The sequence below is a fragment of the Triticum aestivum genome, chromosome 2A (assembly GCF_018294505.1).
Source record: "Triticum aestivum cultivar Chinese Spring chromosome 2A, IWGSC CS RefSeq v2.1, whole genome shotgun sequence".
NCBI classification, from domain to species: Eukaryota; Viridiplantae; Streptophyta; class Magnoliopsida; order Poales; family Poaceae; genus Triticum; species Triticum aestivum.
The window spans coordinates 202,091,707-202,162,896 of NC_057797.1; the positions used below are offsets into that span (position 1 = coordinate 202,091,707).

The 71,190-nt window shown below is 47.7% G+C and overlaps 4 protein-coding genes across 34 annotated transcripts; 3 read left to right on the top strand and 1 right to left on the bottom strand.

Moving 5' to 3' along the window:
* The first annotated feature begins 6,898 nt into the window (after positions 1-6,898).
* Positions 6,899-18,858, top strand: LOC123188343 (uncharacterized). 30 transcript variants are annotated; one of them, XM_044600409.1, is made up of 11 exons: positions 6,899-7,050; positions 7,134-7,208; positions 7,289-7,375; positions 7,816-8,190; positions 8,281-8,357; positions 8,616-8,760; positions 8,844-8,978; positions 9,480-9,536; positions 10,445-10,687; positions 11,864-14,484; positions 18,483-18,858. In XM_044600409.1, exons 10-11 carry the CDS (start codon positions 12,522-12,524, stop codon positions 18,608-18,610), a joined length of 2,091 nt encoding a protein of 696 aa, XP_044456344.1. In that variant the 5' UTR covers positions 6,899-7,050; positions 7,134-7,208; positions 7,289-7,375; positions 7,816-8,190; positions 8,281-8,357; positions 8,616-8,760; positions 8,844-8,978; positions 9,480-9,536; positions 10,445-10,687; positions 11,864-12,521; the 3' UTR covers positions 18,611-18,858. The 30 variants fall into 30 exon arrangements, 28 of the variants coding, with proteins under 28 accessions (XP_044456344.1, XP_044456345.1, XP_044456336.1 ...); XM_044600410.1 differs by having other exon boundaries at positions 8,084-8,190; XM_044600401.1 differs by having other exon boundaries at positions 7,134-7,375; positions 9,415-9,536; positions 10,426-10,687.
* Positions 18,859-20,534: 1,676 nt separating this feature from the next.
* Positions 20,535-25,922, top strand: LOC123188346 (uncharacterized). 2 transcript variants are annotated; one of them, XM_044600424.1, is made up of 3 exons: positions 20,535-21,121; positions 24,002-24,058; positions 25,411-25,922. In XM_044600424.1, the coding sequence occupies exons 1-3, from the start codon at positions 20,855-20,857 to the stop codon at positions 25,666-25,668; spliced, it is 582 nt and encodes a 193-aa protein (XP_044456359.1). In that variant the 5' UTR covers positions 20,535-20,854; the 3' UTR covers positions 25,669-25,922. The 2 variants fall into 2 exon arrangements, 1 of the variants encoding a protein (XP_044456359.1); XR_006494571.1 differs by lacking the exon at positions 20,535-21,121 and adding an exon at positions 21,128-21,874 and having other exon boundaries at positions 22,077-24,428; positions 25,411-25,897.
* A 933-nt stretch (positions 25,923-26,855) lies between these two features.
* On the top strand, positions 26,856-30,234 carry LOC123191631 (uncharacterized). Its single transcript, XM_044604293.1, has 6 exons — positions 26,856-26,859; positions 27,117-27,286; positions 27,386-27,448; positions 28,954-29,067; positions 29,666-29,739; positions 29,829-30,234. Exons 1-6 carry the CDS (start codon positions 26,856-26,858, stop codon positions 30,040-30,042), a joined length of 639 nt encoding a protein of 212 aa, XP_044460228.1. The 3' UTR covers positions 30,043-30,234.
* On the bottom strand, positions 30,193-32,679 carry LOC123188342 (phenylalanine ammonia-lyase-like). The gene has a single exon (XM_044600393.1). The coding sequence runs from the start codon at positions 32,501-32,503 to the stop codon at positions 30,380-30,382; it is 2,124 nt and encodes a 707-aa protein (XP_044456328.1). The 5' UTR covers positions 32,504-32,679; the 3' UTR covers positions 30,193-30,379.
* Between the last annotated feature and the right edge of the window lie 38,511 nt (positions 32,680-71,190).

Genomic DNA, 71,190 nt, shown 5'->3' on the forward strand with positions numbered 1-71,190 from the left:
TCAAAGTTATCCTTTCCAATCGATCTATCCAAGAGTTATACTAAAATAATACCAAATTATCCTTTCCGATCGATCTATCTAAGAGTTTGTACTAAAATAACACCATATGATACACATCAACCAACTCTAATGTCACCTAGATACTCTAATGTCCCCGCGAGTATCTGTGAGTTGATTATACGATATGCATCAAACAATTTTAGATTCATAATGCTCAATCCAACACAAAAAAACTCAAAGAGTGCCCGAAGATTTCTACCAGGGAAAGAAAGATGAGAATGTGCATCAACCCCTATGCATAGATTACCCCAATGTCACCTCGGGAATCCACGAATTGAGTGCCAAAACATATATCAAGGGAATCAATATGATACCTCATTGTCACCACGAGTATTCATAGCAAGACATACATCAAGTGCTCTCAAATCCATAAAAGTATTCAATCCGATAAGAGCGAAATGTCAAAGGGAAAACTCAATTTATCACAACAACATAGAGAGGGGGAAACACCATATGATCCAACTATATTAACAAAGCTCGCGATACATCACGATCCTGCCAAATCAAGAACACGAGAGAGAGAGAGATTAAACACATAGCTACTAGTATAAACCCTCAGCCCCGAGGGTGGACTACTCCCTCCTCATCATGATGGCCGCCGGGATGATGAAGATGGTCTTCGGTGATGATTTCCCCCTCCGACAGGGTGCCAGAACGGGCTCCCGATTGGTTTTTCATGGCTACAGAGGCTTGCGGCGGCGGAACTTCTGATTTAGGGTAACTTTCGGGGGTTTCTGAATATATAGGATTTTTTGGCGTCGATTTCACGCAAATATGGGCCTCAGGGGGCCCACTATCCACCAGGGTGCGCCAGGGGGTGGCGGGCCCTGGTGATTTGTGGGCAGCAACCCCCCCTCGGTGGTTTTTTGCTCCAGTATTTTTCTTTTTTTCCAAAAAAATTGTCAAAAAGTTTCGTCCAATTCCGAAAACTTTTATTTCTACACAAAAAACAACACCATGGTAGTTCTGCTGAAAACAGCGTCAGTCTGGGTTAGTTCCATTTAAATCATATAAAATTACACCCAAACCATATAAAATTATTGTAAACATGGCATGAATACTTCATAAATTATAGATACGTTGGAGACGTATCAATGCTTAGCCCCGGACCCGTTTTGCAGGGCGGCAACTATGGGTGCCCGCGTGGCCCAGTCCCCCCCCCCTTGACTGCACCACGCCAGCACCACTGCTCATCACAATTTTTTTCTCTGAATGTTCCCAAGATCAGTTTTAGCATTTGTTTCTTTTTGTAAGGAACAATGAACGTATACTTGCTACTAGTAATTAACTTGGAGGATCATGTACTACATCGACAAAAATCTAATGATCCAACATCACATTTACATATGTTATTCACAACAAAAAACACTAAGTTTTCTCATAAATAAAAATGGGAATCTTGCATAATACCTACAAAGCACAATCTAGATGGAACTAACAAACCCAATCAAGCCATAACATTAGCAGCCCCTCATTCCTAGTGAATGTATCCATTCAACATTGACCAATTCTGCATCCCCATTCAGCAAAAAAATCAGTCTACAAGTTGCTCGAATTTTCATCAAATAATTCTCAGTTCCGAACTCAGAAATGATGTGACTACAATTTCCAAGCCAATGAAGCCTAACAATTCATTAATATGGCCATTTCATCTAAACAACTCATATCAAAATACATAGCTTCATATAAGAATTCTGGAATCATACTTTAATTGGTTCTAAATTGTTAGCTTATAAATGATACTCCCTCTGTAAACTAATATAAGAGCATTTAGATCACTAAAGTGGTGATCTAAACGCTCTTATATTAGTTTACGGAGGGAGTACTTAATTTGCAAATAAATTTCTAATACAGTTGTAATAAAAAGAATGAATCCTTCGATATCATCAGCGGGATTCTTCCACAGTTCTACTACAAAATAACCAATTTGACTACCACCATCTGTTTTATATGGCCTTTTTGGCAAAGTTATTTGGTTATCATGTCACCATGATAGAAGAAAGGATGACAATAAGATCATAAATGGACAACCCGCAGTTTAACAATGAAACGACAAATGAACCATAGAAAAATACCTCTAGAATTTGGAGCTTGTGCTCCATTGAGCCCCACCCTCACAATAATGTGCCTCCTTTACAGCAACACAAAAGGAATTCGGTAGCCTAAAATATTTGTCTATTTAAGGACTCAGCTTGTTTCTGGATCATATAATACTATGATAGATATATAGTGGTACACCTGCCTGCATCACCAGCCAAGAAAAAACAAAAATCATGAACATCTAGCTCCTATTATCAGTGCAAGCTGCAATCTACCGAACTAACAAATAGGCCATTCGCGTGATAAGCCAAGATAGTACATCACTTGAAGTGGAACTGAAACTGTCGGCCACATATTTCAAACCCAAATCATCATTGCTGGTAACCAATTAGAGCTTGCAGAAAATAGAATCCTGATAGGACATCAAAGCATTAACATGTATCACAACACACGCCCCAAATAATTAGCAAAACTATACTGGGCATATTAATTCAGGCATGTCCGGCGGGTATCACATACTCACTGGATAGGTTCTGGTTGTGTGTATCCAAGCAAGGTGTTGCCATACAATTTCAGGACCGACCATTGATGCCAACAGGAATATGATCTAGGAAATCAGAAGTGTGATTCATAAGGTTCTGAAACGAAACACTACCTCAAGGAGGGGGGTTTCCCCAATCCCCACTCTTCTTCTTTAGATAGGCGCGGTTGGGATCCATGGAGTAGTAGAGAGTCTGAGATCCAAGATGTGGAGGGGATGGGAGGGAGTAGGAGGGTGCAGACCATAACTAGAGGGTCGTGGAGTCGTGGGTGGCAAAGGAGGCCAACCTCACCCACATCATGAACCTCATCCTTCCCCTCCTCACCGCTCCTCCACCACATGAACCGCGCAGCCGGTGGCGCCGCCGCACTCCGCTTGGCCTCCTACCATGGATCAAGCGCTCCTCCAGGCAGAGTAGCAGCAGCTTCCTCTACGCACGATCGTGTGATGCGTGAGCTTGATGGGGGCGCGTCAGTGGGCGAGGGAGAAGTCACTACCGGAAAAGGGCTCGATGCCGACGGCCACAAGTATGCTGACAGCCACCGTCGGCCTATTCCCGACCATGCCGACAGCTGGCCCCAGGCCGTCGGCGTACAACGGACGTCGGGCTATCCCCATATACGCCGACGGCCCCCGAGAAGTTGAAGAGGCCGCTCTCAAACATTGAGTCATGGAAGCTGGCCCGCGAGCGGAGTCATCCCAAGGAGGGCGAGAGCCAGTACTACGGTAAGACCGAGGAGCACCTGGAGTCTTACACTCAGCACTATCAGAAGTTGCATCCGTATGTTCCTATTCCTGAGGTCGCCCAGTCTCAGATCGACGACACATGGCCGGTATCCGTGTTTCGATGGCTTGATCACTCCTTCGATCTCGTACACATGGCTTTGGTCTACCAACCCGAGCCAGTTAGAGAGTACGGGGCGTTCACAGACTCCCTTAGCCCGCCAACATGCTGTAAGTACTTCCCCTTTATCTTTTTCTCTCTAGCATTCTCAGTTTATTTTCAGCATTGCTCACTTAGAAACAACCTAAATTATGTAGGCATATAAGGCCTTTGTCGAGCATAGGAATCTCGAGGTGCGAGAGTACTTGCAACGAGTGAAGGCAAACGATGATTACAACCCTCAGATGATGGCGGTTAGTTTTGCCCTCTTAAAACCAATCTAAAATTTTGCATTTTCATTCTTTCTGATCTTCTAGTTTGCTTGTTTAACTAACATCCAGGCTATGTTGGCGTCTTGGAGTAACCGCACGGATCCACCACAAATGGGACCCCACCACCACCTGCGGGAGAACCCCCACACGTGCCCACGTTCGATGAATGGGTGGCACTAGGCAGTGATAGTCCGGTTAGTACATTTTCCTAACTACTAACAAACTAGTTCTCGTTCATTCAACACTATCATATCATATTTACCGTTAGAATCTTCTCTCAAACATGTAGGGGACCAGTGGCTCGCCTCCTGCTCCGTCGACCCCAGTCACTCCGATCTTCCAAAGTGATGGTGTTCGCGGTGGCGGTTTTGGCGGAGGTGGTCTTAGCGGTGGTGGTTTTGGCGGAGGTGGTCTTGGTGGTGGTGGTTTTGGCGGAGGTGGTTTTGGCGGAGGTGGTCTTGCTTGATGTCGATGATGATTCCATGCATGTGGCCGTCGTGCCATGCCTTTCATGTTCCTACTTTTATGATGTTCCATGTCTTGCACTACTTTTATGTTCATGAACTTTCGCCGGTGATGATCTTTAGATGATGATGATGAACTTGAGTATGTTTAGATGATGATGATGAACTTGAGTATGTTTAGATGATGAACTGTCATATTTCTGCATAATTCCATATTATTATGCTTTGAAATGCTGTCAAATGAATTGAAAAAGAGAAAACGGGGAGAAACTATGCCTACGGCAAAGCCGTCGGCATATATAAGCCCAGGAGTTAACATGACGCGCCACGTGGCAGAGCTATGCCTACGGCAAAGCCGTCAGCATAGATGGAAATCTATGCCGACGGCAAATGCTGTCAAATGAATTGAAAAAGAGAAAACGGGGAAAAACTATGCCTACGGCAAAGCCGTCGGCATATATAAGCCCAGGAGTTAACAGGACGCGCCACGTGGCAGAGCTATGCCTATGGCAAAGCCGTCGGCATAGATGGAAATCTATGCCGACGGCTTTGCCATAGGCATAGCCCTGCCGCCAGGAGAAAACCAGGGGCCAACACGTGGCAGTGCTATGCCTACGACAAAGCCGTCGACATAGATTGCGTCTATGCCTACGGCTTTGTCGTAGGCATAGCCCTGCCACCAGGAGGCATCATGGAATGCCACGTGGCACAGGTATGCCGACGGCTAAGCCGTCGGCATAGATTTCTACCTATGCCGACGGCCAAGCTGTCGGCGTACCTCTGCCACTTGTCGTTCCATGAATCATCAATGCTTTTGACGGCGCCGTCCGTTGCCGTCAGATGAAAAACACTGCCGACGGCTAAACTATGCCGACGGCTGACGCCCGGCCGTCGGCATAGGCCCCTATGCCGACGGTCTGACAAGACTACGCTGACGTGATCTACGCCGACGGGTCTATGCTGACGGCAGTCGTAGGCATAGAGCTATGCCGACGGCAAAGGACCTATGTCGACGGCCCTGGGCCGTAGGCATAGGCCACGAGTCCGGTAGTGAGTGCTGGTTGTTGGAGGAAGAGAAGACATTAGGGAGGAAGATGAGGAGGCCGAGGCGAGCTGATGGCGACCGGATTTGACGAGGAGGCACTCAGTGGGCGCCTCAAGCGACGGATCGAAGGCGGCTTGCATTAGGTCGCCTTCTCACGCATGCAGCGACCGTCGGTCGTCCGCCGCTCTCCCCACTGCTGAGTGCGTTGTAGTTGTGCATCATCCTCACCGCCATCACCAGCAGGACTCATCTGCTCGATGTCCTTTGCCCCTCGGAGCGAGAGGTGGCCAAGTGGTGAAGCATGGGAGGGCGAGCTCGCCGTCGCACGATGGGAGGCGGCAACTAGTGTGGAAGGGGAGGGGGCGGCGGCGACTCTCCTTGCGTGAAGAGACGAAGCCGATTGGGGAGAGGAGAGGAAGCCGATTGGGGAGAAACCCTATGGGCATTGGGTTTTCATACCACACGGTGAAAATGATGAAAATGCCTTCAGCGGGGCATGGGAATAACGACGGTGGCATAAAAATTTTACGTGGGGTGAAATTGTTCATTGCTACAGCGTCGTGGGTTCGGTCCGGCGGCCCATATCATTTCAGTGATAGATCGGACGGCCCAGATCGCATCAAGCAACTGAAACGGACGGCCGGATCTTTCAAATCGCTGAGGAGGCCGGGGTTCTCCCATCATTATTGTTTCTAGATCGCGGGTTCAGTCCAACGGCCTAGATTGTTTTAGTGCGAGATCGGACGGCCCAGATCACATCAAACAACTGAAACGGACGTCCGGATCTTTCAAATCGCTGAGGAGGCCGGGGTTATCCCATCATTCTTGTTTCTAGATAGGTTAGAATAACTCACCATGCCCTTTCACGAACTTCCTCCAACGCACTCGCATTAGTAGCAGAATTGCCAATCAAGTCCTCTTCGCTCCTCCCACAAAGTTTTTCCTGCGGCGATGGCATCCGGTTCAGGAATAGACCGGGACATCCAAAACAATAAGATGTGCATCAAGGGCTAGTGCTGGTTGCAGCCACGTCGACACAAGTCAAGTTGCGATTGGTGTACTGGAGAAGGGAGAGGGGAACAGCCAGAAGTGAATCGCCCACCCTAGCCCACGTTCCCCCAATCCCCATCCCCCGATTCCTCTCCCTTTCTCCATCGTCTGCCGCCACCACCACTCACCGGCCCGCGCCCTCCCTCGTAGCCGCCGCCAGCGCCCTCCCCCACAGCCTGCACCGCACCCCTTCTCTCCTCCCCTCCCCTTATCGTCATCATCGACGACTATACCTAGCCATTCCTCGGGCCAGGCCGGGCTTCGGGCCGGGCCAATCAAAGCCCGACGCAAAAAACCGGCCCGGCCGTCGGGCCTAAAAATCGGGCCTGAGCCCGGCCCATCACACTAAAAGCCCGTCGGGCCTCGGGCCACGAGCCGGGCCTCTTCCTTAAATGGCAAAATCGACGGGCCCAGGCCCGGGCTTCGGGCTCAAAACTTAGGCCCGAGCCCGGCCCATGGACAAGGTCGGGCCGGGCCGGATCGTGCTTTTTCGGGCTGGGTCGGGTCGGGCCGACCGGGCCGGGCTGCCCATGGCCAGGTATACCGACGACCTCATCGCCTTCCCCTCGCTCCAGATCGAGCAGCAGGTCCGGATCCACGACCAAGGCGGCGCGAGCGCCCCGATGTGCAGGTTCAAGCCGCGTGAAGAGGGTGCTCGTTGCGGCTCTAACCCTGGTGCCAACGCCATGAAGAAGGTGCCCTCTCCATCACTTCTCTATCTCAGTTTTCGATGTGGAGTTGATGTTGTTCATAAAGCTCCCTCCCTTCTATGCTGCAGGAGAACATCTCTCCTGTTCGTGAAGCATCCCCAACCCTAGCCCTTCTTTGCCCATGATGACCGAGCAGACAGGAGGTACTAATCCCTCCACTTATCTGGTTTTCTTCACCCCTTATGTGATGCGTGCTATCTACTTTTGTGCATGTTTCATGGAGAGGAGAAGCTGCTTCAATCCCATCTACTGAAGGAGGATGCCCACCATCCAAGGTGCTCAACATCATCACCATTTGTTGCCTGCCAAGGTAACTTCTCTGATCTGTTCTACTATGACCATTATCATATATGATGGAATCAAGAAAGAAATGAGCACCTGATATTGTTGACAATGTTAATACATTCATAATCTATCTTCCTAATTTCATCATTGTCGTTTTGTGTATTTAATTTAACCTATACATGGAGAAAAGGCAGGGTAAGCACAAGTATTTCTGTATCAAAGGTTATCCATCATCCTATCCACTCCAGCTCATTATTCTGCAATCGTTGGATAGTTGTCAGTACTGCTTAGGAGTAACGCACCATGTAGGATCACCCAACTGTTCGGTTTCTTATTTCATGACGTATATGCCACCAGTATAAGAATAAGCTTGACAGCGAAATCTTGGATAGTATGTAATACCCTTTCTGCATATTCAGAAACTGTATGCAAACACACTCAATTTGATCTAACTTTTGTTGATAGGCATAAACCACTACACAGCATTATATGCTAGGAACGACGGGATGCACGTTAGGAAACTTGTCATGAATGATGCTTCAACGGATGCTGCAGTCATCTCAACTGCTCAGTCATGATGAAAAAACATATGATAATCCCCATAATCCAGTGTCAATATTACTGATTTCTGCATGTGCTATGCAGCTTACAGGCATGGAAAGAAAATAGGAAAAATGATATACTTGCAGCTTCAGGTTCAATTGATAATACACAAATATTTGTCTACTTTCAGGCAGCATTGAGTTGGCTGCACATAGTTAGTTCCCTAGGGAATGTTCAGTCTGGTGAAACATGTTAAAAAGAAGTATGGAAATCTGCCTGTGTTCATTACTAAGAATGGTAGGTCGCTGAAGATTGTACAGTTGCCTGCCGATAAGATTTTGCCCTTAAATAAATTGTCAGTGATAATTAACTACTTATATATGGCAGGCTTGATAGGTTGGAAAATGTCTTCAAGATGATAAGAGGATACAGTACCACAACGTATACATGTTAGATGCTATAAGGTGATTTAATTTCTCTGTGCATATGCTAGAACTGAATGACCAACACTGAGCATCATCAATGTGTGCCACTGTAATCGCTGACCAGATTTGTACTTAAGTGCTCGATATGCAGCCTGAACTACTGCAAGAAATAGGGCTGCAACATCTGCGGTTACTTGTGTGGTTCTGACTATCCATGTTTATATTTAAATGTCATCAAGATCAGTATGGATGTGGAGCCATGGTTCTGCTCACTAGCGACAATGTGTATTCTTGCAGTTAGAATGGAGTTGTTTTAAATACTAGACTACCTACAGGACTGAGCACCCCAGGTGCGGAGGATAGTTCTTCCGATTAATCGTCGTGTTGAGGCAAGTGCACGACGGACCTTTTCTCCGTATACTTCACTGTGTTGTTGACGTAGGTACACACCCTCCCCTTTCCCCTACTTCTAGACCATCTCATCTATGTAGTCATGAAATTTCTTTTTTCTAAAATTTAATTCAGGTCTATGAAAATGAGTTGAGTAGTCTGATTAGAGGATGACGGAGGACGTCGAGATTTTGATCCAGTAGCCTTGCCCCCTTCTCGTTCGGCGTTCCACCTGCAGGAGGTTACGTTCGAGATCTTCAGAATTTTTAGGTACTCACTCTCCCTTGATGCTCTTTGATCGAGCCTACTTTGCATGAAAGCGTGCCAGTAGTAAGAAGTTTTAGCAAGTCTGTTACCGAAAGTGTTGTAGGCACTTATGTGATCCGAGGTGACCAACCTGAGCAGCAGTTTAGTGAAGGTATACTCAGACCCGAGGATCCTAGAAAATTATAAATTATAGATGTTTGCATAGCCAGATTATTGATGGGTGCATATTATTGTGCACACAAGCAAACTTAGTTGAGTAGTTCATTGATTAATTTGGACTAATTGAATGTGATCTTCCCAATCTAATATGTGTACTTCTAGCTCTAAGGACTAGAAAGAGTTAAATATTGCAGGTTGTAAATGATGGAACTCATATAACTGAATGTGAATGAAGTACCGATAGTTGCTAATTTCATACTTTTTGGTTTGTACAACTCAGGTATTTGATATAGTTATCCTAAAAAGGGAGAAGTCTCTGAGGTGATTTCTTCTTTTGCATGATAGATGGAACCAGCTGCGCCCCTCTCCCAAGAGTTGCAGATCCATGGCAGCAGCAGCGAGGTGAGCAGCGGCAAAGGCTCCCACCTAGCACCTCCTCTTCCATTGTCTTTTCAATCAAGATTGTTTCCAGTAATAAAATTTCATCTGTCTCATATTTCTTGTGATGTATCGTACACCAGCACATACAACCATATTCTGTCTGTCTCTGGCTATGCAATATTACCCTTTCACCCACCTTGACCTGCAATGTTGACATGTAATTTTGTTATTGCTCTATGATAGAAAATTACACAGTTGTAAAGCAGTTTATATTCTCTCATATGTGATGTTTCTATGATACTATAGGTCTTCTTCTGATCGACTGTCAAACAATACCAATTTCATGGTTTAAAAAATCAATAAGGAAATTTATTAAATGGAATTAGAAATGAAAAGGGTGTCGAATGCAAGTGATGTCTATGTTTGTTATCAGCTGCCCTATGGAGGTTCACTGGAAATTAATGTAATTTAAGCAGCCAAGTATTTTCCTAATAGTTATTGTCATACTAAATGCATGTTTTCTCCTGGTGTGATACACATATTGATCTTGTACTTCTTGTCTGCTAAAACTGGGAATCATAATATTCTCTTTCGTCCAGTAAGCCCCACTAATTAGAAAACTAGAAGGTTTGTTACGTTTCCGTAGTTTAATACTTTAGTGTTTGGTTACAGATATAGAAGAGAGTATTCCCTTGAACTAAATGATATTGAAGTTCCAATAGATACAATATTTACACTACTGGACTTGTGTGGAAGTTTCTTGTTCTATCTGATCTTTGTTATTATCATGGTTTATATCATTCTATCTTTTAGCCTAACGTCCGCTGTATGGTCATGTTTATCTCATTTGCTGCAATTATTACAATTTTGTTGTCATTAGTTATCACCTGCCAAATTGATGAGTTCTCAGTTTTCTGCTTCAAATGCAGAGGGACCAGGCTCATACTTTGTGCAGAAAGGGAAAATAAACATCAATGTTCTGAATCAAGGCACTATTGAGCTTTGCCACTATGATTCCAAACTACATTTTTGTTCTTCAAAGTGCACCTATGATTTGCTGCTGGTAACAGATGCTCAAATGGTCGAGCATGTATGGAGTCACTTGCAGGACACTCGAGGAAGAGCTGGTTGATGCTGGGCTCAATTCTGAAACTATAGCAGAGCTTGTCACTGTATGTTTCATGTATTTCTTTTCCTTGCTTCATCTAAATTTGTAGCTCACAGTTTTCTATATTAGTGAAATTTCCAAGCTATGCTATGCTCAGATAGTTGTTCTGGAATATATGCTACCTTATTACTTCATATACTACTACTACATGTATTGGATCTCAATTCGTAGCCGTGCTTGCCAGCTGCTCCTCCCTCCGCCTCTGGATGCGGCGACCAGCTAGGGTTCATCGGTCGCTGCCAAACCAGATAGTGTGCTTTATATGGTTTGATTAATGTAGCGTCTTTCTTCTAATTCAGATTATTATATTGACTCCAAAACTTTGTTCCTGACTACGTATGTTACTTTCTTCAGTTCCTGTTATTGTTCGTCTCTCACCAGCTGTGGGAAAGATGATGTTTTCTTTCTTGCAAATTTGTCAGAAGAGCACCTATGTAAGCTAATGATTGTCTGCGACAAATTTGTCTAAGGAAAAAAGCATTCTTCTGACAAAACTGCATGGTCTCAGTTCACTAAACTGAAAAGGACTTAATAAACAAAGTACTAAATGCAGCGATTACGGTTTCAACCTGACATTATCATATAACCTTGCTTCTCATGGATCTCCCGACATTTTCCTAAACAATGGTTAGTATACTAAAAAATCAACTATTGTTACGGAGATCTGAACCTGAAATTGCCCTATGGGGTATTAACACTTAAATATCGTGCACAATCATGTACACTAAATGTTTGGATAAGAAGTAGGATGTTCTTGTTTAACATAGTTTACTGCAGCAAATACTTTGTATGTGCTTCCAGAGTTCTCTTGCTTTGCCGCTTATGTTGCATCCTTCTAGAACCTAGCAGCAAACTGCTGGAGGTAATGTAAGGTCCTCCCTTCCATTGCCTGGTTTGCTGCCAATGCTCACTAATTTTTTACATTTCTTCCATGGCACAAAGTCCTCCAGCAGTGTTGATATGTAGCTGCTTCTTCTACCGATGTTATTCTGGCATTAGGAACTACTCGCCTATAAAAAAAATTCTCTGCAAATTAAATACACATGCATAATCTATATTTTATTATCTGCAATTCTGGTTTATTTTATAAGTATTGGTTGAGTTCCACTTTATTATCCAAGAACTTATCTATTTCTTTGATTTTCCTGAACTTGCGATCGGCTGGGACTGGTCGGGCCAGGCGTATTCCACCGCTCCGTACGATGGCGGGTCGCGAAGGACCCTTGCCACCGGGGAAGAAGACGGTGGTGCCTCAGGGAGTCGGCCGCCCTGGGACTGTGCCGCAGCAGGGCAGCGGCGGAGGCCGCGGCGCTGTGCTGCCGCTAGCCGCGGGGGCTGGTATGCTTCCTTCGGCCACTGGCAGTGGCCGCGGCGCTGCGTTGCCGGTGCCTGGGGCTGGCCGCGGGGGAGTGCTTGCTCAGCCCGCCGATAGGGGCTTGGCTCCGGTCGGAACTGCTGTGGGCCGGGGCGGTGTGTTGCCCGGTCCCAGACCGACGGCGCCAGCTCCGGTGGGTCAGCGGCCTCCGGCGCCGGGTGCTTCAGGAACCAGCAATGCGGGCCGGGGAGGTGCTGCGCTGCGGCCCCCTGCTCCGGGGTTGCAGACCGGCCAGCCGAGGCCAGCACCGCCTCCTCACCTCGTCGCCAGGCCTCTGCAAATCAGAGCCGGGACGGTGCAGCAACAGGCAATTCCAACGACTCAAGCCACAGTTGCGCCTTAGGGTCAGTGGGGTGATGATGGGGTCAATGCGTATGGATCTGGTAAGCACCGTGGATCCTCATCGACTGGCGGCGGTCGAGGCTATGCTTGGCAGAGCGATGGCTCAGCGGAGCGCCCGTTCATGGGGCCCCCAGGAAGTTTTGTTGAGGGGGCGTCTGGCCCTGGTCTCCGGCCGCGGGGTGGTTTCCGCGGTCATCGTGGTGGGCGTGGGGGTCGAGGTGGCCGGTACCGCCCACGACCGCATACTACGTCTGTGATTGATCCGATGGTGGTTGATGGGGCTGTTGAGCAGCAGGTTTTGACTGGCCAAGCATTGGAGGTGGTCTCGGCGCTTGCCAATGCTGAGATTCCCGGGAATGAATCCGGGTTGACTGTGTCAGTGGAGGATTCTTCTAGGGCTGAGTCTGAAAGAGCATCCAAATATGCGCGCAAGAAAGAGAAAATGCTTTGTTATCGATGTGGTGGTAAGGGACATTTTATTGCTGAGTGTGTGGCTGAGCTGTGTGGCACTTGTGTCAAACCAGCACACGATTCGGGGGACTGTCCATTTCTGAGAGATCAGGCACCATCACTCATGATGCATGGAGTGTACTGTGCTGAACTTACGTTCTTTGAATCTCCAACGGAGATGGAGGTTCCTGACGAGACTTTGAGTTTGACGACTGGGTTAGTTAAGATTGCTAGAGGAGAGGTCTTGGAGGCACAGATTATTCAGAGGCTCAAGGAGTTAGCCCCTGGGGATTTCAGGTGGGAGCTTGCTAGTGTCGAGGACAAACTGTTTCTGGTTGAGTTCCCGTCAGTTGAGGAACTTCAGAGACTACTGAGTTTCGGGATGTGCAAGGTGCCAGGTACTGATGGCATGCTTGAGTTTCACGAGTGGAAGAGGATTGAGCCTACGGGCAAGCCTCTGACTCAGGTTTGGCTGCGATTCTCTGGGGCTCCATCCAAGCTGATGCGGGATGCACGGGTAGTGGCCAGTTTGGGTATCATGGTGGGCAGACCAGAGCGCATGGATATGGACTTTACCAGAGCCCACGGGATTGCCCGTTTACTGGTCAGTGTGCTGAACATCGAGTACGTCCCTGAGGTGGTTAAGTGGGCATATCGAGGCCACATATATAACCTTGTCATTGAGTTCGAGGATGAGAGTCTGTTTGCCGAGGCGGCCAACGGGTCTGATACTGATATGCACGAGGATGATGATAGTTCGGCACTTAAGGAGGCACCAACAGCTGACAGTGGGCGTGAGTTGTCCACTCCGCAGGGTGCTGACTCTCACACGTCTGTGGATGTGACGGCTCCTCCTTCTACAGTGCCTACGACTATTCTCAGATTCAGTTCTTTCGAGCCGGCATCTGCACCCCCGAGACTATGGAGTGATCGGGTGGAGTCTGATGAGGTGTTCGAGCACTCGCTCCCAGTTCTGGAGCTTGAGGAGCCAGTGATTCCTCTTCTTGGGGAGTTGTCGATCTCGGTCAGGGCTGAGGCGGAGGAGGTCGTTCTTGTAGGAGAGGGTCTGAAGCTGGTGACTTCGGATTCCTCCCCTCTGGTCGCGATTTCGCAGGTGCAGCCGATGGTGCCGGCTGCTGATGGGGGTGTGGGGCAGGTGGCCTCGGTGCCCTCATCAGGGCCTGCGGTGGGTGAGCTACCGATGGTGCAGATTGATTCTTTGGGAGGGAGGCCGAGGCTGCTAGATCCGGCACCTTCTTCCCCTTTTACCGGGCCGGCGACGCTGGCGCCGGAGTCGCTTCTCGGAGAGGACTCGGGGAAGGTGGCCTCGGGGTCCTCTTCTCTTGTGGAGCCCAAAGGGGCTTGCTCGCCGATGCCGCTGGTGCCGCCAGTTGGCCCTTGGGCCGGGGTGGATGGGGAGCTCGGGCAGGAGGCCCTGGCTCCACCTTCCCCCGGCTTGGGGCACTCCAGTAGAGCTTCTCGGGAGGAGGTGATTTCTTTCGGTGGTATTCCGGATCCGGTCTCTGAGGGGCAACGGTTGAGTAGCTGTTTCCAGGACCATCCGAAAGTGGACGACATTCAGCAGCGGTGCGCTATGAGGGCGGCCAAGCTTCATGACGTGGAGGTCACTACTGGTATGTCGAACAATACCTCTAATTCTATTTTGCATTTTTCAAATGATGAGATTATAAACAATGCAAATAAGATAGGAATTTCACTAGGTAATAATGATAGTGAAATTTCAAACTCGGTTAATGATATGCTGGATTTAGAGGCCGAACGAGCGCTTGAGATGATTCGTAACTTAGCTGCGGTTAAACCAATGAATAATTCCGAGATTGATGCTTTGGGGGTCAGGGTGCTCGATAACTTTTGTGCGGATCTTGCTCATCCGTCTCCTGAACCTGAGGAGGAGGATGAGCGAGTGGACTTTGTAGAGGTGTGCGCCTCTGAGACTGGTTGTGAGGACTAGCTGGAGAGTTTCAATATTCCTAAACGCAAATGGAAGCGGAAGATCTACCCAGACTCCGCAGTGCGTAGGAGCGCGCGGATAAGAACGGCTAAAAAATTCCATGACGAGATATGAAAGGAATTTTTTGGAATAGCAGAGGTCTGAAAGACTTGGCTAAAAAAAGGTTTCTTGCTGAGACTTCTATTGAGCATAGGTTGGACTTTATCGCTTTATCGGAAACTGGTAGAGCCGACTTTTCGCCTCAATTTCTCAATACGCTTTCGGGAGGTATTGATTTTGATTGGCATTGTCTACCGCCGCGAGGAAGATCGGGTGGGATTTTACTCGGAGTTAGATGTGATTCGTTAGAAGTCCGAAGCGTGGTCATGGGGGATTTCGCTGTTAAGTTTAGGGTGAGGTCAAAGACCGATGGGTTTAACTGGGCTTTGGTGGCGGTATATGGTGCCGCACAGCCCGAGCTTAAACCAGATTTTTTGGCTAATCTGGTTAGGATTTGCGGTTCTGAACAACTTCTTATCCTGGTGGGGGGTGATTTTAATATCATCAGAAGGCGTGATGAGAAGAATAATGATAATTTTGACGGCAGATGGTCGTTCATGTTTAACACAATCATTGAAAGCCTGGATCTGCGTGAGATAGAGCTTTCGGGCAGGAAGTTTACCTGGGCTAACGCCTTGCCAAATCCGACGTTCGAAAAGCTAGATCGAGTTCTGGCTAGCGTCGAATGGGAACAGAAATTCCCATGTGTAACAGTCCAGGCACTTTCTCGTGGTATTTTTGATCACACGCCGTTATTCCTTGACTCTGGGGAGGCCACCCATGTGGGAAATAAGAATGTTTTCTCTTTCGAGCTTGCGTGGTTTGAGAGAGAAGGTTTCTTAGATCTCGTAGCCAGAGAATGGGCTAAGGATGCAGGAGGTAGAACTGCACTTGAGCGCTGGCAGAATAAAATTAGGCACTTGAGAAGTTTCCTACGTGGGTGGGCTAAGCATCTTAGTGGGGTCTATAAGATTGAGAAGGAACAGCTCCTTACGCTTATTTAGTCCCTTGATGTAAAAGCCGAGACCATGATCCTGCCAGCCTTGGAGCTTCATGCCAAGATCAACGCGGAAATGAGGCTGAAAGAGCTCCTTCGTGAGGAAGAATTAAAGTGGGCGCTTCGGGCTAAGGTCCGAAGGGTCGTCCAGGGGGACGCGAACACACAATTTTTTCACATGATCGCCAATGGTAAGTATAGAAAGAAGAGGATCTTTCAGCTTGAACAAGATGACAGAACGATTCTTGGTCAGGAAAACTTAAAGCTTTATATTACTGAGTATTACAAGCAGCTGTTTGGGCCTCCAAAGGATAACTGTGTGTCGATGGATGAGTCTAGGATTGAGGATGTGCCTCAACTGACGGTTGTTGAGAATGATATTTTAGTTGCTCCTTTTTCTGAGAAATAGGTGTATGACGCCATTTCCCAGATGAAGAATAATAAGGCTCCTGGCCCGGATGGTTTCCCGGCAGAGTTCTACAAGAAGTGTTGGCACATTATTAAAGGAGATCTATTGCCTTTGTTCAATGATCTATTCTCTGGCCAGCTTCACCTTTTTCAGCTGAATTTTGGAATGATAACACTTCTTCCCAAGAAGACAGAGGTAGTGCGGATTGAGCAATTCCGGCCAATCTGTCTTCTTAATGTTAGTTTCAAAAATTTTACCAAGGTCGGGACGAATAGGCTCACACAAATTGCGCATACTGTGGTGCAGCCTACTCAAACTGCTTTCATGCCGGACAGGAACATTCTTGAAGGGGTGGTGGTACTGCATGAAACGCTCCATGAGACTCACACAAAAAAAACTAGATGGAGTAGTTTTTAAGGTGGATTTCGAGAAAGCGTACGATAAAGTCAAATGGGCTTTCCTTCAACAGGCATTACGCATGAAGGGTTTTGATGAAGCTTGGCGACGCCAAGTAGAATCCTTCACGCAAAAAGGGAGTGTTGGAATTAAAGTGAATGATGATATAGGTCATTATTTCCAGTCACACAAGGGCCTCAGACAAGGTGATCCAATGTCTCCTATTCTGTTCAACATTGTCGTTGATATGTTGGCAATCTTGATAGGTCGGGCAAAGGAGGCCGGACAAGTAGGTGGCTTGGTGCCTCATTTAGTTGATGGTGGTGTGTCCATCCTACAGTACGCCGATGATACAATCATCTTTATGGAGCACGACTTGGCTAAGGCGAGAAATATGAAGCTGGTACTGTGCCTTTTCGAGCAATTGACCAGTCTGAAGATTAACTTCCCTAAAAGCGAGTTGTTCTGTTTTGGTAGTTCCAAAAAGGAACAAGATGCATACAAGCAACTGTTTGGTTGCGAATTGGGGGCTCTACCATTCACTTATCTAGGTATCTCCATTCACCATCGTAAGTTGACTAACAGCGAATGGAAGTGTATCGAGGATCGGTTTGAGAAGAAACTGAGCTGCTGGAAGGGCAAACTCATGTCGTATGGAGGCCGATTGATTCTCATTAATTTGGTGCTCACGAGTATGCCTATGTTTCTTTTATCCTTTTTTGAAGTACCAGTTGGAGTTAGGAAAAGGCTGGACTTCTATCGGTCACGTTTCTTCTGGCAGAGTGATGAACTTAAGAGAAAGTACCGTTTAGCCAAATGGGATGTCATCTGCCGACCAAAAGACCAAGGGGGTCTTGGGGTTGAGAACCTTGAAGTCAAGAACAGATGCCTTCTCAGTAAGTGGCTATATAAGTTATCTGTCGAGACTGAGGCAACTTGGGCGCAGATTCTTCGTAACAAGTATCTGTACTCCAAGACCTTGTCGCAGGTGACAGTTAGACCAACTGATTCGCCTTTCTGGAAGGGGCTAATGAGGGTCAAAGCTACTTTCTTTAATAGAACAAAGTTTATTATCGGTGATGGCAATAACACTCGATTCTGGGAGGATACTTGGCTTGGTGATACGCCGCTGGCTCTTCAGTATCCGTCGCTATATCGTATTGTGCAACGACGTGATGCTCTGGTTGCAACGAGTTTGCAATTCGCTCCCCTTAATATTCACTTTAGGAGGGTGCTTGCTGGGGACCTGTGGGAGGCTTGGATTCATCTGGTGAGTAGACTGATGGAGGTTCGGCTTACTCATCAGCCCGATCAGTTGTGTTGGAAGCTTACTAGATCTGGGGAATTCACAGTCAAGTCGATGTACATTGATGTCATCAACTCTAGTCAAGTCGATGTACATTGATGTCATCAACTCTAGTGTTATTCCTAGTTTAAAACATGTTTGGAAAGTTAAGGTTCCTCTGAAAATCAAAATGTTTATGTGGTTTGTACATAAACAAGTCGTTCTAACAAAAGATAATTTGATTAAGCGCAACTGGACAGGTTCTACTAGGTGTAGTTTCTGTGATCGGGATGAAACTATCCAACATCTTTTCTTTGATTGCCCGTTGGCGAGAGTGTTGTGGCGCTCGGTGCAAATTGCCTTTAACATTACTCCTCCGAATTCGGTCAGGTCATTATTTGGAACGTGGCTTGTTGGTATAGAGGCCAAAACAGCTAGACAAATTCGAGTAGGAGCATGTGCGTTGTTATGGGCAATTTGGAACTGCAGAAATGATTTGGCTTTTAACAGAACAACAACTATTCGTTTTTGCAGGTTTTATTTCGGGCTACTGCGCTAATCCGTATGTGGTCCTTACTCACTCCGACGGAGGCCAGGGAGCGTTTGGTTACTGGATCTGTCCGGTGGGAGATGGTAGCACGGGATATCTTCAACCGGTTTAGATGGCGGTCATGTAATAGAATAGGCGATTAGTTTACCTATCTATCTATCTTATGCCAGCCGGTTGTGACTTTTGGGCCTTTTTTGTTTTTCTAGCTCTTTGTGAGCCAGCCTACTTTTTTGCAGCAGATTGCAAGACTTTGTTAAACTACTTTATTTATTTATAATTGTCGCCGTATGCATCGCTCTGATGCAGAGGCCGGGGAGTCCCCCCTTTTCCAAAAAAAATTGAAGCCATAATTTGATTGAACCATACTGAGTTTACAAGTAATTTCTATTTTGACATCTATACATTTTATTTGCTTCATGTTCTTGATTGAGATGAGAGAGGAGGAACATCGGCTATTTAGCTAGGAAATCACATCTCAGACAAAACATCCACATTTGTTGTATGAGTCAAAGCCCAGAATACTTCCAAGGAGGAAGCAACATATGTGTTTTATTTTCGCTTGCTTTCTCTTGCTTAGCCCAGTCTCTTTTATTCACAAAAGAATCAACTGATATTCCCTTTTGTTCTGCAGCTAGAATTCAGAAGTTTCAAGTGCTTTTGTGATTACAATGTGGCTAGACCTGGAGGATTTTTTTCGGGTTTTCTAACAGGAAGTTACCTCTAAAAAATGTTTTCATGCTTGCTGATAAAATGGTATGTTATATGATTAAAACTGAATATTCCCTTGGCTTCATTACTTTGGTCCAGCTTTGTTTTAGTCTCTTCCATTTCATCATGTGGACTTTAAGTGACTTCGTTTTTGTTAGATCAATCATGTTGAGTTCGTGTATTCCATTAATTAACACGACGAAAGTACAGAGATACATTGACACACCACCACATTCCATAGTCATACTGGCAATATCATCATCTCTTATTGATATACTTGATGATAATTGGGTGAGTTACACAATATTGTCAGAATTATCGCTAATCTTCAGCTGTTACCAAGTAATCATAGAGAACAAGAACTTGACAGGAACATCAAGATATGCGAGTGTAGACACTCATCTTGGATTTGGTAAGCTTACTTGATTGTTTGCTGTGTACTCCTTTATTCGGTACCTGCACCTAGACTTGAGGCATGTAGTGTCATTTATTCCTTCTAAACCTTTCTTACCTCCATATATTTGTCTTTTTAGTATCATAATTTGATTTTGCATCTAAGGCCTCATCCGGTTTGGAGGATTTTCGTAGGAAAAACATAGAAATAAAGATTCCAGAGGAAAATTTTTTATGTATGCATTCGGTTTGTAGGAAATGCGTGCAGGAATTTCGTAGGAATACTACTCATTTCCGTGTTTTTGGAGGAAACTACACATCCACTCAAAGCTCATTTTACGCGTAGGAACGAGACAAGTCAATTCCTTAGGATGGCAAGTGCCATCCTATCATATTCCTATACTACTTCTAATTCCTACATTTTGATTTCCTCCAAACCGAATGAGCCCTAAAGGGATGATACAGAATCTCCTGGATATGTGCCGATGTACTTCTTAAGAGGAAGTCGTTGAACATTACCAGACATGATGTGGCGGCTGCTGTGACTCATGGTGCTCTGGGCGCACAACCTTCGCCTGCTCACCCGGGGCTTCTTCCACGATGCCCGTGAGATGGACATGGGCTGCATTGAGGACTACTACGATGGCGAGCAGAGCAAGTACGGCCTGGCGAGCCTTGACGATGGCGCGGATGAGCAGCTGCTCTGCAGCGGCAAGTATCGTGACTGCAATAGAACGACATGTTGGAGAGGTGCTAGATATAGTGGTTAAGATTGCTTGTTTAGAGGGAGTTACTACTGTCATTCTTTAAGAGAGCAATCATAAACCCGAAAGGATAATATTCTGCAGGTATGTACTCCTAATATTAAAACCATTCAGCTGCGCATCAAGGACGCTAGCTCGCGATAGCCACGTCGGCGCTGGTCATTTTGCAAAAACGACCTCGTCTTTTCCGCATTCAACCCGCACTCCCCGACTCGTCCCTCTCACTCTGCTCCATTCACTCCCCTCGCCTCGCAGCCGCTGCCGCCACGCTCCTCTCAGCTCTCGCCTCTCCCCCCGCCTCTCCGCCGTTGCCGCCGCGGGGCTCCTCTCAGCTCTCGCCTCTCTCCTTTCCCCTTGCTGTGTCGCCTCCCCTCGGCGCCGCCGCCTCGCCTTGCCTCGGGTCTCCGTTCCACCTAATTTTTTTTTTAACTTTTTGCTCCAAGCCAGCGACGAATCCCCGGATCTGGCGTCAGCGAGGAAGGATATGGTGGATGCGAGGACGTACACGCCGGATCCGGGCCAGCACAACCACCAGATGGGGGCTGCGGCGGCTGGACACCTTCGAGGTGCTGCCGCGGGCAGGAGAATATCGCTGCAGCACCCTTCGCCGCTGCCAAGCTCCTGGCGCTGGTGGACGCGAGACCCTAAGTTGCCGTCCACCACGAGGTGCTGCTACGGGTAGGAGGAGCTGCTGCCGCACACCACTAAGTGATGCTACGGGCAGGCGGAGGTGTGACCACGACGACGTACCAGACAAGGTACCTGCTCCCTGTCCAATTTCTAGCAATCCAATTTTTTGTGTTAGTACTATGATTTGTGATGGCAAGGAGTGCTGTGGTTTTCTCTAGAGTATTGTACCATTTTTGATGGCAAGGAGTAATCTGTAGCTGTAGCAGTAAATCATTAGAAAATCTGGGCAAATCTGTAGCTTTTGCTCTAGAGTACTGCTCAAGGAGTACAAACTGCAACTACTCCAGCAGTACTCCCTGTATTGTGTTATTGTGTACGCAGGATTTAGATGTGTTGTACTCCTGCCCACTGTAAAATGATCCTCTAAATCATATAGACAGAAGTAGGAGTACTTGTCGAGGGAAACGATGATGGTGGTAAATGATCCTCTAAATCCTGCCCATTGCCAAATGATCATCTAAATCCTGTCCACCGTTAAATGTTGATGGTAACCACCTTGCTTGTTACTCCTTGCTGGAGTACTGTTAACTGAAAATACAGAACAAACAAACAAAATGCATTTGAAGTGGCGTGTCGTGGCCGTGCTGGGATGGTCGATCGATACCGCGCCGATCCGGTTCGACGGGGTCGTCGACGACGTGCTGTGGGAACAGGAGACCGGGCTCTGGTCCCGGCAGTCCGGGGCATGCTGCTGCTGCTCGTGCAGCAGAATGACGGCCGCATCGGCGCGTCCGGGGAGAGTTGCGTCGACCTGGTGGGCAGGTGAATTCGTTCGACGGCGTGCAAGAGTTCTTCGCCCAATTCCACTACCCCAACGCACAGTACGCCCTCATCCCATCTCATCTCCTGCTTAACTGTTTTGCTACTTTTAATTATTCAGTGCTTTCATTTCACACGTATTGAATTACGCAATACTCCATGTGAAAATGGAATGGAGGGAGTACTAAATTTAGGATCAATTTTTCACTTCCTGCCAACAAGTGTGAATTATACTGACATGTCCTGAACTCTTTTGCTGGTCAGGAGAGGCGCAGTGAATGAGAATGTTGGCTTAGAAATTCAGAACATCCAAGAAGTGGTCGGGGGACTGGTTTTGGTAAGTGAACACGGTACAAACTTAGTTCGGTTTATGATTTGGACGTGGTTTAATGTCATGAACCATCTGTTTTGTTTTTGTAATATCTTTTTTTCCTATCTAACAAGAGGTTGTTATTGTTCATTGCCCTGCATTGGATGGTTATGCAGTAAGCCAGTAAGATGCTTCTGTGAACAAGCAAACATTGATGTTTAGATCCTTTACAACAGTACATGTAAATATCATTTCACTTATTTGAAATTCCACACACCCAGTTCATATATATGAGGGTATCTTGAGAAGATCAGTTCTGCCACTGTTGTTGTTGGAGACAGAATTGAACGAGCTCTTCCTTTGTATCATCTTTCTTATATTGATCAGTGATAGTTGTTGCTGCTTTTAGCCCTCGTTTCCGTGAGAACTTGTTCAGAGTGTAGAAAAGAAAAATATGTGGCTATAGAAGCATATATGCCATTCAGTAAAACATCAAAGAAAAATAACTTTGAAATCTATATATTTATTGACTGTGCACCTATTCCATCTTCCAAGTAACTTCTGTGGGGTCATCCTGATCAGAAGTTTATCCACCTAAAGAAAAATTAATTTTATCCGAACTTCATTTCATTTATTATGTTCTCTCACATTTTTTCATTGTATTTATACATGAGGATTTTTTTGTTTCTCTTGTTTATTTTGAAAGTGAGTACCAGTTTTGAATAGGCATTTTCTTTGACCATTTGATAGTGAGTTGAAAGAATATTTTCTCATTTCCAAGTTCCTCGCTACCCCCTCTCATGTTTGAAGATTATTCTATTCCTTTTGTGAATTCTCTTCATGTCCTGAAGAGGAGGTTTCTGCACCCTATTATGCTTCATGTCCTTTATTCAAAAATTAGTTTGATGCCTGGCTGATTAGTGCTGAATCAGATCTAGCACAGAATTACATTTCACAGCATTACCATTATGAGTATGTTTATACAGTTGTTGAGTACCTTTAATTGAATCAGCAGATTGTCTCGTCTACCCTTTGTGTATTAGTTATCCTTCCTTATGGTGTTTTGATTGAATAGAAGCAGATCAGGAGCCTTTGTTGTTGGTCCACTCTAATCCCAACCCTTTGTATGATATTTTTGTCATCTAGATTTTTATAGATGGTTATGTTGTATGTTCATATTCATATGTTGGCTCGGAGATCCCTTTTGTGGCTTCTACTTTATCATGAAGATTGTCGACAAGGATTGAGAAGACATAATTGCTTACTAATTAGATTTCCACAGATGGTTATGTTGTATGTTCATATTCATATGTTGGCTCGCAGATCCCTTTTCTGGCTTCTACTTTATCATGAAGATTGTCGACAAGGATTGATAAGAGATAATTGCTTACTAATTGCTCGTGTGTTTTTCATCTCAGTGCTTCTCGGTGCCCTTCATAAAGAACTTTCTCCCCGGATTGTCTATCAAATCTCCAGTTGGAAATATCAGTCTACAGGCCCGTCTGATAAAATTAACCTTTAACAACCAACTGGATGATTAGCTGCTCCATCATGCTACATACGCCTCTTTGTTGAGTGTTTTTCCCCGTTTTCTTGGAGAGTGCTACCTTTGCAATGGTTTGGCCATAAATCTGTTGTCCGCACAAGTAGTACTGCTAATTTGCCCTTTTTAATGACGATTTATGCTTTCCGTACGCAAGTACTTTATTTGCAGTTTTGCATTAGCCAAATACTGAACTTCAGTGGGAGACATTCACTGTTTTTCAGATTTGATGGAGAAACAAAAAATATGCCGCCAATCGGCGTAATTTTATAACCGTTCTCGTCATCTGAGTAACATCCGAAATGGCTAATCTGATCGGTTTTGCTGCTTGTGTAGAACCGACGACAAGCTTGTTGGCGGGCATCTGGCAGGATCGGTGAACATCCTCTACATGTACAATACCAGCTCAGGCAATTATTAGAACCCTGTCAGTTAGTTAAGCTCTTGTGATCATTGAAAGGGAGGGGGGATTAAGGTGTTTCCATCAACAACCATTTATTGGTCGAGTGGACTCAGAACTGGTTTCGTACTGAAAAATCAGGGTTGGCATCATGATAACAAGCATGGTCACCTTAAGTCTCAACTCTGAGCCTCCTCTTGGAAAAAATGTCCGCATTCCAAACAAGTCCATTTACAGACTCTAAGCCTCCTCTATGAGCACCAAGTAGACACTCTCTTTGCTATGTTTTGGCACAAAGAGCCAGACATCAAGTACTACGTGTGCACAATCAACAAGACATTTGTCAAACCAGGCCAGCGCATGGTATGCTCAAATGCACAGCCTATTCAATGTTTACTAACTTCATAATGTAGCAAGTTGTATCTCCATACCACACAACTCCCACTTTTTATTGTTTTTTAACAGAAAAGATGCTCATTTATTCTAACCGAGTATCTGTGCTTTTAACCTTATCTTTTCAACACCACTACTAATGCTTTAATGCCATCCGCACACTGTATATGAAAATGATTAATTTGCCTTGTGTAAGCCCAATTTTCTTTCATCGCCATTCTTTACCACTCTCATACTTAGTTATACTCAATCAGATTCATTGAACTCGCTTTTACAATATTACTTGTTTTTTCTTAGAGCTCTATAATCTACTGTAGTCGACCATTCAATTACAAGCACATCTATTTTTAGTTCTTCATCTTCCTTTACTACTTCACTCTTTTCATGAGCTTCACCAGCCATTTTACAGAATATAAAATGTTGTTTTCTTATGCATTTTAATTACCTTTACAGCTGTAACTTTGTGATGATACAAACGAAAGTTGCACATATTTTCCTATTTATACTATTGTTTTATCCATGCTTAAAATATAACAAATCACATTCTGTTCATACTACTTAACAGTCAGCAGTTTACTTATGTTACAAATACCAATTATATTCCCTTTCTCACCTGATCAACACCTGATTTGTTGTTATTTTTCTCCTACCACTTACGAAATTTCTACTTTGCCTTTTCTAGCTTACCATTTTTTCATTCATTTGTTCTCTGTTCATACACTAAGCTGTACATACTCAAATCGTCAATTGCACACCAGAAATATTGACTTCTCTTTGCTCTTTCATGAGCCATTTTACTTGACCATTCAGAATGTTGGGTCCTCAAGACGTGTAGTGAATAACAGTACTTTGCTAACACCATTAATATCATGAATATCCATAGAACACGCTCTTATCTTCCATATCACACAACAATTTCTGTCTATGTAAATAACTTACTTTCTTCTACCAGTATTTTCAGGTTAACTATACTGAAGAGAACTTGCAGGACTACATTGATCCAAACAATGATACACTCATGTTCAGACTTGCAGACCGCCATCTGCTCGCCGAATGTTGCATCATGCTAGGAATGGACAAAAGGGCCACTATAACCACCAACTGGCCTGAGTTTCGTCGCCGCGCCAACATTCGCGAGGGAGACATCTGTGCATTTCGTTTCAGGATAACTTCAAAGCGCAGCCTAGTCCTCACCGTGCACTGCCTCTAGATGCACCATCGAAGATGATGCAGCCTCTGTGTCAATATAATTTAGCACTAAGTACTCTTAATTATGTTATATCCTGTGATAACCTATCGGTTGCTTTTGGGTCCTCTTATCACATGCTTTTCAAGACACTAAACCTACGTTGCTGCTTATGTTAAGTGCACTATTGTCAGTCAGATGTTTCATGTTCAGATCCATAATGAGCTTTCTTTGTAAAGTATATATTTCTATTTTTGCTGCTAAGTTTCTTAGCTAAAGCAATCATCCCAAGTGCTAATTAGAATAGAAAAGAGTGTTAAAGGGGCGAGTACAACCAGGCACCGCTCAGCTACCCCTCAAGAGGCGCGCCACGGGCGCGCCCCAACACCTAGTGATGTTATAATTCGATGTGAACCAAGGGCAATTCGCTCGAGTTCTGATCTATGAAATAGATGCCATCAGGAAGGTGATGCCTTCAATTCATCATGTTCTTTGCGTGCCTAATTATGCTCTCATCCTCTTTTGTTGTATTCACAGTGTTTTTTCTGGCCAATGGTTTGTGAATCTTTGCAAGAGGATTATCAGCCCCCCAGTGACATTTGTGAAAAAAATATCATTCAAAGCATGGTGTTCTTTGCTGTTATTGTTCCTAATTTAAAGGGGACTGAGATTTCTACCTAGGAAATTTTAGTGGGGTTACCTTCAAATGATCGGACATCTGAAATAAATCTATTACTAAGACAAAGACATTGTGTTGTTTTTCATAAATTTTTTGAACAGTTTTGGAAGAAGCAAGCATGCAATGTTGATGAAGCCCAGTCGTTGACACTCCGGTATGAACCGAGGGCAGACCATCTCGCCTCTGAAACTGATCTTACATGCAAAGCTCTTGAGCAGCGGCTGATCAATTTAATGTTGTGATAGTAATAAGAGTTGTCGGTACTTCTTCTTTCCTGTACTATAAATACAAACATACGTGCTACACTACTTTTGTACAAACTATAATGGGTGTATAATGGATCTGAGCTCATAATTTCTCTGCTGCCTCTGTGTTTATATACATTCTTGCTTTCCAGCAAATATCAATCCACACACAAGTACAATCACTTTGTGGACACCAGCTCGTATAATCTTACTATTTCTAGGCTTATCCATCTCACTTATTGATACATATGAATAGCATTACTAGGAATGCTCATGTCCATGAGCAAATGAGTGAATGTCATAATGTGGACCAAACGAGCTAGCTCAATGGGCGGCAGCAAACCTTGCACCGCAGATGAACGCCTCAAGACGCGCGCAATAGCGCGCCCCAACCCCTAGTTGGCAAGCAAGAACCGGCCCGTGTGCACGGGCAACGCGAGGACACCAACGCCGCCTCCCCTACTGCGGCGCCGAGCTGTGGGGCAGCGCAGGGCGGCTCAGGTGTCTCGTCGCCACCGCCTCACTCTCCTCCGCCCGTTGATGAGCAGGCCGGGGGCGGAAGCCGCAAAGCTGGGAAATCGAGCTCCGTGGCGAGGGAGGGCGGCTCCGGAGTCTCCTCGCCATCACGCCCCCCTGCTCCGCCCGTCGATGGGCAGGCCGAGGGCTGAATCTTCGAAGCCGGAGGATCGAGTTCCGCTGCTGCGCACGCCAGGAGCAGGTGATGGAGCGTCTCTTGCGCTTGATATGTCGCGATCTGCTGTGTTTTCTTTGCAGATATCCGATCTCGACTTAGCGATTCTTGGTTTCTTTCGAATAGGCTGGATTGCCGAAGGCCAAGAAGACGTTCTTGAGCAAGATAATCAGCTTCAGCAAGAACAAGGTATAGCCTGAATCTCGTGTTTCTTGATTACACTGATTCTTTGCTCTTCTTTGTGCATTCTTGTGCCAATTTTTGTGTTCGGGATGTGGAATTTGTGACCTCAGAGTTCGTGTGGAATGTTGGTAAAAGGGATGAAACTTTTGGGCGAATGTTGGGGCCAATCTGGTTTTATTATACGTGCAGATTAGGCAAATCCTGATTATTACTACGTGCTCTTCTTGTCATCTTGGAATATGGAGGCAAGTGAACAACCTCTCTGTGATTAGTCAAAAACTCGAATATGTTTAAGATTTGGGTGCTGGTGCCTGTATCCATTCATTCTTATATCGTGTGGTAGCATATTCATCGCAGTGTACAGCGTTGGAAAACACTGGGAATATGTCTTTGTTTTAGGCATGCATATCTTGATCAGTGCTCCTGTGAAATTTTAGTTAGAAGTCCTAAAGCCAAAGGTAAGAGGTTTTAATGTAAATGGATGGTGTTATAGGCATAGTTAATTCATATGATTATTCAGGGTTGCTTACCTGGACATGATTCCCGTAGATCATTGGTCATTCACATGCAAAATCACTGACCACCGCCCACAAAATAAATAATTAAATTCACTGACCACTTACTCTGATTTTGGTCTAAAAGCTGTGATGTTTGGTTGGTTGGTACCTGAAACCGTCTTGGAAGCCTCACAACATGATTCTTGTAAACAGTTGCTAAAGTAAGATGTTTTGGATTTTGCAGCATCAGTTGTGTGATACTATTATTAGATTCTTCAAAAACTCCAGCTCTCATTCCCCTATTTTGTATTCTTAAATCCTGGCTGTGATGTTTTAGTCTGTACAATTACTTATAAGTTTGGCAAGTTATATATGGATCTTAACCACAGGCGTGGAATATGATTTCGTGGAATATGCTTCTTACTTTCTTGTCTGAATGCTTAATAGTATGTTAACTTTGCAATGTGATGGAACAATAGACCTTATACCCTTGAGTGTATGAAACATTGCACATATTTCTCTATTTTTTTACTCAACAACAGCCAATCAATGTCAATGAAGGTTTCTTACATTTATTAGTAGTTCCAACCAATTCCGGAGAACGTGCAAACGAGAAAAGCAGAAGCAAAACAAAATCTGGATCACGTTTTAGATCTGTTGCTGCACAACAAAATTTCCATCAGGCTTTAGATCTGTTATTTCCTAGTTCTAATCAGCATAAACTGAATCCTCTTATCTGCCTGCGCAGTGCAGGCAATTTCTTTCGAGGGCTCCCTTGATTATTGTGCTGAACAGATTCGTGCAATTCATTTACATGAAAGAGTAGATCCTGTGAATGCGTTGGACTTTCGTGGTCTCTACTCAGACTTTAGGCCAGTGAAAATTGACGGGGAGTGTTTCTACAGGAGCTTCATAATTTCCTACCTTGAAATTGTCCTTCTCCCTATTCCTTAGTACACTATAGGATGCATGCTCCCTGATCTAACTATCTTTGTTTATGCCGATGTACGACAGGAGCAAGTTCTTGATAGGCAAGACACAAATGAGGAAGAATGCCTCCTTGCAGCTATTGAAGAGGTGGCTGACGAGGAACATGCATGTTTCTCTGAATTTTCTAGTAGCCACAAAGTAAGTTCCTGACTTTTTCCACAATTGTGTTTTTTCTTGGATAAATATATTCGTAAGGGACAATTCTCTTCAAGTTACTGTACATGTCAAAATGGATTCAGCTGTCTAACCATCATTGTTGTATCATTTGAAGGAGATGCACAATTGCTTAGCAGTAGTGACATGGCATTGCAGTTTACGCCCTGTTGACGCAAACTCAAGTCTGAAGCTTATTATAATATTACAACCTGAAACCCAACTTAACAAAAATGCACCTTAAGTTTATTTGTAAGGGATACTAGTGTGACAATGTAAACCGCAAGAGTATAATTCTATGCTTCATTGAACACTGAAATGCTTCAGACCTGCCGCTTCTCATGATGTAGCCATCTTAACATTCTGTTACTAAGTATTCATACTCTTTAACTATTTTATAGTACTCCTAGATTGTTAATAACTGAAGTTTTTCAGGCGATTTGTTACCCTAGTTATGTTTGTCAATATCTTGTTATTTAGTATCAATAGTGTATGTAAGCACTTTTGTAACCGACGGTATCGCCTTACAGAGCTGTATGGAATGGTTACCAAATGCGATATTTTAACTCACGGATTGTTTCAGGCATTTAAGGAGTTGATAAAGAAAGTAAAGAGCTGGAAGAAAAAATGCAGATTGATCCCCGTATTAACTGAGAGGTTTTTGATATGTTTGGTTTTCTGCAATTCCGGCCAAGTATTGTGGCCGAATGCTTCCATCTCACTGACTTAATCTGCTTCTTTGTCAGATACCTTAAGCGGAAACTTCTCAAGTTCTTCAGCACTTACGATCGAACAGAAGACAGCGAGAAAACACTTCTCAACTTATCCTTCAAAGTCATCAACCTATCTTTCCTTCAGTTCATCCCAATTAATGTTTCTGACACATTTTTGGTGGTTAGTTCTTGTTTTCCTCAGGTTAGTAGCAGCTATCTGGTTATGCTCGCACATGGCGGACTATGAAGAGGTTATACCTGGACTTGGAGAAAATGACAGTGTGACAGATGTGAGTATCAGCATATCTTCCTTCACATCATGTCATCCTGAATTTCCGATCCATTAGTTTCAACGTGCTGATTCAGTAGTAGACTGGCTTCTTTCGACACTTTTCAAGAACATCAACATTTGTCATGAAAATTTGTGCCCTTTTGCTTACATCAGCACAGGCTCTAGTTTCTGCATGGCGCTACAAGTATTCGGAGAGCAAAAAAATGAAATCAAACAACAGTATTATCACTTTAGAAATTGTGGTGCCTTTCAGAGTTCTGAAGCACAGCATATCTTCTCTTCATCTCCTTGATTAGCAGATAGGCAAAGGCTCGCCGTTCCACTCCTTGAGGCATTCCAACAGCGCGTCGATGTGCTTACCCTGGTTCATGGCAATAAACACCTTGTCCACCTCCTCCCCAGGTGACCGCGTCTTCTCTCCGGTCAAGTACACCGTTCCCAGCTCCTCGCGCATGAACCGGTACAGTGGGTATGATCGGCAGTCAGTGATACGGTTCGGTTCTGCAGCAGTGCCATTCTCCACTGCACCTCTAGCAGCCTCAACCTCCTGAGGCAGTGTCGCGCAGAGCTCCTGCTCAAATTTGGCAACCTTGGCAAACACCGAGGTCTCCACATTGCGCTCAGCCTCACCGTTGGCCAGGGCGTGCTCCACCAGCACCGCGCGCATCTTCTTCATGAGAGGGTAGTTGGCGCTGCAAGGGTCGTCCGCGTATGCAAACACCGCCTCGCGGTCAATTGTTTGGAGCAGGTCCTTCTCACAAAAACGTGCGTTGTGGAGGCCACCCATGTCATTTGTGATCAGGGTCTTCCTGGCCACTCTTGTGACACAATTCTTGACGGCGTTCTTGACATTCTCCTCGAGGTGGCGCAGGTCGATGGCTTGGCACAGCGCAACCAAAAATGTAGAGGACATGAGCTTCAGAATGTCGATGGCCTCGGCAGTCTTCCGAGCCGAGATTAATCCGAGGGAGTTAACGTCTTGGTTGTGTTGCTCCGCACTCTGGACATGGTTGGTCACAGGGTTGCCCAAGAATTGGAGCTCCGAGCAGTATGAAGCCATGGCAATCTCGGCACCCTTGAAGCCATAGTCCAGGCTTGGGTTGCGGCCACCTGAGAGGTTGGAGGGCAAACCATTGTTGTAGAAGTCATTCACTAGCTCCGAGAACTGGGCAAACATGAGCTTGCCGATCGCAGCAACGGCAAGCCTCGTGTTGTCCATCGACACACCGATGGGTGTGCCTTGGAAGTTGCCACCGTGGATTGCCTTTCCACGAGATACGTCAATGAGTGGGTTGTCATTGACGGAGTTGATCTCGCGCTCGATCGACTTCGTCGCTGCACGGATGACCTCAATTTGTGGCCCAAGCCATTGCGGCGATGTGCGGAGAGCATATCTGTCTTGCTTTGGCTTCATCAATGGGTCGAGCTCACCAAGCTTCTTTGTGAGCATCATGTAGGAGCTGCCCTCCAGGATGTGCTCCATGATTGCCGCGGCCTCGATCTGTCCAGGGTGGTGCTTCAGCTTGTGTGTCAGATGGTCAGTGTACTCTGGCTTGCCGTTCATCACTTCGCAGAACACGGCTGACAAAACTTCAGCAAGCACACCAAGGACATTCGCTTCAAAGAGAACAATGGACGCGAGTCCAGAGCCCACCGCCGTGCCATTAACCATAGCAAGGCCTTCCTTGGGTTGCAGCTCAAAGAAGCCATGCTGGATGCCCGCAATCTTAAATGCTTCAGCGGCATTAACCTTGGTGCCATCGGGAGCCACAGCCACGGCATTTGGGCGGCCGGTGACAAGTCCCGCGATGTAGGAGAGCGGGACGAGATCGCCGGAAGCGGTGATGGTGCCCCGGAGAGGCAGGCACGGTGTAACGTTGGCGTTGAGCAGCGTGGCGATGGTCTCGAGAATCTCGAAGCGGATGCCGGAGTACCCTTGGAGCAGGGTGTTGACGCGGACAAGCATCGCCGCGCGCGTGGTGGCCGCTGGCAGCACGTGACCATCGCTGCCGGTGCCGAACGCCCCGGCGTTAAGGAACCGGATGAGCTCCCTCTGCAGAGCACCGCCCTCCTTGGTCCTCCGATGGGAGGTGGCGCCGAAGCCGGTGGTGACGCCATAGCTGTCGGTGCCGTTCGCCATGCTGGTCATGACCCAGTCGCTGCTCTCCTTGACGCTGCCGCGGGCGGACTCGTTGAGCTTCACCCTGGCACCGTCGGCCGCGGCCACCGCCGCGACCTGGGCGATGGTCAAGCTGGCGCCCTCCATAACCACCACCGGCCTGCGGTACTCCTCCACCATCCGCTTGACGGCGTCCAGATGGCTCCCCGACAGCTCCTCTGCCGCCTTCCCCCAGTTGAGCGGGTCAGCACTCCGCGGCTGGGCCACGCAAATACCATCGCTGCCTTTGGCGGCCATTGGTTTGATCAACACTGTATCTTGAAGTCTCGATGGAGCTGTTGCGAGAGAGAAGGGCTCGAGTACAGAGTACAGACCGGTGGTCTTTACTGTGTCAGCTGGATTTTTGATGTGGCGACTGACTGATGAAATTGTGGAGCAGCCGTGAGAGAGAAGAGCTCGTTGGAGTAGGAGGTCGGGATGCTCTTCTTGGATGGGAATGGAGGAGAGGGAAGGATTTAAATAGGCAGTGGACTGCACGCAGGGTGGGTGGGGAACTGGGGATTGGTGTGGACTGTGACCGGGATGGTTGGGTTGACCGCCGGACTGGACTTGGCACAAAGGTTGGGTTGGTGGCCTCGTGCGTGCGGACTTTGAACAAGGCCAAGAAAGGCAGCCGCTGCGACGATGGGATACCAGTATAATACTATCATGCAGTGCAAATGTGCTGCACGCGGTTGCTGCCTGATGGTGATGGTTTTCGTCTGCCATTTTCAGGTCGCTGATTAACCATTCGGCGGCCATTTTTTATCAAGTCTGGTACAGGGATGAGCTCCCATTATTGTTCCAGTCCGTTTTAGATTTATTTCAGTTATTAGGTACTTCCTCCATTCCAAATTACTTGTCGTAGAAATGGACGTATCTAGAACTAAAATACATTTAGATACATTCATACCCGTGATAAGTAATTTGGAACGGAGGGAGTACGTCCTAGTCTGATTCTTGTATGATTAGGTGAGACTGGTCCTTCGCAAATGCATGGTATGTACTGTAGCGGAGCTCTGACTTACAGCTTGGCTTTTTGACCATGACTTGAACACGACAAGTTCACACGGGATATTCGGACGAGTTTGCTTTTTCGATAAATATATAGAGGATGATTTTATTTACTCAAAATAAAACACCAAACGGGTTTTGCATAGCCAAAACAGAAAACACAAACAATACTCAGCTTTGCATAACCAAAACACAAATCACTAACAATCTCGTAAAAAAGAAAAAACAACATATGGGCAATTCGTAGATTATGTAGCTACTCATGTTGCGTAAAACCACTTTGAACAACTGTTGGTACTCTGTTCGACGTAGTGTAGTCCACGTATGAAGACAGTGCATACCATAGAAAATAACATGCAAAGGAGAATATTTTTTGCCGTTAAAAAATCATTTGTATATAAACATAGTGACCATAATAAGGCAAACACCCCCACTTATTAGAGTACTGGACCTATTTGAAATTTCATCCAACCAGTGACCATAAATACTGGCAACACTTGCTTATACAAATTGAACGTCATCTAAATGACTGACCACGTAGAGCATGCAGGCGTACCCCTTCGCGTAGCCACCCCTTGGGTGACGCCAGCCCCTCCCCCCCTTCCCCCGAAATCCTAGCCGCCAACCCACCTTCGAGACCTCCCCTGCCGCCGTTGCCACCGGCAAGGGCCGCGGTGGCGGCGGGCCCAGCACCAAAGGCTCCTGGGCAAGTGGTCGTCGCGGGATCTCCCATGAAGCGGAGGGGCGCTTCATGTGGGGATGACAAAGGCAGCAGTTAGGGCGGCACCCCTATGTGCAGCGACGATCGAGGCTTCATTGTTGGCGGGATGGTCGACCTGGAGATGGATGGTGGTGATGGCGGCACTTCATTCACCGAGGCGGGCTGCTACGTGTGCAAACTGGCAGCAACGGTGGCTGTGGATCTGGTGCAGACCCCGCCCAGATCCATCTCGGTGTGGCCTTGGTCGGCCGGCGGCGCGAGGAGGGATTGGTGAGGGGGCGGTTGGAGTCTCCCTGCTGGCGTGCCGACGACGGCTTTCGTCTTCACGACGAGGTTCCGTACGGTGCCAGTCAACGACGAGATCGGGAGAACGCGACTTCCGGTGAAAGTCGTGCCGACTAGGGTCATGGCGGACGATGGCGGCGTCTGTGACGTCGTTCCCTTCTCGGGACGCTCCGAGGGAAACCCTAGATCTGGGTATTCCCGGATTGGACGACGATGACATCTTCGATGCCACTCTCCCTCTTGTGGGCATCATTTTTGTTGGGGAACGTAGCATGCAATTTTAAAAAAATTCCTACGATCATGCAAGATCTATCTAAGAGATGCATAGCAATGAGAGAGGGAGAGTGTGTCCACGTACCCTCGTAGACTGAAAGCGAAAGCGTTAGGTTAACGCGGTTGATGTAGTTGAAGCGAAAGCGTTAGGTTAAAGCGAAAGCGAAAGCATGCAAATCTCTATGTCTCCCACCTGGACTAGATCCCGGATGGAATTGAAGCGTCTTTTGATGTGCTTGGTTCTCTTGTGAAATCTGGATTCCTTTGCCAAGGCAATTGCACCAGTATTGTCACAAAAGATTTTCATTGGACCCGATGCACTAGGTATGACACCTAGATCGGATATGAACTCCTTCATCCAGACTCCTTCATTTGCTGCTTCCGAAGCAGCTATGTACTCCACTTCACATGTAGATCCCGCTACAACACTTTGTTTAGAACTGCACCAACTGATAGCTCCACCGTTTAATGTAAACACGTATCCGGTTTGCGATTTAGAATCGTCCGGATTAGTGTCAAAGCTTGCATCAACGTAACCTTTTACGATGAGCTCTTTGTCACCTCCATATATGAGAAACATATCCTTAGTCCTTTTCAGGTATTTCAGGATGTTCTTGACCGTTGTCTAGTGATCCACTCCTGGATCACTTTGGTACCTCTCTGCTAGACTTATAGCAAGGCACACATCAGGTCTGGTACACAGCATTGCATACATGATAGAGCCTATGGCTGAAGCATAGGGAATATCTTTCATTTTCTCTCTATCTTCTGCAGTGGTCGGGCATTGAGTCTTACTCAACTTCACACCTTGTAACACAGGCAAGAACCCTTTCTTTGCTTGATCCATTTTGAACTTCTTTAAAACTGTGTCAAGGTATGTGCTTTGTGAAAGTCCAATTAAGCGTCTTGATCTATCTCTATAGATCTTAATGCCTAATATGTAAGCAGCTTCACCGAGGTCTTTCATTGAAAAACTCTTATTCAAGTATCCCTTTATGCTATCCAGAAATTCTATATCATTTCCAATTAGTAATATGTCATCCACATATAATATCAGAAATGCTACAGAGCTCCCACTCACTTTTTTGTAAATACAGGCTTCTCCAAAAGTCTATATAAAACCAAATGCTTTGATCACACTATCAAAGCGTTTATTCCAACTCCGAGAGGCTTGCACCAGTCCATAAATGGATCGCTGGAGCTTGCACACTTTGTTAGCTCCCTTTTGGATCGACAAAACCTTCCGGTTGCATCATATACAACTCTTCTTCCAGAAATCCATTCAGGAATGCAGTTTTGACATCCATCTGCCAAATTTCATAATCATAAAATGCGGCAATTGCTAACATGATTCGGACAGACTTAAGCATCGCTACAGGTGAGAAGGTCTCATCATAGTCAATCCCTTGAACTTGCCGAAAACCTTTTGCGACAAGTCGAGCTTTGTAGACAGTAATATTACCGTCAGTGTCAGTCTTCTTCTTGAAAATCCATTTATTCTCAATTGCTTGCCGATCATTGGGTAAGTCAACCAAAGTCCATACTTCATTCTCATACATGGATCCCATCTCAGATTTCATGGCTTCAAGCCATTTTGCGGAATCTGGGCTCACCATCGCTTCTTCATAGTTTGTAGGTTCATCATGATCTAGTAGCATGACTTCCAGAACAGGATTACCGTACCACTCTGACGCGGATCTCACTCTGGTTGATCTACGAGGTTCAGTAGTATCTTGTTCTGAAGTTTCATGATCATCATCATTAGCTTCCTCACTAACTGGTGTAGGTGTCACTGAAACAATTTTCTGTGATGCACTATTTTCCAATAAGGGAGCAGGTACAGTTACCTCGTCAAGTTCTACTTTCCTCCCACTCACTTCTTTCGAGAGAAACTCCTTCTCCAGAAAGTTTCTGAATTTAGCAACAAAAGTCTTGCCCTCGGATCTATGATAGAAGGTGTATCCAATAGTTTCCTTTGGATATCCTATGAAGACACATTTCTCCGATTTGGGTTCGAGCTTATCAGGTTGAAACTTTTTCACATAAGCATCGCAGCCCCAAACTTTCAGAAACGACAACTTTGGTTTCTTGCCAAACCACAGTTCATAAGGCGTCGTCTCAACGGATTTTGATGGTGCCCTATTAACGTGAATGCGGCCGTCTCTAGAGCGTATCCCCAAAACGATAGCGGTAAATCAGTAAGAGACATCATAGATCGCACCATATCTAGTAAAACACGATTACGATGTTCGGACACACCATTATGCTGTGGTGTTCCGGGTGGCGTGAGTTGCGAAACTATTCCACAATTTTTCAAATGTACATCAAACTCGTAACTCAAATATTCTCCTCCACGATCAGATCGTAGAAACTTTATTTTCTTGTTACAATAATTTTCAACTTCACTCTGAAATTCTTTGAACTTTTCAAACGTTTCAGACTTATGTTTCATTAAGTAGATATACCCATATCTGCTTAAGTCATCTGTGAAGGTGAGAAAATAACGATATCCGCCACGAGCCTCAATATTCATCGGACCACATACATCTGTATGTATGATTTCCAACAAATCTGTTGCTCTTTCCATAGTACCGGAGAACGGTGTTTTAGTCATCTTGCCCATGAGGCACGGTTCGCAAGTACCAAGTGATTCATAATCAAGTGGTTCCAAAAGTCCATCAGTATGGAGTTTCTTCATGCGCTTTATACCGATATGACCTAAACGGCAGTGCCACAAATAAGTTGCACTATCATTATCAACTCTACATCTTTTGGTTTTAACACTATGGATATGTGTGTCACTACTATCGAGATTCAACAAAAATAGACCACTCTTTAAGGGTGCATGACCATAAAAGATATTACTCATATAAATAGAACAACCATTATTCTCAGATTTAAATGAATAACCGTCTCGCATCAAACAAGATCCAGATATAATGTTCATGCTTAACGCTGGCACCAAATAACAATTATTTAGGTCTAATATTAATCCCGAAGGTAGATGTAGAGGTAGCGTGCCGACTGCGATCACATCGACTTTGGAACCGTTTCCCACACGCATCGTCACCTCGTCCTTAGCCAATCTTCGCTTAATCCGTAGTCCCTGTTTCGATTTGCAAATATTAGCAACAGAACCAGTATCAAATACCCAGGTGCTACTGCGAGCATTAGTAAGGTACACATCAATAACATGTATATCACATATACCTTTGTTCACCTTGCCATCCTTCTTATCCGCCAAATACTTGGGGCAGTTCCGCTTCCAGTGACCAGTCTGCTTGCAGCAGAAGCACTCAGTTTCAGGCTTAGGTCCAGGTTTGGGTTTCTTCTCTTGAGTAGCAACTTGCTTGCTGTTTTTTTTGAAGTTCCCCTTCTTCTTCCCTTTGCCCTTTTTCTTGAAACTAGTGGTCTTGTTGACCATCAACACTTGATGCTCCTTCTTGATTTCTACCCCCGCAGCTGTCAGCATTGCGAAGAGCTCGGGAATAGTCTTATTCATCCCTTGCATATTATAGTTCATCACGAAGCTCTTGTAGCTTGGTGGCAGTGATTGGAGAATTCTGTCAATGACGCAATCATCTGGAAGATTAACTCCCAATTGAATCAAGTGATTATTATACCCAGACATTTTGAGTATATGCTCACTGACAGAACTGTTCTCCTCCATCGTGCAGCTATAGAACTTATTGAAGACTTCATATCTCTCAATCCGGGCATTTGCTTGAAATATTAACTTCAACTCCTGGAACATCTGATATGCTCCATGACGTTCAAAACGTCGTTGAAGTCCCGATTCTAAGCCGTAAAGCATGGCACACTGAACTATCGAGTAGTCATCAGCTTTGCTCTGCCAGACGTTCATAACATCTGGTGTTGCTCCAGTAGCAGGCCTGGCACCCAGCGGTGCTTCCAGGACGTAATTCTTCTGTGCAGCAATGAGGATAATCCTCAAGTTACGGACCCAGTCCGTGTAATTGCTACCATCATCTTTCAACTTTGCTTTCTCAAGGAACGCATTAAAATTCAACGGAACAACATCACGAGCCATCTATCTACAATCAAGCATAAACAAGCAAGATACTATCAGGTACTAAGTTTCATGATAAATTTAGGTTCAATTAATTTACTTAAAGAACTCCCACTTAGATAGACATCCCTCTAATCCTCTAAGTGATTACGTGATCCAAACCAACTAAACCATGTTCGATCATCACGTGAGATGGAGTAGTTTCATAGGTGAACATCACTATGTTGATCATATCTACTATATGATTCACGCTCGACCTTTCGGTCTCCGTGTTCCGAGGCCATATCTGTATATGCTTGGCTCGTCAAGTATAACCTGAGTATTCCGCGTGTGCAACTGTTTTGCACGCGTTGTATTTGAATGTATAGCTTATCACACCCGATCATCACGTGGTGTCTCAGCACGAAGAACTTTCGCAACGGTGCATACTCAGGGAGAACACTTCTTGATAATTAGTGAGAGATCATCTTATAATGCTACCGTCAATCAAAGCAAGATAAGATGCATAAAAGATAAACATCACATGCAATCAATATAAGTGATATGATATGGCCATCATCATATTGTGCTTGTGATCTCCATCTTCGAAGCAGCGTCGTGATCACCATCGTCACCGGCGCAACACCTTGATCTCCATCGTAGCATCGTTGTCGTCTCGCCAATCTTATGCTTCCACGACTATCGCTACCGCTTAGTGATAAAGTAAAGCATTACAGCGCGATTGCATTGCATACAATAAAGCGACAACCATATGGCTCCTGCCAGTTGCCGATAACTCGGTTACAAAACATGATCATCTCATACAATAAAATTTAGCATCATGTCTTGACCATATCACATCACAACATGCCCTGCAAAAACAAGTTAGACGTCCTCTACTTTGTTGTTGCAAGTTTTACGTGGCTGCTACGGGCTTAAGCAAGAACCAATCTTACCTACGCATCAAAACCACAACGATAGTTTGTCAAGTTGGTGATGTTTTAACCTTCGCAAGGACCGGGCGTAGCCACACTCGGTTCAACTAAAGTTGGAGAAACTGTCAGCCGCAAGCCACCTATGTGCAAAGCACGTCGGGAGAACCGGTCTCGCGTAAGCGTACGCGTAATCTCGGTTCGGGCCGCTTCGTCCAACAATACCGCCGAACCAAAGTATGACATGCTGGTAAGCAGTATGACTTATATCGCCCACAACCCACTTGTGTTCTACTCGTGCAAATAACATCAACATATAAAACCTAGGCGCGGATGCCACTGTTGGGTTTCGTAGTAATTTCAAAAAAAATCCTACGCACACGCAAGATCATGGTGATGCATAGCAACAAGAGGGGAGAGTGTGATCTACGTACCCTTGTAGATCGACAACGGAAGCATTTGGTTGATGTAGTCGTACGTCTCCACGGTCCGACCGATCAAGCATCGAAACTACGGCACCTCCGAGTTCTAGCACATGTTCAGCTCGATGACGATCCCCGGACTCCGATCCAGCAAAGTGTCGGGGAAGAGTTCCGTCAGCACGACGGCGTGGTGACGATCTTGATGCACTACCGTCGCAGGGCTTCGCCTAAGCACTGCTACAATATTATCGAGGACTATGGTGGAAGGGGGCACCGCACACGGCTAAGAATATGATCACGTGGATCAACTTGTGTGTCTAGGGGTGCCCCCTGCCCCCGTATATAAAGGAGCAAGGGGAGGAGGCCGGCCGGCCCTATAGGCGCGCCAAGGAGGAGTCCTCCTCCTAGTAGGAGTAGGACTCCTACTAGGAGGGGGAAAGAAGTAGGGAGGGAGAGGGAAAGGGGGGCGCCGCCCCCCCTCTCCTAGTCCAATTCGGACCGGGGGGAGGAGGCACGCGGCCCACCTATGGCTGCCCCTCTCTCTTTCCACTAAGGCCCATATGGCCCATTACTTCTCCCGGGGGGGGGGGGGTTCCGGTAACCCTCCGGCTCTCCGGTTTTCTCCGAAATCACCCGAAACACTTCCGGTGTCCGAATATAGCCGTCCAATATATCAATCTTTATGTCCCGACCATTTCGAGACTCCTCGTCATGTCCGTGATCACATCCGGGACTCTGAACTAACTTCAGTACATCAAAACTCATAAACTCATAACATAACTGTCATCGAAACCTTAAGCGTGCGGACCCTATGGGTTCAAGAACAATGTAGACATGACCGAGACACGTCTCCGGTCAATAACCAATAGCGGAACCTGGATGCTCATATTGGCTCCTACATATTCTACGAAGATCTTTATCGGTCAGACCGCATAACAACATACGTTGTTCCCTTTGTCATCGGTATGTTACTTGCCCGAGATTCGATCGTCGGTATCTCAATACCTAGTTCAATCTCGTTACCGGCAAGTCTCTTTACTCGTTTCGTAATACATCATCTCGCAACTAACTCATTAGTTGCAATGCTTGCAAGGCTTATGTGATGTGCATTACCGAGAGGGCCCAGAGATACCTCTCCGACAATCGGAGCGACAAATCCTAATCTCGAAATACGCCAACCCAACATGTACCTTTGGAGACACCTGTAGAGCACCTTTATAATCACCCATTTACGTTGTGACGTTTGGTAGCACACAAAGTGTTCCTCCGGCAAACGGGAGTTGCATAATCTCATAGTCATAGGAACATGTATAAGTCATGAAGAAAGCAATAGCAACATACTAAACGATCGGGTGCTAAGCTAATGGAATGGGCCATGTCAATCAGATCATTCACCTAATGATGTGATCCTGTTAATCAAATAACAACTCTTTGTTCATGGTTAGGAAACATAACCATCTTTGATTAACGAGCTAGTCAAGTAGAGGCATACTAGTGACACTCTGTTTGTCTATGTATTCACACATGTATTATGTTTCCGGTTAATACAATTCTAGCATGAATAATAAACATTTATCATGATATAAGGAAATAAATAATAACTTTATTATTGCCTCTAGGGCATATTTCCTTCATGGGCGTGTGGCCGAGGCGGACGCGAGGCGGACAGTTTGGGGTTAGCAGCCGTGTTGGGCGCCTCGAGCAAGAGCCGGACATGTGTGTCCATTTTAGTCCCCATTGCCACCTCAAAGGGACAAAAAACGGTTGAAGCGGACGTCCGTTTGGGGTCTTGCGGTGGAGTTGGCCTCAGGTCACTGATTAACCATTCGGCGGCCATCTTTTGATCAAGTCTGGTTTGGAGATGAGCTCACATTATTGTTCCAGGCGGTTTTACAGTTATTAGGGGGCTGTTCGGCAGTCCACCAGCTCCCTGGATTTTAGGAATCTAGGGAGTGCCGATTCACTCACTCCGCAGCTTTGAACTAAAACTCTGTTAGCTCGGGAGTGGCTGAGGGACTCCAAACAGTCCCTAGGTATGTCCTAGTCTGATTCTTGTATGATTAGGTGAGACTGGTTCTTTGCAAATGCATGGTACGTACTGTAGCGGAGCTCTGATGTACGACATGGCTTTTGACCATGACTTGAAGATATACCTGCAAAAAAGACTCAAAGACGGCAAGTTCACACAGAAGACCTCTTATAGGTGTACGTATATTGTCAAAAAGAGCCTCCCCCCTTCCTCGTGCCGCCGCGCTTGTGAAGGCCGCGGCGAGGCCTTTCTCTCGACGCGATAGCCTCCTCTCGCCGACCAGGCCTCCCACGCGATTCGGTCATCACCGGCGGCTGCTGCTCGCGCCGGCGCGGATCCAGTTGTCCCGCCCTTCCCCTCCTCACCTCCCTTCCCTTCGGTCAGCCGGTTGCTGCCCGTCCCGCCCCTCCCTGAAGGAAATATGCCCTAGAGGCAATAATAAAGTTATTATTTATTTCCTTATAATCATGATAAATGTTTATTATTCATGCTAGAATTGTATTTACCGGAAACATAATACATGTGTGAATACATAGACAAACAAAGTGTCACTAGTATGCCTCTACTTGACTAGCTCGTTAATCAAAGATGGTTATGTTTCCTAACCATGAACAATGAGTTGTTATTTGATTAACGAGGTCACATCATTAGCAGAATGATCTGATTGACATGACCCATTCCATTAGCTTAGCACCCGATCGTTTAGTATGTTGCTATTGCTTTCTTCATGACTTATACATGTTCCTATGACTATGAGATTATGCAACTCCCGTTTATCGGAGGAACACTTTGGGTACTACCAAACGTCACAACGTAACTGGGTGATTATAAAGGAGTACTACAGGTGTCTCCAATGGTCGATGTTGGGTTGGCGTATTTCGAGATTAGGATTTGTCACTCCGATTGTCGGAGAGGTATCTCTGGGCCCTCTCGGTAATACACATCACATAAGCCTTGCAAGCATTACAACTAATATGTTAGTTGTGAGATGATGTATTACGGAACGAGTAAAGAGACTTGCCAGTAACGAGATTGAACTAGGTATTGGATACCGACGATCGAATCTCGGGCAAGTAACATACCGATGACAAAGGGAACAACGTATGTTGTTATGCGGTCTGACCGATAAAGATCTTCGTAGAATATGTAGGAGCCAATATGGGCATCCAGGTCCCGCTATTGGTTATTGACCAGAGACGTGTCTCGGTCATGTCTACATTGTTCTCGAACCCGTAGGGTCCGCACGCTTAAGGTTACGATGACAGTTATATTATGAGTTTATGTATTTTGATGTACCGAAGGTTGTTTGGAGTCCCGGATGTGATCACGGACATGACGAGGAGTCTCGAAATGGTCGAGACGTAAAGATTGATATATTGGAAGCCTATATTTGGATATCGGAAGTGTTTCGGGTGAAATCGGGATTTTACCGGAATACCGGGAGGATTACCGGAACCCCCCGGGAGCTATTTGGGCCATAGTGGGCCTTAGTGGAAAAGAGAAGGGGCTGCCCTAGATGGGCTGCGCCCCCCCCCCTTCCCCTAGTCCTATTAGGACTAGGAGAGGTGGCCGGCCCCCTCCTCCTCTTTTCCCCTCCGAGGAATCCTAGTTGGACTAGGATTGAAGGGGGAATCCTACTCCCAGAGGGAGTAGGACTCTCCTGCGCCTCCCCCCCTTGGCCGGCCAGCCTCCCCTCCTCTCCTCCTTTATATACGGAGGCAGGGGCACCTCTAAACACACAAGTTGACACAAGTTGATCCACGTGATCTATTCCTTAGCCGTGTGCGGTGCCCCCTGCCACCATATTCCTCGATAATACTGTAGCGGAGTTTAGGCGAAGCCCTGCTGCTGTAGTTCATCAAGATCGTCACCACGCCGTCGTGCTGACGAAACTCTTCCCCGACACTTTGCTGGATCGGAGTCCGGGGATCGTCATCGAGCTGAACGTGTGCTCGAACTCGGAGGTGCCGTAGTTTCGGTACTTGATCGGTTGGATCGTGAAGACGTACGACTACTTCCTCTACGTCGTGTCATCGCTTCCGCAGTCGGTCTGCGTTGGGTACGTAGACAATACTCTCCCCTCGTTGCTATGCATCACATGATCCTGTGTGCGCGTAGGAAATTTTTTGAAATTACTACGAAACCCAACACTCCCCTCCTCAACTCACCTTCTGTAGACTATCCTACCCCCCTCCCCAACCCTATGTAAATATCTAATGTAACTCTTCTAGACTACTATTTTGTGTCTGTGACTTTCTCTTATTAATTAAAGGTCAATGGGGGCTTCCCCTACTGTCCAGAGGTTTAAGAAAAAAATGGCAATTTGACTTTGGAACAGGACTTTCAAAGTCAATTTCGAATACTACTCCACTCCTGTTTTTCCAGTGCATCTCGCGAAGGATCTCATGAAGGATCAATACTGTGACGCTTGGATAAATAAGCTACAGTAACCCTCGACTAATGTTGCCACCTCACCACGATTACTCTTGATAATCTCGCGTTGATTCAAAACTCGTTCAAATTCAAATTTAAATAAAGTCAAATTGGAAGTTTTCAAACATTTAAAACTAAAATGTTCTAAACAATTCAACTAAATCATAAATAATTATGGTGGAGAATTCACATCTTTATAATATAATTCAGGCTATATAATAAATAAAACAGTAGTTAAAACCACCAAATAAGGGCCTTTCAATTTTTATAAAATATTAAATTTTTTATTTTGGGATAAGAATTATTGTGGCAGTAGTATATTATAAACACTAATTTAGGTATTGTTTGTGTATTTTATAAAACAAAATTAAATAGAGAATAAAATAGAAAACTACTAATAGAAAAATAAGTAAAACAAAATAGTAAAAAGGAAACACCCGGCCAACTGGGCCAACTTGGCCCAGCCGAACTGGCCCAACCACCCCCACCTACAAAGCCCCCCCCATTCTCCTGTAACCCTATCCCCACCTCCACTTTCCCCACTCCCCGTGATCCCCTCGCTCCCTCTCCACTCCCCTCCTATCCAGATCGGGGCAGCGGACACCGGCGACCGCGTCGCCTCGCGCCACGCCGCTGGCGCCCAACCCCAGCATCGCCCCGCCACCTCGTCACCGTCCTCCTCACGGCCCCGTGCCCTCTCCCTCGTGGCCCGACGCCTGCTCGACGACGTCAACGTCACTGCCACCTCGCGCCGTCGTCGGACCCAGCCGGAACACCTCCTCGACCCCGCACCTCCTCCTCGCCTCCCGTTGCCTAGTCCCTACACCGCCGGTGAGACCACGACCTCCCTCTCCTCTTCTCCCCCTCCCTGTTGCATGCCGCCTTGCCGCGCCCGAGCTCACGCGCGCTCACCGCGGCCTCGCCCCGCCCGACGTGCCGTTGCGAATGCCCGCTGTCGTGCCAAGCCGCACGCCACCGCCCCGCAGTCGCCGCCGGCGCGCCGCGCTCGCAGCCGCCCGCTGCCACACCCTCAACCGCCCGCACCTCCTCCGGCCTTCTCTCTAGTCGCCCGTACCCACCGCCGCCGCCAACTGCGGCCCCGCGCCGACGCAGCCCCGCAACCTGCCGCGTGCCCTGGCCCCTGCCCGCGCTGCCGTCCGCCCCCACACGCGCCTGTCGCCGCACTGCTGCGGCCCGACCGCGGCCTCCGCTCGCTGGCCCTGCCGCCCACCGCTGTCGGCGCCGCCCTGTCCCCTCGCCCCGCCGCGCTTGCTCCGGCCAGCCGTGGCTGCCGGCCGCGCACCCCCCGCGGCCATCTCCTGCGACCGGCCCTGGCGCCCTGGCGCGCCCCTTCGCCCGTGACCGTTCGGGCGGGTTCGCCCGCCCGTTACCCGCGCCCAAACCCGCTAGGCCTCCCCTAGGGCCAATGATAGGAGGGCCCCGCCTCCAGAACGCTTTTTAAAAATAATAATAGTTAATTAAATAAATAATTAACTTAATTAATTTTGATTAATTAAACTAAACAATTTATTAAACTAATTAATCATAATTAGATTAATCTAATAACTAATTAAACTAACTATTGTTAGTTAATTAATCAACCAATGATAGTGGGGCCCACCCCTAATTAATCCCGATTAGGTTAATTATAAATGGTTAATCAAAATGTGTCACTGACCAGTGGGACCCACTGGTCAGGTTGACTAGTCAACCCTGTTGACTGCTGATGTCATGCTGACGTCAGCAAGCTCTGTTTTGGATAATGTTGAATTAAAATAATTAAATAAATCTTAAAAATGATTTAAATCTTTTAAAATTAATATAAAATAAACCGTAGCTTGGATGGAAAAACTTTGTACATGAAAGTTGCTCAGAACGACGAGACAAACCCGGATACGCAGCCCGTTCGTTCGCCACACATCCCTAGCATAGCTAACATGCAACTTTTTCCCTCCAATTCATCTGTCCGAAAACGTGAAACACCGGGGATACTTTCTCGGATGTTTCCCCCCTTCACCGGTATCACCTCATACCGCGTTAGGGCACCCCTAGCATCTCTACTTGTCATGTCATGCATCGCTATGCATCTGTTTGCATTATATTCATTGTTTCTTCCCCCTCTTCTCTCCGGTAGACTATGAGGCTGAAGCTGCTGCTGGTGCCCCGATCGACTACGCTGTTGACGACCCCTCTTTCTTGCCAGAGCAACTAGGCAAGCCGCCCTGATCACCAGATATCGCCTACTCTTCTCTCTACTGCTTGCATTAGAGTAGTGTAGCATTTACTGCTTTCCGTTAATCATATTCTGATGCATAGCCAGTCATTGTTGTTACAACTGTTGATACCTTACTTGCAATCCTAAATGCTTAGTATAGGATGCTAGTTTATCATCAGTGGCCCTGCATTCTTGTCCGTCTGCCATGCTATGCTATCGGGCCGTGATCACTCGGGAGGTGATCACGGGTGTATACTTATATACGTATTATATGATACCTATGGTGACTAAAGTCGGGTCGGCTCGTAGAGTACCCGCGAGTGATTCACGGTTTGGGTCCGGAAGGACATTTGTCCGGACGGCCCTCTGAGTGAACCTTTGTGGCGGAGCGACATGAGGCAGGGTGTGACCACCTAGGAGAGAGGTGGGCCTGGCCCTGGTTGGCGTCCGCGGTTATTTCAAAATAACAGCTTAACGAGATCGGGGTATTTGATCTGAGTTTGGCTACTGGCCTATACGCACTAACCAACTACGCGGGAACAGTTATGGGCACTCGACGTCGTGGTATCAGCCGAAACCTTCGTGACGTCAGCGATTGAGCGGCGCGTGCCGACTTGGACTGGAATGCCTGCTCTTGTATAAGGGAGGCTAGGTCTGCTCACCGACCGCGTACGCAACATGCAGGTGTGCAATGGGCGATGGGCCCAGACCCCTGCGCCATAGGATTTAGACTGGCGTGTTGACCTCTCTGTTGTGCCTAGGTAGGTCTGCGATGTGTTGATCTTCCGGGGCCGGGCATGACCCAGGAAAGTGTGTCCGGACAAAGGGGATCGAGCGTGTTGGAAAATGTGGTGCACCCCTGCAGGAAAGTTAATCTATTCGAATAGGCGTGATCTTCGGTAACAGGACGACTTGGAGTTGTACCTTGACCTTATGACAACTAGAACCGGATACTTAATAAAACACACCCTTCCAAGTGCCAGATACAACCGGTGATCGCTCTCTCACAGGGCGACGAGGAGAGGATCATCGGGTAGGATTATGCTATGCGATGCTACTTGGTGAACTTACCATCTATTCTCTTCTTCTGCTGCAAGATGGAGGTTACCAGAAGCGCAGTCTTCGATAGGACTAGCTATCCCCTTCTTATTTCGGCATTCTGCAGTTCAGTCCACATATGCTACCCCTTTTTCATTTGATACCAATGCATGCATATGTAGTGTAGCTCCTTGCTTGCGAGTACTTTAGATGAGTACTCACGGTTGCTTTGCTCTCCATTTTCCCCCTTTCTATACCCGATTGCTGCGACCAGACGATGGAGTCCAGGAGCCAGACGCCATTGTCGATGATGACTGCTACTACTCGGGAGGTGCCTACTACTACATGCAGGCCGCTGACGACGACCAAGAGTAGTTTAGGAGGATCCTAGGCAGGAGGCATGCGCCTCTTTCGATTTGTATCCCAGTTTGTGCTAGCCTTCTTAAGGCAAACTTGTTTAACTTATGTCTGTACTCAGATATTGTTGCTTTCGCTGACTCGTCCATGATTGAGCTCATGTATTTGAGCCCTCGAGGCCCCTGACTTTTAATATGATACTTGTATGACTTATTTTATTTATAGAGTTGTGTTATGATATCTTCCCGTGAGTCCCTGATCTTGATCGTACACGTTTGCATGTATGATTAGTGTATGGTTGAATCGGGGGCGTCACAAGTTGGTATCAGAGCCGACTGCCTGTAGGAATCCCCTTCCACACTCCTTGGCCGAAGTTGAGTCTAGTTATTGAAATTTTTTTACTAACATGGCTGTGTGGCTTACGGACCCACGTCGCCACTGGGTGGTATTAGGATCTTTTATTTCTCGCCTATACTCCGGGACTCTGATCACTCTTCTATTCGGGTTAAATGATTTTACTAAATCTGACTCTAGGTTCTCGTAACTACTTCTCCCGGAGAGCCCCTTACCACAGATGATCGCCTACTTCACCAGAAGATTTTGAAGATACTCTTCGATCATTCCCGAGATCCTTGTGCCCTCTGTGTCGGAGTAATGGGTCACGGGTAGGCTAACCTGAGGCCCAGAACCTTTCAAGACATCGGGGCTGGCTGCGCCCCTCAAGGCAGCAAGATGAAATGCCACCTTCTGGTGGTCGGCTGAAGGAATAGTCGGCTGCCTGTAGACGGCCGAGTTCCAGAGGCCGACTTCAAGACCAGCCGACTCCTAGTTGACGGCTTCTAGAGAAGCCGGCCCCTAGCAGTCGGCCCATGGCGTCAACAAAGCCCGCGCCCTCATCAAGAAAGACAAGACAGGGAGTGGCTACAGTATAGACCATCCCCTCCCCCCCTGATCTAGGGACGGGCGTGGCCACAGTGCACCGTACCGGCGGAGATCTCCACCCGACGCGGCACTGTTGCCACGCCACTCCTGACATCACCACAAGCAGGCGGGGTCCTGCTCCCATGATGGCATGTCGGTACGACCCAAGGACGACGGGCCCCATCAATCAGCGAGAGCCCGGAAGACGGCAAGAGCCCCACCAGTCGGACCCGAGGAAGGTCGGCCCCCAGAAGTTGGCCCGCAGCAGTCGGCCCGCCCCTTCCTCGGGTCCCACGCACCATTAACCAGACGAGACACAGAGTGGCTACAGTAATCGTCCGCCAGGCGGCGAAGCTGTAGCCACGATCCCCTGACCAAGCCTGCATCATTAGTGTCATGGCTACAGTGATCAGCAGCCGACAAGACCCGAGAGCGGCGGAGGCGGCCTGTCGGCCCCGTACTTGACCAGTCGGCGGGGCCCCCCAGACGGCGGGCCCCAGCAGCCGGCGGAGAAGCCGGCGGACAAAGAGACTGATAGTCGGGCCCTACGCTCAGCTGGATTACCATTGTACCCCTAGGGGTAGGTCTATATAAACCCCCCCAGGGCACCCATGCAAAGGGTTCCCAACCTGTTAGAACTAGACCAGCCCATAGAGGAAGGAGAGAGCCAGCCTTGCCTTCTCCTACATCTAGCATATAGCTCAAGGAGCACCATTGTACTCACTTGCGCCTTAGTGATCATGTGGAGACCCCGCAGAGCAGGACTAGGGGTGTTATCTCCTAGGAGAGCCCCGAACCTGGGTAAAGTACGCCGGTGTTCGTGTCTATGCCTCATCCCGCTTCCCGGCACCGACGACGTTCTACTCGCTCCCACCATGATAAGCCATCCATTGGCATATGTCGCACCCAACCCCCGACATTTGGCGCCCACTGTGGGGCGAGGTGCACCGTCTCTCGGAGACCTGTTCTGGACGGGAACCCTGTTCCTTCCTGGCGAGCGCAGCCAGCCCGGCATGCCATACGGTGTCTGCGCCGAGGCGCTGCACAGTGCGGAGATCGCCTACGCAGCGAGCTGCCTCGCCGATCTTGCTGGCAAGATTAGCCTGTCCGACGAGCCCGCATCCAATGCGGGTACCGATGGCCCCGAAGGCTGCCTCGTGGGCCTCCTCGGTCAACTCCACGTCGCCAGCGAGCCTGCTGCTGACTTGGAGTCGGTTGGCTCGACCGACCCGATGTTGGTCGACTCCGACACAGCTTCGCTTGACACGTTCCCCTCTCATGTGGTGGTCTACGACGAGCCGCTTCCTCGCGCGAAGAGCGGCGAAATCGCTGTCACGGAGGTGCTAGTCATCGGCCACAGCGAGCACTCCGGCAGGGGTGCTCACGACCCGCTCGATGCGTCATTCCAAGACCTGATGGCGCCCATCCCATAAGACGCCGATGCCGAGATGCTGGAAGCACGCCGCATCCAGCTCATCAAGGGCGCTAGGAAGCTGGCTAGCATGAGACGCCTATCGGAGGCCTGCCAGCGCGAGATGGACCGCGCTGTGGGCGGCACGCTGGCTCCCCTCGAGAATTCGACTCCCCTTGAGTCACCATGTACAGTGAAGAGGAGGCAGAAGAAGCACGACAAGATGGCATCGACCTGCTGGAAGAGGGCCGGCTGCTGGCACTCAGTCGGTCCAGCATCTACCAGCAAGGTCTGCGCCGATACTACAACCGAAAGGTCAAGCCAAGATCCTTCAAAGAGGGAGATCCTATGCTCCGACTGATCCAGCAAACAGCCGGCCAGCACAAACTCTCGGCATCTTGGGAAGGCCCCTTCATCATCAGCAAGGTGTTGGGTAACGACTCCTACTACCTCATCGATGCTCAGAAGCCTCGAGCACGCAAAAGAGACGACTCCGGCAGGGAGACAAAGCGTCCGTGGAATGTGAATCTCCTTCGAAGGTTTTACAGTTAAAAACAATATGTATCACGCCGACTTTTGTATTAAATACGAAGACTCCGGGTTCCCCGAGTAGAGCTCGGGGACTGCCCTTCTTTATCTATAAGACAAGTGTTACGTCTATCATTTGTATCATTTCATAATCTGTCTGGCACCGGGTTCGACCAGTCGACCTGGGGACTTGCCGCCTTGTACTATGAAATGCTTCCTGCAGCCGGACAAGTAGTGTGTCGGCACCCTAGCTTTCTCCCGCCAAGAGGCCGCAACCTGCTGAGCGGCTATTCGGTCGGCAGGAGTCAAGGTGAAAAGGGCGCCTGCATGAAAAATGTTTAAGGACTTAAGGCATTTACATAGTCCAAGCCGGTTTCTCGCCTCACCAACCGGTTGCCGAGCAACCGGCTGGCCGGCTTCTACTTAACTTGCCAAGAAAACTCTAGCCGACTAAGTACTTGCCTTCCCAAAGTGGCTAAGTACTTGACCCAGCCACAGTCCGTAGAGCGGCTGTTCGACTGGCAAGACGGCAACCAAGAGAAGGCGGCAAAGGAAAAAGCTTAAAGAGTAGAAGGCAAGGAAAAGTAGAACTCGGATAAAATATTTACACATCAAAGGCCCCTGGCCGACATCCAGCATAAGTTTCAAAGTACACCCCACGGGAGGAATTGTGCAAAGCTAACAAAGTTCATTGAGACTAATAAGCAGGGAAAAATAAAAAGTAAAGTGGCAGCCTAGGGATCGGCAGACGGGTTCGGTGGAGTGGTGGAGTCGGTGACGCCGGCTGGTCGGTTCCCGCTTGGTCCCCTTCAGCGGCAGCCGGCTCGTTGCTGGAGGCGCGATCGAGTTGGGGCTGGCCGTCTGCTCCGACCTCTGGCGCCTCCTCTTCGCCTTCCTCCTCCTCGTCTTCTCCCTCGTCGCTAGAGTCGATCACCTCGGCCGAGTCTTCGCCCTCCTCCGGGTTCAGCCCAAACCACTCCGGCAGCGCCTCGGTGCCATCCTCAGCTGGCTCCGGGATGAAGACGCCGGTGTCGATATACTCGGCGATGGCCGCCGCCCGCTTGACGAGTTCGCCCTCCACCGCCACCAGCTCCTCCTGGGCCTCCTGTCGGAACGTGTTCAACTGGGCTAGATCTAGCCCATGGTACCATGCCTTGACGAACTCTAAAGCCCAGCGCGCTCCGGCCCGGGCCGAGGAGCCCTTCCACGCCTCAAGGCGGCCAGCCGCCACCTCCAGCCAGTCGGTAGTCCGGCTGGGGGCGGGGCCGGCCTGTCAGGCCACAAGGCGGTGATCGCCTGGGCGCCGACACGTTGAAGGCGGCGCAACATCCGATGGGCTGGCCGAAGACGGGCCTGGATGCTGAGAAGCTGCTCGCGAAGGGTGCGAGGGGCATTGGCGCCGATCTCTTCGCCCCTCGCCCTTCGTTCTTCGCGATCGGCCTCGATAGCCTGGTTGGCGGCACCAGATTGGCCTGGAAAGAAGTCTGCCAGGATTAAGCAAAAGAGTCAGAACAAAGAGAAAGAAGCCGGCTTGACTAGAGGCCGGCGATGTAAAAGAAGAGTAAGGAAGGTTGCCTACCGTCAACCAAATCCTCGATTTCGCCAAAGCCGGCCCTCAGCATCGCCTCCTTGTCGTTCCAGGCGGAGCGTTCGATCTCGAACTCGGCGAGAAGACCCGCCTCCTTGTCCTCCGCCTCCTTTTGGGCCTTCTGGAGAAGCCCTGCCTGCTCTGCCAGCTGCATGGCCAGCTGGTTACGTTCTCCAGCCAGCTTGCTGCAGTCCGTCTCTTTGGCATGCAACACGGCGTTGGCTTCACCCAGTTTCCTTTGAAGGATGGCGTTGGCTTCTGCGGAAGAAAGTAGAAGGGAAGGCGTCAGTTGCCAACAGAGAAGAGGCTAGAGTCACCGGGGAGATCCGGCCCGACTGTTCAGCAGTTGGCCCGAATCTCGGGGACTACAGCCCGCGGGTGTGCCAACGCGCCCCCACAGAGAAAGGAGTCATCAAAATCAACAGAAAGAAGAACAGTCGCCAGGAAGACCCGGCCCGACTGATCAGCAGTCGGCCCGGATCTCGGGGACTACAGCCCGTGGGTGCGCCAGCGCGCCCCCGCAGAGAGAAGAGGACTTGCTCCGGCTCTCCGACAAGTCGGCAACGCGTTGATCCAACTCTTGGACCCTGGATTTGTAGGCGGCCGTGCGGAGGTTATGATAATCCTGCAGCAAGGATATCGGCTTTCAGAGCCTGCTAGTTAAAGTTCTACGCCGCCTCCTCAGCAGCCGCCCCGGAACTCGGGCACTACACCCAGTGGGTGCGCTGACGCGCCCCCACGAAGCAATACAAGAGTTAAAAACGAAAAAGCAAGAAGCATACCTGGATGGCCTCTCGCGATGCCAGATACGCCTTGTTGCAGTTCTTGATGGCGTCGGCTTCGGCGCGAATTTGGTTTGAACATCCAGCATCGCCTTGTTCAGAGGGCCTGTCCCGCTGACCCGCACCCACCTAGTGGGCGCGGCGCTGGTCGCCTCGGTGTCCGGGATCGAGGAGCTCACGGCGCCAGTCTTCAGCGAGCGTGGCGCCGAAGCCGCCTTTGCAAATCGGCGATGCGTCGGTGTGCCGACCTCAAGAGTCGGGCCCGTCGCCACCTTGTTTTCAGTCGGCGGCACCGGCGGGTCCGCCGGCTGCTCGCCTCGCACACTCCCAGACGGCGGCGATGGAGGCATATTCACGTCCGGCATGGCGACGTCGTCGCCGTCCCTTTCCATGACTGGGTGCTCGCCCCCGGTTTCCCCAGTCTGCGGCACGAACTCCGGAGGTGGCGGCGCGGAGTTCAGGGGAGTGATGAAAATCGCCGACTGGCGGCGCGCGGCTTCTTCAGCCTGCTTCTTTGCCGCGTCGGCGGCCTCGGCCTCCGCCAGTTTCTTCAGGGCGGCGGCCTCCACCTTCTCGGCCTCCGCCTTCTCCAGGCGGGCGGCTTCCTGCTCTTCGCGCACTTCTCGCGCGTTCCGCTCCCTTGCCCCCCGAAGGTCGGCAGCCGGATCGATCCGCTGAATGGTGGTGGAAGTCTCCGCCGACCTAACGATGGAGGCGGCGGCCGATTTCTCAAGAGAGAGCGGAGCCCTAGATCAAGGGAAACGAAGTGAAGAAACTCAGACAGAGTCAACAAGGAAAAAATGAAGGTACAAGATAAAGGTGGTACTTACGCGGAAACCAGCTGCGGCTTCTTCACCTCCTTGCGGAAGCGGATGGCCTTCGCGTCCGCTTCATCCTGCTTGGTCGCCGCGGCCGAGCGCTTGGGCTTCTTCGGCCGGCTGTCGAACAAGCTCGGCGCGGCCTTGCGCTTCTTTGCGCCGCCTTGGGCATCCGGCAAGGCAGACGAGCTCGCGCCCGGCTGGCCGGCTCCTGGCTGGTGGCGCAGGGCGACTTCTCCTGCATCATCATCAGGCCAGTCCTCGAGGCTGGCTCCGAGCCTCGGGCCGCCTGCTTCGCCGCCTCCTCCCTCGGTGTCGTCCTCCAAGGTCGCAGCCCCTAGATCGGGGTCGTCGACGTCGCTCTCCGCTCAGTCGGGGAGGAATTGGCGCTCTGGCCCCGCGACGCCGGCTGCCAGCTGGAGGAGGGGACTCTGTTCAAAGGCCGATTGGTCAGGCTGGATAGCACGAACTCGGAAACAAAGAGATAGAGAAAAAAGACAGACGACTTACAATAGGCGGGGGTTTGGCGCGTGAATACGGCTCCTTGCCAAACCGCCACTCTTCCGTGAGCTCGCAGTTCGCAAGGTAGTTCACCATGTGAGCTACATCTGCGTGAGGCATCTCCTTGGTGCACAGCCGACTCGGGTCCCGATGTCCACTCATCTGGCAGATCATGTGAGGACGGCTCTGGAGCGGGAGCACTCAGCGCGCCACGAAGGTGGATAGCAAGTCGGGCCCGGTCAGGCCCTCCGACTGTGTCAGCACTCGGAGCCGCGCGATAGCGGCGGCTCTGGAGGGCGACATCGTCTTGGCCCGGTATGACCAGTTGGGCCGCCTCCCAGCCGGCGGGCCGGCTTCGTATGTCGGCAAGTTGACCCAGTCTCCCTTCGCGAAGACGCTCTTCACCTAGAAATACGACCGCTGTCACATCTTCACCGACTTGATCAGCGGGATGGCGGGAAACGGGTTTTCGGCCACCGGCCTCCGCACCGCGATGAACGCGCCGCATTGAGCCGGCACGCCCGCAACAAGGGTGCCGAGCTTGATGTATAAGAACTCCCCCCAGAGCTCGATGGTGGGGAGGACGGCGAGGAAGCCTTCACACAAGGTGACGAAGGCGGACATCAGTACCACCATGTTCGGGGTGAGGTGGTGCGGCTGGAGACCATAGAACTTGAGGAAGGATCAGAAGAAGCTGCTCGCCGGCAGGCCGAGGCCGCGCAGGCAGTGCGAGCGGAAGACGACCCGCTTGCCCTCCTCCGGCACCGGCGAAATTTCCCTCCTCGGCGCGAGGCGGACCCTCACGTGGTCCTCGCTGTGGAGCCGCCACATCTGGCGGAGGAAGTCGATGTGGTCATCATGAACCTCGGAGCCATCCCATGCACCAGAGTGCGCCATGGGGGCGTGGGGTTGGAGGATGAGCTCATCGGAGATGAACCACCGGGACGCTCAACGTGGCTTGGGGGCACTTCGGCGAGACGAAGAAGAAGGAGGAAAGAATAGGGAGGAGTGACGCGCGTGCTCCGCTGCTCCCCCTCCTCCCCCTACTTATAGGCCTACGGGCTGCGAAGCTGAGGGGGCGATCATGGGATTTACTGCGCCCACGACCCCACGCCCCCATGTTTATCGCGCAAGATACTGCACACGGTAACTTCGTGGGAACCCCAACCACCCACCTCGGCCGCAACGGATCCGCTCACGCGCCGAGGCGTGGTAGTGGCGGACCCCGCCCGTAGGCGTGTCCCATCGCGAACGTGGGCTGGCAGACTGGCCCCGCCGCTCGGCGCCACGTGACACGACCACAACGGGCGGCGGCCTGGAGGCTTAGCTAGCACGCCACTTGGTTCTCGCTGACGCGTTCGAAGTTTGGATAAGTCAGACTGGGCGCGGCCGACTCCCGCCAGTCGCCCGGTAGAAGTCGGACAAAGCTCCACCTCAGGCACTCGAAGAAGAAAACTGCTGAGGCTCCTCGGCTGCTCAGCCGCGGCACCTCACCAGCTTCGGGGACTACTGCCGGAGTAATGGGCCATGGATAGGCTAACCCGAGGCCCAGAACCTTTCAAGACATCGGGGCTGGCTGCGCCCCTCAAGGCACCAAGATGAAGTGTCGCCTTCTGGTGACCGGCTGAAGGAATAGCCGACTGCCCATAGACGGCCGAGTTCCAGAGGACGACTTCAAGACCAGCCGACTCCTAGTTGGCGGCTTCTAGAGAAGTCGGCCCCTAGCAGTCGACCCATGGCGCCAACAAAGCCTGCGCCCTCATCAAGAAAGACAAGACAGGGAGTGGCTACAGTATAGACCATCCCCCCCGATCTAGGGACGGGCGTGGCCATAGTGCAGATCCCTGCCCGGCGCGGCACTGTTGCCACGCCACTCCTGACATCACCACTTCCTCCCACGACGGCCTGTCGGTATGACCCAAGGACGACGAGCCCCACCAATCAGCGAGAGCCCGGAAGACGGCTAGAGCCCCACCAATCGGACACGAGGGAGGTCGGCCCCCAGCAGTCAGCCCGCCCCTTCCTCGGGTCCCACGCGCCATTAACCAGACAAGACACAGAGTGGCTACAGTAATCGCCCGCCAGGCGGCGGAGCTGTAGCCACGATCCCCTGACCAAGCCTGCGTCATTAGTGTCACGGCTACAGTGATCAGCAGCCGACAAGACCCGAGAGCGGTGGAGGCGGCCTGTCGGCCCCGTACCTGACCAGTTGGCGGGGCCCACCAGGCGGCGGGCCCCAGCAGCCAGCGGAGAAGCCGGCGGACAAAGAGACTAACAGCCGGGCCCTACGCCCGGCTGGGTTACCATTGTACCCCTAGGGGTAGGTCTATATAAACCCCCAGGGCACCCATGCAAAGGGTTCCCAACCTGTTAGAACTAGACCAGCCCATAGAGGAAGGAGAGAGCTAGCCTTGCCTTCTCCTACCTCTAGCATACAGCTCAAGGAGCACCATTGTACTCACTTGCGCCTTAGTGATCATGCGGTGACCCCGCAGAGCAGGACTAGGGGTGTTATCTCCTAGGAGAGCCCCGAACCTGGGTAAAGTACACCGGCGTTCGTGTCTACGCCTCATCCCGCTTCCGGGCACCGGCGACGTTCTACTCGCTCCCACCATGATAAGCCATCCATTGGCATATGTCGCACCCAACCCCCGACACTCCGCCTTTTCAATTCCCTACTACCGATATATCCATATGGATGACGACATACACTTGTAGTTCATACAATTACTCTGAGTTTCTCTTGTTGTTACAAGATGCATTGAGTTGCTCTCAGACTTTTAAGAATCCCTTGTACCACTGCCTTCTAGTTCCTTGCCGCAGAAATACCCTTACGGATAATTCCTCAGACTTATCGAGTATCCACTCATTCCCAGTTGTTCTTGTGTTCCGCAAAACACTTCGAAATACTATTTGATCTTTCGAAAATCCTCAACAACCTGTTGTTCTTGGAATTCTTGCATACTTGCATTCCAGTTAATTCCTTTGGTCTAGCAATTTACTTTAAAAACCTTTGTGATTGTCATTCTGATCCTTTTGATTCAACATGTGTGTGAATGCACACAATCATCAGTTGTTCCCTGGAATTTATCCTTCTGACTCAGACGTCATTTTAAACATGAGCTGGATCTCGACCAATCAAATTTTACCATCGATTGTACCCCTAAGGCTATTCAACTTATCCATCCCTAATGAGAGCATTGCTTCTGATCCCTTGTCTTGGAATTGATAATTCCTTTGCATTTGAATTTTGAGTTAGTCAGTTGTTTCTATAAACTGATCTCCTTGCATTCCTTCTTCCTCTGGTTGAGTACCGATGCTCACATCCGATCCCTTGTGGACCACCAGATCCTTTTTTGGATTTTATCCGACAACGTCCTTCTTATTCTATAAGCTTGTGAGCCTTTCCTCGGATACATAATGCCTTTGGTAAATTGTATCCTCTGCTTTCTCCAGCATGCTCTACTATCGAGCTTGTGTTATTTATTCCTGAAATTGTGGTATATGCTTGTAACGCCCTCGATGCGGCTATAGCTCCCACGTGTCGAGGCATGACTTAGAGACATAACCGCATTGAAAGCAATGTCGCAAGTTAGGCAATCTTCACAACATCCCATGTAATATAGATAATAAAAGGGGAGATACATAGTTGGCTTACACTCGCCATGTCAATCAAAGTACATAAATAGCATTACAACATTCAAACACTCATGGCCCGACTACGGCGCCAAAATAAAAGAACAACCCAACATGCGACACGGTCCCGATCGACCCAACTGGGCACCACTACTGATCATCAGGGAAAGACACGTAGTATCAGCGTGAGTCCTCGTCGAACTCCCACTTGAGCTCAAGCGCGTCATCTGGAACAGAATCATCAGGCCCTGCATCTGGTTTGGAAGTAATTTGTGAGCCACAGGGACTCAGCAATCTCGCACCCTCGCGATCAAGACTATTCAAGCTTATAGGTAAGGCAAGGAAAATATGTGGAGCTGCAGCAAGCGACTAGCATATCTGGTGGCTATCCTGTTCGCAAAAGAGAGCGAGAAGAGGAGGCAAAGCGCGAGCAACTAGAGGGCATCCTGCGGCAAGCATTACTCCAACACCGTGTTCACTTCCCGGACTCCGCCGAGAAGAGACCATCACGGTAACTCACACAGTTGATTCATTTTAATTAAATTAAGGTTCAAGTTATCTACAACCGGACATTAACAAATTCCCATCTACCCATAACCGCGGGCACGACTTTCGAAAGTTCAAATCCCTGCAGGGGAGTCCCAACTTAGCCCATGACAAGCTCTCACGGTCAATGAAGGAATAGACCTCCTCCCAAGACATTCCGATCATCCTGGTTCTTCAAGACACTTCGACAAGTTAAAACAAATCCAGCAACACCGCCCGAATGTGCCGACAAATCCCGATAGGAGATGCACATATCTCGTTCTCAGGGCACACTCAGATTGTCCAAACTTCCGGTAGGCCAGCCCAGAGTTGCCCCTAGTGGCCACCGGCGGCTGACAAGGTGGACCAACACTTAGAGGAGCACTGGCCCGGGGGGGGGGGGGGGGGGTTAAATAAGATGACCCTCGGGCTCCGGAAACCCAAGGGAAAAAGAGGCTAGGTGGCAAATGGTAAAACCAAGTTTGGGCATTGCTGGAAAGGCTTTAATCAAGGTGAACTATCAAGGGGTTCCCATTATAACCCAACCGCATAAGGAACGCAAAATCCGGGAACATAACACCGATATGACGGAAACTAGGGCGGCAAGAGTGGAACAAAACACTAGGCGAGAGGCCGAGCCTTCCACCCTTTACCAAGTATATAGATGCATTAAGATAACAAGGCAATATAATGATATCCCAACAAGTAAATAATGTTCCAACAAGGAACGGTCTCCAATCTTCACCTGCAACTAGCAACGCTATAAGAGGGGCTGAGCAAAGCGGTAACATAGCCAATCAACGGTTTGCTAGGACATGGTGGGTTAGAGGTTGAACATGGCAATTTGGGAGGCATGATAAGCAAGTGGTAGGCATCGTAGCATAGGCATAGCAAAAGAGCGAGCATCTAGCATAGCAAAGATAGTAGTGATTTCGAGGGTAAGATCATCTTGCCTGCAAAGTTGTCAGAGTTGACTGGATCCTCGAAAGCAAACTCAACGGGCTCCTCGTTAGCGAACTCGTCTCCCGGCTCTACCCAAACAAGACAAACAAGCAACAAGGACACAATCAACCACGTGCAAAGCTCAAACAATATGATGCAAACATGGTATGCTATGCGGGATGCGATATGTGATGCATATGCGAGATTTGACAAGGAATGGATGAACCTGGCCTCAACATGGAAATCCAAGTGTGCCACTGGAAAGATGAGATGAAATCGCTTGAAAATGATATAAAGATCACCGGAATCGGAGTTACGGTTTGGAAATGGCAAGCAATTCAAATATAACCACGTTCTGCGATTTACAGCAAGTAGCCATCTAAATGCAACAAGAATAACATGCTACAGCACCCAATCATGACAACAAAATACATGGCAGGGATTCACCCATGATGCTTAACAAAAGACTAGCACTGAGCTACGGCCAATTCATCCATTAACAGGTTCAAACAAGCATGGCAAAAATGCATTTGGCAAACAGATTTCAGACTTAGTGAAATCAACACTTGTCTGGAATTTCAGATCAGATAACACTCTTTGGAGCATGAAAACTATATTCTACAGGACCTGAACATGGCAAAGTAAAGCATGACATGGAGATACTCAAAGAGCTTAACAAAAGTCCCTTAGTGACCCTGAGCCAAAAGGGATCAGAAAATACATTTGCAAGCACGTGAACATGGCAAAAACATAATCAGTTCTCAGACTTAGTGAAAACTGGAGCATGCTGAAACAGATATCAAGTAGGCATGTTTACGAGCTCGATGCACTCACTACAGAGCATGTCATGACAATCTAAGCATACACCCATCAAGAATACACATTATGCAAGCTAGACATGGCAAGAACAATAGCATAGCATGCACGGATCAACTACAACATCCTTGGTAAAATCGCTAACAAGTAGACAATCTGCCCAGATTCACGAAATGGCAAAAGTAGAGCTCGATTGACTCAAGCTAGGGTGCTCCATAATTACAAACAAAGACATGTATGGATAGAGCACTAAGATTAACAAAACATCCTTACTGATCATCCTCAAAAGAGGCACGAATCACTAGGAAACAACATGAACATATGGCATAATGAGATAAACAGACCAAGGACTTAGTGGAAATGCTAAGTCCCTGAAATCAGCATTAACGAATGCACCACTTTGCAAGCTTGTGCTAGTCACCACACACATCACAAAAATACATGGGTTGCACCTCTGGATAGATGGCAAAACATATAACAAAACTCATGAAGAGCTCAGGGGCATAACATGCACACATTAATCATGGCAAAATGACAAATATCTAATTGGAGCAGCAGATCTGACAATTATCTCAAATAGCACTCTTCCAACAGCATTTCGTGCATCAAGATGAACTCAAATGAAAATGATGCAATGAGATGAAATGATGTGCTCTCTGAGGCGAACATTTTGATATGCTAAACGTCCAAAACGGAGCTATGGAGAGAGAGTTACGATGCTGTGAAATATGCAAAAAATATAGAGGAGAGGGGGAAAGTCAACCGTGCGAGATCTAGGGTTTACTGTAGCAGCCGGGTGCACGCGAACCGAGGCGGCGGATCTCGCCGGAATCGCTACCGGAGAGGAGGAAGGTGACTGGATCCGGAGCGGGGCTCGCCGGAGGGGGGCCTCGGGGCCGCGGGGAGGCGCCGGCGACGAGGTGCTGGGGCGGCGCCGTGGTGCGGCGGGGTCGGCGGCGGAGCAGCGCAAGCGGCGAGCGGGCGAAGGGCAGCGGCGGAGCACGTCGGCGGCGGGCGGCGCAGCGAGCTGGGCGGCGGGGCGGAGGAGAGCCGGGCGCGGTCGGGTGGCGCAAGGAGCCGGGCCGGGAGGGCCTGCGGCAGAGGAGATGCGGCCGGACCAATGGGGCAGTGACACGTGGTGGCGGCGGGGCAAGTTGGACATGTCCGGCCCGGTTCGGACGCGTCCGGCGGCGCGGGGAAGATGGATCTAGGGTTTCGGGGAAGGGGAAACGGGAATTTTGGAGGGGGTGTATTTATAGGCATAGAGGGAGCTAGGAGTGTCCAAAAGAGGTGCGGTTTTCGGCCACGCGATCTTGATCAAACGCTCTAGATGATGGAGAGGGTTTTGGTGGGTTTTGGGCCAACTTGGAGGGGTGTTGGGCTGCAACACACACGAGGCCTTTTCGGTCACTCGGTTAACCGTTGGAGCATCAAACGAAGTCCAAATGGTACGAAACTTGACAGGCGGTCTACCAATAGTAAACCAAGGCCGCTTGGCAAGTCTCGGTACAATCCGGAAATGTTTAATCCCCACACACGAAAGAAAGGTAGAAATGACCACCGGAGGAGAACGGAGCGCCGGAATACAAAACGGACAACGGGGAAAATGCTCGAATGCATGAGACGAACACGTATGCAAATGCAATGCACATGATGACATGATATGAGATGCATGACAACGACAACACACATGGAGACAAAAACCCGAACCCGAGAAAATAAAATAACTTAAGGCCGGAAACGGCAAGAGTTGGATTACATATTGGGAAAATTATATCCGGGGTGTTACAATGCTCCTAAGATGCCTCGATGGGTTGAACCTATGCCTTCCCCAAACCGTATGAACCCGAAAGTTTTCGCGAGTCATACTCTTCTGTTGTTTCGCCAGATAAAATTTCTACACTACAGCCTCATCAAAAGCGAGAAGTAAAATGAAAGGTTATGCATTGAAGAAGTGGGGGTCAACCTTGAACTTTGTGTTCATGCCCATGGACACGATGTATATCCTATCATGGAAGCTTCTTGTAATAATAACTATCCCTTTGATATAATATCATTTGGTATCTGTGAATTGATCCTTGCAACCGTGGTTCTGACCATATGTTCTTCTTTGATCCCATTTCTCAAGCAAGTTTAAGCACTTGTCTTGTGTGGATCAATACACCAGTCCAACCTTTACTTTGATCTACCGTCGAGTATTACACCCTGGTATCTCGGGAATATCATGGAACATCATAACTTCTTATGGGTTCTTCATCAACTATTATTACTCACCGGATCCAATTGTTCCTAGGTTCTGGGTTGTCATCAACCGAGAACACCGAATAGTGAATCAAGTCCGTAATTCGATTCATTAACTCTAAGTAATTTTCGTTGCTTATGAGTTTAATAACCCTTCAAGTCATTCCTAGCCTGATTGGCCATATCATTATCGTGCAAAATTTTAAACTATGCTACATGGCCCTTCTTCTTGGAGCGAATTTTCGACGATGAGCTATAATCTTACGTCGAACTTCCTCGTCATATCATTTCTCCTTGAACATCAAACTTGATTTTGGGTTTATGTTGTACCCTTGGTTCTCATAACCTTTTGCTTCATCATCATTTGACTTGATGGCATCGCCTATCGATTACATCTTCATGACATTTCTCGACAACTGTGTCGTGATCATCATCAGCATCCTAAGCTCTTCCAAGATATATATCGGATTCTTGATGGGTATTACCATCCTTGCCCCCTCGATGATTTGTGTTATCATCGACCCCTTTATTGACTTTCGTTCAACACAAACTTGTTCGTGTTTTGTGTTATACCTTGAGATCCTTGCTACCCAGCAGTTCTTCTTCTTTACCTTGGAAGTATTATCATCTTTTATGTCAAGAAAGTCGTGAGGATTTCACCACCTCTTAAGAGATCTTGATACAGGTGATACTTCTTGCCATATCTGTTCAGTCCTTGGTCCCCGTGTTGTTTCTAACCGGAAAACCGACAATTGAACTATGATGTGCGACTTCAAACCTTTTAGCAACCCTATTGCTTTGAAGTTAATGGTCGATATGTCATTCTTAGACCATTGGTTATCGAATCACCATTCTAACATTGATCATGCTACCTAAGCCCATATGTCGGGTGCACCTTTCAATCAATGATTAACTGTGTATGTTTTCCTCGAGCATACCTCATTATATATTTTGATCTAACAAATGTTATCTCCTTGTTCGAATACTGGTGGGAATCCATCCTTTGGAAATCTTGATTCATTGTCGCTGAGTTCATCAGCCACCTCCTCATCCTCTCCTTGGGTTATTGATGAACTCATGATTCGGAACTTGCTTCCATAGTTCATTTCCTGAGAATATTACAATGTCATCTCGTCAATTTGTGTCGCACCCATTTTCTTCCCAGGCATCCTGAGTCTGAGGTATCCTGACACCTATCAGATCTGAATCTCGGTCAAATATGATGGTTGGAACTGTTGGGGAACGTAGCAATAATTCAAAAATTTCCTACGTGTCACCAAGATCAATCTACGAGATACTAGCAATGAGAGATAGAGAGAGAGTGCATCTTCATACCCTTGAAGATCGCTAAGCGGAAGCGTTACAAGAACGCGGTTGGTGGAGTCGTACATGCAGCGATTCAGATCGCGGTCGATTCCGATCTAAGCGCCGAACAACGGCGCCTCCGCGTTCGACACACGTACAACCCGGGAACGTCTCCTCCTTCTTGATCCAGCAAGGAGAGAGGAGAAGTTGAGGGAGAACTTCGACAACACGATGTCGTGGTGGTGATGGAGCTCGTGGTTCTCCGGCAGGGCTTCGCCAAGCGCTACGGAGGAGAAGGAGGTGTAGGAGAGGGGAAGGGGCTGGGCCAGGGGAAGGGTGCAGCTGCCCTCTCTCTCCCTCAATATATATAAGGGGAAGGGGGAGGAGGAGGCGCCCTAGGGTTCCCTAGGGGAGGGGCAGTGGCCATAGGGGAAACCCTAGATGGGTTTGGGCGCCCCACCCCTAGGAAACTTGCCCCCAAGCCGGGAGGGGTGGCTGCCCTAGGGGAGGCGCCCCCACCTCTCCAAGTTACGTGAGATGGGGTGGGAGGGGCGCTCAGCCCCTTAGTGGGCTGATGTGCCCCCTCCCCTTGGCCCATAAGGCCCCCCCAACGCTTGCCGGGGCCTCCGAAACCCCTTTCGGACATGCTGGTCGTTACCCGGTACCCACGGAACAATTCCGGACTCCAATACCCTTCGTCCAATATATCGATCTTCACCCCCGGACCATTCCGGAACTCCTCATGATGTCCGGGATCTCATTCGGGACTCCGAACAACCTTCGGTAACCACATACTATTTCCCATAACAACTCTAGCATCACTGAACCTTAAGTGTGTATACCCTATGGGTTCGGGAACCATGTAGACATGACCGAGACATCTCTCTGGCAATAACCAACAGCGGGATCTGGATACCCATGTTGGCTCCTACATGTTCCACGATGATCTCATTGGATAAACCACGATGTCGAGGATTCAATCAATCCCGTATACAATTCCCTTTGTCTATCGGTATGTTACTTGCCCGAGATTCGATCGTCGGTATCTCTATACCTCGTTCAATCTCGTTACTGGCAAGTCTCTTTACTCGTTCTGTAATGCATGATCTCGTGACCAACTCCTTAGTCACATTGAGCTCATTATGATGATGCATTACCGAGTGGGCCCAGAGATACCTCTCCGTCATACGGAGTGACAAATCCCAGTCTCGATTCGTGCCAACCCAATCGACACTTTCGGAGATACCTGTAATGCACCTTTATAGTCACCCAGTTACTTTGTGACGTTTGGTACACCCAAAGCATTCCTACGGTATCCGGGAGTTGCACAATCTCATGGTCTAAGGAAATGATACTTGACATTAGAAAAGCTTTAGCAAACGAACTACACGATCTTGTGCTACGCTTAAGATTGGGTCTTGTCCATCACATCATTCTCCCAATGATGTGATCCCATTACCAATGACATCCAATGTCCATGGTCAGGAAACCATGACCATCTATTGATCAACAAGCTAGTCAACTAGAGGCTTACTAGGGACATATTACGATCTATGTATTCACACATGTATTACGGTTTCCGGTTAATACAATTATAGCATGAACAATAGAAAATTATCATGAACAAGGAAATATAATAATAACCATTTTATTATTGCCTCTAGGGCATATTTCCAACAGTCTCCCACTTGCACTAGAGTCTATAATCTAGTTCACATCGTTATGTGATTAACACTCATAGTTCACATCGCCATGTGACTAACACCTGAAGAGTTTACTAGAGTCAATAATCTAGCTCACATTGCCATGTGATTAACACCCATGATTTTACTAGAGTCAATAATCTAGTTCACATCACCATGTGATTAACACTCAATGAGTTCTAGGGTTTGATCATGTTATGCTTACGAGAGAGGTTTTAGTCAATGGGTCTGCAACATTCAGATCCATGTGTTCTTCGCAAATCTCGATTTCATATTGTAGATGTTGCTACTATGCTCCACTTGGAGCCATTCCAAATGGTTTCTCCACTATACGTATCCGGTTTTCTACTCAGAGTCATCCGGATAGGTGTTAAAGCTTACATTGACGTAACCCTTTACGCCGAACTTTTTATCACCTCCATAACCGAGAAACATTTCCTCATTCCTAAGGACAATTTTGACCGTTGTCCAATGATCCACTCCTGGATCACTCTTGTACCCCCTTGCCAGACACGTGGCAAGGCACATCGCGGTACACAGCATGGCATATCGTATAGAGCCTATGGCTAAGGCATAGGGGACGACTTTCGTCCTTTCTCTTTCTTCTGCCGTGGTCGAGCTTCAAGTCTTAACTTCACACCTCACAACTCAGGCAAGAACTCCTTCTTTGACTGATCCATCTTGAACTCCTTCAAGATCATGTCAAGGTATGTGCTCTGTGAAAGTCTTATCGGGCGTCTTGATCTATCTCTATAGATCTTGATACCCAACATGTAAACAGTTTTACATAGGTCTTCCTTTGAAAAACTCCACTCAAACAACCCTTTATGCTTTCTAGAAATTCTACATCATTTCTGATCAACAATATGTCATCCATATATACCTATCAAAAATGTTATAGTGCTCCCACTCACTTTCTTGCAAATACAAGTTTCTTGCAAACTTTGTATAAACCCAAATGCTTTGATCGCCTCATCAAAGCGTATGTTCCAACTCCGAGATGCTTGCTCCAGTCCATAGAAGGATCGCTGGAGTTTGCATACCTTTTAGCATCCTTAGGATTGACAAAAACCTTTTGGTTGCATCACATACAACCTTTCCTCACGGAAACCGTCAAGGAAACTTTGTTTTGACATCCATCTGCCTGATTTCATAAATGAAAATGCAGCAACTGCTAACATAGTTCTAACAGACTTTAGCATCGCTATGATTGAGAGAGTCTCATCATAGTCAACTCCTTGAACTTGTCGGAAAATTCTTTGAGACAAGTCGAGCTTCACAAATGGTGACATTACCATCAGCATCTGTCTTCTTCTTAAAGATCCATTTATTCTCAATGGCTTGTCGTTCATCGGGCAAGTCCACCAAAGTCCATACTTTGTTCTCATACATGGATCCTATCTCGGATTTCATGGCTTCTAGCCATTTGTTGGAATTTGGGCCCACCATCGCTTCTTCATAGCTCATAGGTTCATCGTTGTCCAACAATATGACCTTTAAGACAGGGTTACCACTCAGAAGTTGTACATACCCTTGTCGACCTACGATGTTTGATAGTAATTTGATCTGAAGCTTCATGATCATCATCATTAGCTTTCTCCTTAACTGACATAAGTGCCACAGAAACATCTTTCTGTGATGCGCTATTCTCTGGTTGAAGTGAAGGTTCAACAACCTCATCAAGTTCTATATTCCTACCACTCAATTCTTTCGAGAGAAACTCTTTCTCGAGAAAGGGCCTGTTCTTAGCGACAAACACTTTGCCCTCAGATCTAAGATAGAAGGTATACCCGATCATCTTGTTTGGGTATTCTATGAAGACACAATTTTCCGCTTTGGGTTCGAGCTTTTTCGACTGAAGCCTATCGACATAAGCATCGTAGCCCCAAACCTTAAGAAACAACAACTTTGGTTTCTTGCCAAACCATAGTTCATACGGTGTCGTCTCCACGGACTTAGATGGTGCCCTATTTAAAGTGAACGTAATTGTCTTTAATGCATAACCCCCAAAACAGCGGTAGATTGGTAAGAGACATCATACACCATATCCAATAAGGTTCGATTATGACGTTCGGACACACCATCATGCTATGGTGTTCCAGGCGGCGTCAACTGTGAAACGATTCCACCTTGTCTTTAGTGATTGCCAAACTCATAACTCAGATACTTTCCCTTTGATCAGATCGAAGGAACTTGATCTTCTTGTTATGATGATTCTCAACTTAACTCTGAAATTGCTTGAACTTTTCAAACATTTCAGACTTATGCTTCATTAAGTAAATATACCCATATCTACTCAATTCACCGGTGAAGGTGAGAAAATAACGATATCCACCACGCGCGTCAACGCTCATCGGACCGCACACATCAGCATGTATGATTTCCAACAAGTCACTTGCCCGTTCCATTGTTCCAAAGAACGGGGTTTTAGTCATCTTGCCAAAGAGGCATGGTTCGCATGTGTCAAGTGATTCAAAATCAAGTGACTTCAAAAGTCCATTAGCATGGATGTTCTTTCATGCGCTTTACACCAATATGACCTAAGCGGCAGTGCCACATGAAAGTGGTACTATCATTATCAACTCTACAATTTTTGGCATCAATGTTATGAACATGTGTATAACTACGACCGGGATTCAATAAACCATTCACATTGGGTGCATGACCATAGAAGGTATTATTCATGTAAATAGAATAACCATTATTCTCTGACTTAAATGAATAACCGTATTGCAATAAACATGATCTAATCATGTTCATGCTCAACGCAGACACTAATGTAAACAACATTTATTTAGGTTCAACACTAATCCCGAAGGTAGAGGGAGCGTGCGATGGTGATCACATCAACCTTGGAAACACTTCCAACACACATCGTCACCTCGCCCTTAGCTAGTCTCCGTTAATTCTGTAGCTTTTGTTTCGAGTTACCAATATTAGCAACTGAACCGGTATCTAATAGGAGTACTAGTAATGTACACATCAATAACACACATATATCAAATATACTTTTGTTGAAGTCGACAGCCTTCTTATCTACCAAGTATTTGAGGCAGTTCCGCTACCAGTGACCGTTCCCCTAATAGAAGCACTTTGTCTCGGGTTTGGGTTCTTGGGTTTCTTCACTAGAGCGGCAACTGGCTTCCCATTCAAGAAGTTTCCCTTCTTGCCCTTGCCCTTCTTTGAAACCAGTGCTCTTGTTAACCATCAACACTTGATGCTCCTTCTTGATTTCTACCTTTATGGCCTTAAGCACGACGAACAGCTCCGGGATTATCTTCCCTTGCATGTTATAGTTCATCATGAAACTCTAGTAGCTTGGTGATAGCGACTGGAGAACTTTTCTCAATCACTCTCTTATCTGGAAGATTAACTCCCACTTGATTCAAGTGATTGAAGTACCCAGACATTCTGAGCACATGCTCACTGGCTGAGCTATTCTCCTCCATCTTGTAGGCAAAGGTCTTGTCAGAGGTCTCAACCTCTCAACATGGGCATGAGCCTGAAATACCAATTTCAGCTCTTCAAACATCTCATATGTTCTATGGCATTCAAAACGCTTTTGGAGCCCGGACTCTAAGCTGTAAAGCATGGCGCACTAAACTATCAGGTAGTCATCAGAATGTGTCTACCGGATATTCACAACATCCACAGACGACGCCAGAGGGGTTGGCACACTGAGCGGTGCATCAAGGACAGAAGCCTTCTGTGTAGCAATGAGGACAATCCTCAGACTACGGCCCTAGTCCACACAATTGCTTACAATATCTTTCAACTTAGTCTTTCTCTAGGAACGTATTAAAACAAAGAGGTAAAACACGAGCTATTAATCCACAACATAATTTGCAAATACAATTCAGACTATGTTCATGACAATTAAGTTCATCTAATCAAATTATTCAATGACTCCCACTCAGATAGACATCCCTCTAGTCATCTAAGTGATACATGATCCAAATCGACTAGGCCGTGTCCGATCATCACGTGAGACGGACTAGTCATCAACGGTGAACATCTCCATGTTGATCGTATCTTCTATACGATTCATGTTTGACCTTTCGGTCTTCTGTGTTCCGAGGCCATGTCTGTACATGCTAGGCTCGTCAAGTCAACCTAAGTGTTTTGCATGTGTAAATCTGGCTTACACCCGTTGTATTCGAACGTTAGAATCTATCACACCCATGATCGAAACTTGACTCTCCTTTACACCACCTGTTCCCAAAGATACTCCTCGCGCGTGTCCTCATAGGTAATACACGAGCCACCTTCCGAGAAATTGTCAATTCTGGTATCAGACTCAAAACTAATTCTTGTTGCTCTGAACCCCTTTTACGCGATGTTTCAGGCAACGATGATTGTCTATCCGCTTGAAACTTTTTATGGTACCTTCTTACTTTGCTCTCGATGTGTTTCATTTGTTCAACTCGAGAGATACTCCTATGTTCATTCTTGGGATACCCCCCAGGTGATTTTCCTTTATAACATTCTATCGTTGTAGAGCTACCCCCTTATCCTTTTCGTAAGCACGATGGAGTTCCCGAAGAAAGGATGCCAGCGTCATCATGATGACCTGGAGCAGAGAGTTGAAGACATCAACGAAAGGGATTAACTTCTTCGAGAAGAGCAGCCAAGACCGAGAAGATCCGTTAGAATTTTGAAACCAGACTTTTCCCCCTTACTTTACCTCTTAAATCTCGGGACGAGATTTCTTGTAGTGGAGGAGAATTGTGATGCCCGAATAATTAAGCTACAGTAACCCTCGACTAATGTTGCCACCTCACCACGATTACTGTTGATAATCTCGCATTGATTCAAAACTCGTTCAAATTCAAATTTAAATAAAGTCAACTGGAAGTTTTCAAACATTTAAAACTAAAATGTTCTAAACAAGTCAACTAAATCATAAGTAATTATGGTGAAGAATCCACATCTTTATAATATAATTAAAGGTTATATAATAAATAAAACAGTAGTTAAAACCACCAAATAAGGGCCTTTCGATTTTTATAAAATATTAAACTGTTTTATTTTGGGATAAGAATTATTGTGACAGTAGTATATTATAAACACTAATTTAGGTGTTGTTTGTGTATTTTATAAAACAAAATTAAATAGAGAATAAAATAGAAAACTACTAATAAAAAATAAGTAAAACAAAATAGTAAAAAGGAAACACCTGGCCAACTGGGCCAACTTGGCCCAGCCGAACTGGCCCAACAGCCCCCACTGTCGTGGTTCTAAGCCTGACAGTAGAGTGGGGGGTAGGTATGGAGAGGCAAGGTCCTAGCTATGGAGAGGTTGTAAGCACAAAGGATGTACGAGTTCAGGCCCTTCTCGGAAGAAGTAACAGCCCTACGTCTCGGAGCCCGGAGGCGGTCGAGTGGATTATGAATGTATGAATTACAAGGTGCCGAACCCTTCTGCCTGTGGAGGAGGGTGGCTTATATAGAGTGCGCCAGGCCCCTAGCCAGCCCACGCAGGAGAGGGTTTAAGGTGAGTT

Bases quoted from the DNA above. Each gene is read 5' to 3' on its own strand.
- LOC123188346 (XM_044600424.1), top strand. From the start codon at position 20,855: ATGCGAGGACGTACACGCCGGATCCGGGCCAGCACAACCACCAGATGG. The intron at 21,122-24,001 runs GTACCTGCTCCC...CTGCTTGTGTAG, and splicing joins ACGACGACGTACCAGACAAG to AACCGACGACAAGCTTGTTG. The intron at 24,059-25,410 runs GTACAATACCAG...TTCTTCTACCAG, and splicing joins TCGGTGAACATCCTCTACAT to TATTTTCAGGTTAACTATAC.
- LOC123188342 (XM_044600393.1), bottom strand. From the start codon at position 32,503: ATGGCCGCCAAAGGCAGCGATGGTATTTGCGTGGCCCAGCCGCGGAGT.
- LOC123191631 (XM_044604293.1), top strand. The intron at 27,449-28,953 runs GTATAGCCTGAA...GATGTACGACAG, and splicing joins TCAGCTTCAGCAAGAACAAG to GAGCAAGTTCTTGATAGGCA. The intron at 29,068-29,665 runs GTAAGTTCCTGA...GGATTGTTTCAG, and splicing joins AATTTTCTAGTAGCCACAAA to GCATTTAAGGAGTTGATAAA.
- LOC123188343 (XM_044600399.1), top strand. From the start codon at position 12,522: ATGGGGCCCCCAGGAAGTTTTGTTGAGGGGGCGTCTGGCCCTGGTCTC. The intron at 14,485-18,482 runs GTATGTCGAACA...TCGTTTTTGCAG, and splicing joins TGACGTGGAGGTCACTACTG to GTTTTATTTCGGGCTACTGC.